General features: G+C 37.6%; 3 protein-coding genes across 4 annotated transcripts; 1 reads left to right on the plus strand and 2 right to left on the minus strand.

The window, feature by feature from the left end:
* Positions 1-1814: 1814 nt before the first annotated feature.
* LOC123533821 (uncharacterized) lies at positions 1815-26082 on the minus strand. The gene is made up of 3 exons (XM_045315722.2): positions 25827-26082; positions 6344-6525; positions 1815-5834 (listed from the first exon to the last, which is right to left on the minus strand). The coding sequence occupies exons 2-3, from the start codon at positions 6457-6459 to the stop codon at positions 3725-3727; spliced, it is 2226 nt and encodes a 741-aa protein (XP_045171657.1). The 5' UTR covers positions 6460-6525; positions 25827-26082; the 3' UTR covers positions 1815-3724.
* A 1170-nt stretch (positions 26083-27252) lies between these two features.
* LOC123533897 (lysine-specific demethylase 9-like) lies at positions 27253-43301 on the minus strand. The gene is made up of 3 exons (XM_053520335.1): positions 42852-43301; positions 37708-37881; positions 27253-30559 (listed from the first exon to the last, which is right to left on the minus strand). Exons 2-3 carry the CDS (start codon positions 37821-37823, stop codon positions 28300-28302), a joined length of 2376 nt encoding a protein of 791 aa, XP_053376310.1. The 5' UTR covers positions 37824-37881; positions 42852-43301; the 3' UTR covers positions 27253-28299.
* Positions 43302-50247: 6946 nt separating this feature from the next.
* LOC123535041 (uncharacterized) lies at positions 50248-60596 on the plus strand. 2 transcript variants are annotated; one of them, XM_045317562.2, is made up of 4 exons: positions 50248-50460; positions 57485-57745; positions 58248-58355; positions 60130-60596. In XM_045317562.2, the coding sequence occupies exons 2-4, from the start codon at positions 57505-57507 to the stop codon at positions 60297-60299; spliced, it is 519 nt and encodes a 172-aa protein (XP_045173497.1). In that variant the 5' UTR covers positions 50248-50460; positions 57485-57504; the 3' UTR covers positions 60300-60596. The 2 variants fall into 2 exon arrangements, with proteins under 2 accessions (XP_045173497.1, XP_053376312.1); XM_053520337.1 differs by lacking the exon at positions 50248-50460 and adding an exon at positions 57018-57029.
* Positions 60597-62150: the final 1554 nt, after the last annotated feature.

Raw genomic sequence — 62150 nt, forward strand, 5'->3', positions numbered from 1 at the left:
AGAGGGACAGAGTGAGACAAAGCCCCCACGACAGAGAGATCAGAAATCAGATACAGGCTTGTCCGGCTAACTTAGCCTAGTTCGTTGCGAATAGACAACCTGGTTCTTTAACGTGCCCAGTATATAGCACTGATACACGCAAGGATTGCCTGGCTTCCTGACCAGTACACCTCTAGTTGGGTGGGAAACACTGAAAAGCGTTTCTGAAAATTCCCGAGTAGCTGCCGGGGATCGAACCTCCGACCTCAGGATTGGAAGGCCAGTGTGCAAACCACTGAGCTATCCGTCCACCACCATGTTACATATTACATGGCAATCGAGCTAACCGGACGGAATATCTATATTACATGGAAATCGAGCTAAACGGACGGAATATCTATATTACATGGCAATAGAGCTAAACGGACGATATCTGTATTACATGGCAATCGAGCTAAGCGGACGGGATATCTATATTACATGGCAAACGAGCTTAGCGGACGGGATATCTAAATTACATGGCAATCGAGCTAAGCGGACGGGATATCTATATTACATGGCAATCGAGCTACCCGAACGAGGTATCTATATTACATGGCAATCGAGCTAAGCGGACGGGGTATATTTATAAAATGGCAATCGAGCTAAGCGGACGGGGTATCTACATTACATGGCAGTCGAGCTTAGTGGACGGGATATCTATATTATATGGCAATTGAGCTAAGCGGACGGGATATCTATATTACATGGCAATCGAGCTAAACGGACGGGATATCTATAAACGGACGGGATATCTATATTACATGGCAATCGAGCTAAACGTACGGGATATCTATATTACATGGCAATCGAGCTAAACGGACGATATCTATATTACATGGCAATCAAGCTAACCGGACGGAATATCTATATTACGTGGCAATTGAGCTAAACGGACAGGCAATCGAGCTAAGCGGACGGGATATCTATATTAAATGGCAATCGAGCTAAGTGGACGGGACAGCTATATTACATGGCAATCGAGCTAACCGGACGAGACATCTATATTACATGGCAGTCGAGCTAACCGGGCGGAAGATCTATATTACATGGCAATCGAGCTAACCGGACGAGATATCTATATTTCATGGCAATCGAGCTAAACGGACGGGAAATCTATATAACATGGCAATCGAGCTAAACGGACGAGATATCTATATTACATTGCAAACGAGCTAAGCGGACGGGACATCTGTATTACATGGCAATCGAGCTTCTGTATTACATGGCAAACGAGCTAACGGACGAGATATCTATCTTACATGGCAAACGAGCTAACCGGACGGGACATCTATCTTACACGGCAATCGAGCTAAGCTGACGGAACATCTATATTACATGGCAATCGAGCTAAACAGACGGGACATCTATATTACATGGCAATCGAGCTAAACGGACGGGACATCTATATTACATGGCAATCGAGCCAACCGGACGAGGTATCTATATTAAATGGCAATCGAGCTAACCGGACGAGATATCTATATTAAATGGCAATCGAGCTAACCGGACGGGATATCTATATTACATGGCAATCGAGCTAACCGGACGGGACATCTATCTTACATGGCAATTGAGCTAACCGGACGAGATATCTATATTACATGGCAAACGAGCTAACCGGACGAGATATTTATATTACATGGCAAACGAGCTAAGCGGACGGGATATCTATATAACATGGCATTCGAGCTAAACGGATGGGATATCTATATTACATGGCAATCAAGCTAAACGGACGAGATATCTATATTATATGGCAATCAAGCTAAGCATGGAAAAAAACGTAACAACAATTTTATCTAAAGAAATAATCTATTTTCGTGTACATATATATTATAAATTTGGTGTATAACAAAGAGATGATTCCCCTATAGAACTCTTTTAAAAGTGCCTATAGTAACAGAAAAATACGGCAGCGCAACAATATTTCAATAAAAATAACGTTTGTTGCACAAAGTAGTTGGCATTTTGCATGTTTCTCATATACCTGTATATGTACATAACTTTAAAATTTCTAATCTCTAAAATTAAATAACAAAACAATACACTGATTTGAAAACAGAAAGCCAGTGATAGATAAAGTGAACAGTGTATAACAATTATACTTTGCAATGTTCAAGGCTTATTGTATTTGATTTTCGAAATGTAAGACAAAAGCTGTTACCTGCTGTGTTACACATACAGTAAATATTCGATTGCAAAATATAAGTAATAAAGCTTTATGTTGTGACATGCTGATTTTATCATATCAAAACTTTGTAACTTTTAAATTTCTACAATCTTTTTAAATTTCATTCAACAAAATCAAAGGTGGGGATTTTGTCCGCCTTGGTTAAATTGACCAGGAGGATTTTGTCGGGAATGGGTTTTGGGAGGAGAGGACGGGGGAAATTGGGTTTTGTCGGGATGAGTGGGGTAAGAGAGCGGTGGAAAATAGGATTTTGTCGGGATGAGTGGGGTAAGAGGGCGGTGGGAAATTGGATTTTTTCGGGATGAATGGGGTAAGAGGGCGGTGGGAAATTGGATTATGTCGGGATGAGTGGGGTAAGAGGGCGGTGGGAAATATGATTTTGTCAGGTGAAGGGGGAGGGGGATGGCAGTGGGAAGGGATGGATAACGGATGGCGGGGGAGGGGATTTTCATATGCAGAGTAGAAGTAAATGCTGTGACAATTATTGATATGCATTAATGAATAAATGTATAAAACTCGTGTATACTTTCTGAAGGAAAAAAAAGTCAAATTCGAAATGAGTATTGTATGAAGTTATTTCAGTGAATTGCTGACTGTGTAAATCACAATAGCATGAACAAGTCATGTGACACAGTGGAGTCAAATTATTTATGTATAAAACATATATGCCAGTTCTGCACGTATTACAGTTTACGTGTTCTTGATGTGCCATCACAGATTAACCAGGTAATTACGTTACAGATAAATAATAGATATATTTCAGTTCAACTATAACGTACAACTATAATCTACAATATCAATAATACGTGTATATCATGTATATTCATTATAAAGAGTATGCATCTATCCGTGTAACACAAATTTATTGCAGGTCGTCTTACCCATACAACATTCAAGAAGAGTTATCCTTCGTGGAATTTCAATGTCCGTGTCTATATTAACAAACAGATGTTTTCCTCGGAGTTTCTTCAAACTGTATTGCACGAACTTGTCTTTTAAAACCACATGTTTCAAATATTCCGTGTTTCAAAATAGTCCCAATGTAACATGCATTTATATTTACTCTGGACTGAGATGTATATAAATCATTAAGAGTTGTGTCCCCTTGACTTTTTTACTGTATGTAGTTTGGAATGATTTTCGCGTAATGAGTTTAATTTCTAAAGGCAGTCATTCATTACATCCATTCAAATATACATTTTATTCAAATGTTAATATATGATTTAACCTAGATAATTTATCACCCGTGCAAATATATTATGCATTTATCAAAAACGTTTTTCGTATACCATTTCTTTCATAAATCATATAATACTAAAAGTGTAGATAAAAGCGTTAAAAAGCATAAAAAGTAAAAAAAAAAAGAAAAAGAAAAAAAAAAAGAAAAAGAAAATACATACGCATTGTGTAGAAGTTAAAATCTCGAAACGGTCTTAAGATATTCAAGAATAAAGCATTTTCTCAAATTTCGTTAAAATTTGGCAGAGTTAAATGTACCGCATGTTTACAATGTTAACTGCTGACGGACCCTCTTCTATACTCTCTCCCGTAAGTGTAGGAGCTCGGCCCTTTTGTATGGCGAAATTCCTCATTAATCCGTCGGCTAAATCCTCTTTCATTCATAAACTGCTTCTGTCTGAAGTCCCGTGGTTGACCATAAATTCTATATCCGCCGCTGTCAGCATTATAATCCCACCCAGAGCGATAGCGATCCTCGCCAGTCTCGGACCAAGCGTAACGACGGAGGCCACGTGTCTGCGTAGGTGACGTAGTTACCACGTATGATCCGCGTACATTTGGAGGCTTCTGTTGGTAGTGATAGTTGTATACAGAAGGATATCGTCTAGTTTCAGACACTCCGTAGGTTTTCCTCAGCACGGGTTTTTCGACCACTATAGTCTGTTGCCTCGGGGGTGGAGGCTCGGGAGCGTCAATATAGACAGGCTTCTCGACAATAATAGGCTTAGGTACTGGAGGCGGTGGACGTGGCCTAAACACTGGTTTTTCAACAACTATCTTTTGAGGTTCTACCTTTGGCCACGGAGGCGGGTCACAGTAGACTAATTTCTCGATAATGATTGGTTTTGGAGGCGGTGGGGGCGGACCCGGATCTCTCATGACAAGTTTTTCGACGATGATTCGCTGAGGCTCTTGTTGCGGCCAAACCATCGGCTTCATTTCCACAGGCTTCTCTATTATAATTGGTTTAGGCGGAGGTGGGCACGGACCTGGAGGTGAAATAATTGGCTTTTCAACTATAATCTTTTGAGGCTCTTGCTTCGGGAAGGGAGGTGGGTCAATGAAGACCTCTCTCTTCTCAATTATTGGTGTAGGAGGTCTCGGTGCCGGCTTTGGTGGATTGAAACAGGGTGTCTCAATCACAATTTTGTGTGGTTTTTGTTCAGGGTACTCCGGTGGATCTATATAGCATTTTCTTTCTTCTATTATTGGTTCCGGTGGAGGAGGCGGGGGTCCGAAGTCCCTCAAAATCGGTTTGTCTACCACTATCTTTTGCGGAAGCTGTTCTGGCCATGGTGGGGGTTCAAGATAAACGGGAACCTCTTGAATTTGCGGCGGAGGCGGGGGAGGCGGTTCAGGCCAATCCTTCACTACCGGCTTATCAACAACGATCACTTGGGGCTTCTGTTCAGGTGGTGGAGGTGGCTCAATGATCACTTCAGTCTCAATCACTTTTGGTTTGGGTGGATCAGGCCATTGCATTTCCCTGAAAACTGGTTTATCAACGTAAATCACTTGCTGATCTATTTTCGGAGGCGGGGGAGGGTCGATAAAAACTTCTCGTTCAATGATTTTAGGTGGTGGGATTTCCACTTTTTGCGGCCGATTTATTATTGGTTTATCAACAATAATCGTCTGCTGAGGGGGTGGTGTTGGTGCTCTCATATGTTCAACGCTTGATTTGACGAAAACCGTCTCCGAATGTTGTGTTGGCGGCGGTGTTGGGACTCGAACCTCACCAGCTTTGACGTAATAAGTATTGCCCTCTAAAGTAACGTTTGCGTCATTGTAGTTTCTCGATACACGGTTTACGCGTCTCAGTGAAGTGTTATCTACGGTTGTTTGGTAAGTTTTAGTATCTGCATTATATTGCCTTGTGTCATAGTCCTCTTGGTACATATAGATTTTTCTGGTGTCAGCTCTTCTCTCAGCGTTTGCCTGTGTCAGTCTTAAAGTGCGATCAAACTCGGTAGACCTATCAATGAAGAATTTCATGGCGCCTGTTTCGTTGAATCCCCTGGTAAATGCCGTATGCGCTGTTTGTGTAGCATTGACAAGGTGGAGAGCGTCACGAGTAGAATTACAGATAAATGAGTAACACTGTTGTTCGCCGTCAAGGCTACGTCGCATTACCGTTGCGAAGATTGCGGGGTGTTCCGAATCGGGCTCAGTCGCCGTGACAACGGAATGCACAGGTATAAATTTCATGTTTGAGGAATCAGCGGCATCGTCGACACAGCGTACAGCAGCACAGATTGACAGCGTGCGAATCGGCAGGCTAAATTCTGGTTCAGCGTCGTTCGAGTATTGTACGTACAATTCATTTGGCGTCACTGTGACCGTGACGTCATAACCTTCGACAGACGAAACATTACCTCTGTATCTGAAAAGATATTCATAGAAATGGTGTTTCGCAGAAGCTTTAATTATTTATAGGTACCAAGTCCAAAAATCCATTTAGAAACCTAAGACTTCCAAATATTTACTTAACTGTATATTATACTGGGTCACACAACACAAGGTGAATTAATCAAGAAAGGTTCTAATTTATACAACCAATATGGTAGGTGCCAGTGATTGCTAACAGTTTTACCTGCTCAACATGCTATACTATAAAAAGGTTCTAAGTCGCTTGGCTGTTAAGTTATAACGCGCTTATTCACTGCAAAAATTAATTTCTTTGAAAGGTCAATGAACGATCTGTAACCTACACACAAGGATCATGCTATGCAAACGGATTCCGTAACTTGTGTTCATCATTTTCGTATGTCCTTCATCTACCATGCAGCTTAGTTTTAAACATGTTCAGGAGATCTTGTCTGAGGAAATCCTATTTCATATTAAATGAACACCATGCATAATGATGTCTGAAATGTTTCATAAGAAACATACCGTTCTTTAAGAGGCTCCTGGAGGGCTTCCACTCCTCTGTGTTCTTTGCTCGGTGCGCCACAACCGATGTAGAACACTTTGCATTGATACATAACGTTTCTTTTCTCTACCACCATTGTGAGCGTTTGCAGACGTAGGCCAGTTGTAGTTTGTTATTCGGCGTGAGTTTTTCTTTTTTGTGGCTGAAAAAAATAAATGCGTGAATAATTATACTTCAATGAAAATTATTTTCCTTTTGGTGCGGTTTAATGCAAATGAAGAAAAGATCAAATATTTTTTAACAAGAGAAATATGATATGGCACATACACACTAACTTTAATAGTTGGGGATGGTCTTCAGGTGGTGCTCATCCAAACATTATTACAGACAGAGGAGAGGTTGCGTGTCATCAGCCTAAATACACTTTCTGGACGGCTACCTCTCGTAAGGCAGCTAAATATTACTCAACGTGCATGATAACGTTATTCTAACTCTTTCTAGAATACCAGACAAGAAATACAAAAGAAACTAGAAATGTGTCCATGGGACACAGATGCCCCACTACATGACAAAGGAGACAGATCAAACGCGAAACCCCAGGTGCACAACTGCACATGCTGACCAACATTCCTGTAAACTTTGGTGACTCTATGTCAAATACTTTTGGAGCTACGCGAGACACAACATTAAAATAACCAATTTTTAACTAAGTCAGGGGCCATAACTCCTACACAACTGAATGAATCCGGACGCGAAACCCCAGGTGCACAACTGCACATGCTGACAAACATTCCTGTAAACTTTGGTGACTCTCGGTCAAATACTTTTGGAGCTACGCGCGACACAACATTAAAATGACCAATTTTTAACTAAGTCAGGGGCCATAACTCCTACACGACTGAATGAATCCGGACGCAAAACCCCAGGTACACAACTACACATGCTGACCAACATTCCTGTACAGTTTTGTGACTCTAACTCAAATACTTTTGGAGCTAGGCGCGACACAACACTAAAATGACCATTTTTTACAAAGTCTGAGGCCATATACATAACTCCTACACGACTAAATGAATCCGGACGCGAAACCCCAGGTGCACAACTACACATGCTGGCCAACAGTCCTGTAACGTTTTGTGACTCAAATACTTTTGGAGCTAGGCGCGACACAACATTCTCGGAAGGACGGACGGACGGACGAACAAGAGCAAATCTATATATGGGGGCATAAAAAGATGTGTGTCGATAGAATATTGGTATACGCGTTTCCTGTCTCTGTACATGGTTTTATCACCTTTTAAATTAAATATTTTTCGTGTTGTTGTTTTTTCAATGTCATTTTTTCGGCACCTAAAATCCTTATTTAGCATGCGACAGCAGGATAAAGTTTTTGACAGAATGCTACAAATGCATATTAAAGCTTTTTTTAGAGTAAAACATGATACTACCGAGAAAGTGCAGGTAAAAAGAAAGAAAGATTACGACACTCAATATATAGATAAGCCTACTTTAACCTGCGGAGGTAAACATTTGATTTAGTAGCGATTAGTCTAAAGCATCTTTCAGGTGATCCAAATATAGAGCGTATTGTATTTAAAGACCCACCACAGAATAACTTTATTCTACTGTGTTTATATGATAGTAGTTACACATGATTTGCATAAAAATAAGAAAGTATTTACTCCGACACGTGTGAGGCTAAGGATTGGATTTTTATTATTTATTTTATTTTTATTGTATATAACATTTTGAATAAATACATGTAGCACAGTCATTTATGTACGCATATTTCGTAACATTTAGACAACAATTTGCTTCAACGGTGTAAGATATCACTAAAACAGATTAATTGAGGAAAGTGTTAAATGATTAACTGATAAAGTTGTGAAAATACAATAGCTCATTCAGGGGCCTATAATATCAGAGTGATTTTCATGAAGTTAAAGTGAAGAAAAAATGTAGGTAACTAGGTTGTGGTGGGTGTTTAAACTCTATACCATTTCATTTGCTTTCAATGCACATCATGTTTGAAAACATCTTAACAATAGGTAGTTTTTAAGATGTTTATCAAAAACCTCCTAAAATATCTTTATAATGAATACATCTTATTAAAAGCCAGCCCTCTGGCAAATCCTGCATGTTGATAGCCATTCAAGTGTATCATCTAAATTAATTCATGATCAGACTGTATGTTACAATATACATATGATATGTATCGGTAACTTATTGCAAATTGATTTCTATCCAGTTTACATTAAAATCATGACTATTTATTGAGTAAAATATATACTTTTGTCAATTATCTATTGATATTAAGTACGCAACCAATCGGATGTGTGAAAGGTCTAAAGTCATTACTTCTTTTAGAACATTTGTTTTAATATTCCATAAGATAGTCCTGTCGTAGGGCGTTGATATAAGATAAGGCACTGCCTCAGTCAAGAATCGATCCGACTTCAACTCATCCCACAATATTTTAAAAGAACTGTCTAATGACGGCACGGATTTTTCATGTCGACAGTAAATATCTTATTTGGTATATCACGTTATCGTAGAGGGATCAATCCCGATTTTCGCGCAGGATCGATTTCCTATCAATTTAAAGGTACAGTTTGAAATAGAAACAACACTGCTCAATATTTTTACTGATGTGCAAGATGTTGCGGTTCTGACAAGTTATGTGGACGTTTATTAGGCCAAGGAAAAAGCGTATTCTTTAAAAAAAAACCGGAGTCAGACGCTCTGTGCACGTGTCGGAAGTACACATTTTTAAATCGATAATATATATTTTATTTGGTATATCGCATGTTACCGTAGCGGGATCGATAGGATCGATTCCCTATTAAATTTATACATATGTTTGAAAAATATATGTTTTGGTTTGGAAAGCACGTTAAGAGAATCAAAATCTACAAGCACTGTCTGCTAATATCTAAAATTACTGAAATCAATAATTGCTTGTATAATCCTGTGACATGGACATCGACTGCCAACTTTTTATTAGAATGACACATTTTTAGAGGTAAAAATAAAGTCCCTCAAATGAGTTAAGGAAATGTTGCCACTGCTGTAAATTGAATACAAGAATGAAACCTTAAGGAGACTGAGGGTAGTTTTTCTGTATTATTTCTATGTTATGTTAATGACTTCGCATAAATCAGAATCTTACAAAATATAGTCAGCTCAAATAATTATTGAATTTTCCTATAATTCATATGACACTGAACCTCCGCAAAATATATTCCTAAGGTAAAAAAGAAAACAAAAAAAAAAAAAAACAAAAAAAAAAAAAAAAAAAAAAACAAGTCCTCTTAAAATGTGTTCACTGTCTCAAGGAGTGGTCATTTGTATAATATATCTGGGACGCCACTGAAGTGGTTTACAATTTTAATTCTTTTTTTTTAGTTATATCAGTTATAACTTCTTTCTTATTTCTCGATGTCAGGAGTATATATTTTATCCAAATATTGCGTACATGCACAAAGACATTCAGTTGGTTCAACCGCCTGTTATAACGATTCATGTAACTATGGATTCACTGAGAAATAGTGTAGGGTAAAATCATTACGCCTATGGTATCATTCATAATACAATCTACCATACAAAAATTGTCCATGTGCTCAGTTCTTTCAATTTGTTTACTTAGAAGAAAATGATGCTCATACATTTTGAAACATTTTATTTTTCCCATGTTTATTCATAAAATATATATGTAAATTTGAATAATTTTGAAAATCCATTAAGTGCTTTATCATTACTTACTGATTATTTATTTCTTCACTTTGTTAAATATATTGTTTACATTTGATTTTATTTCAAAATATTCAAATCATTTGAGTTACAAAGGTTCGCACAAAAGGAATCAAGCCCTCCTAATTATAATGAGAAACACTCATAGTAACAGCTAGTAAGTTTCTTACAGAATACAAAGATAATTATTGTCAAAGTTGCAAAAAGGTGTGCCTACTGCTTATGCAATTAAAATTCATTGGTTAATGTTAATTCCGTAATGACAAACGCAAATTTCCGTGCAAATACCCAGTCCTTATATGCTATTTCGGCATCCTTCGGTCATAACAGAAAACGATTTTTTATAACAACCGGAGAATACCGAAATCGCAAACGGAGAATACCGAAATCGCAACCAGAGAATACCGAAATCGCAACCAGAGAATACCGAAATAGCATACAGAGAATACCAAAATCGCAACCTCAGAATACCGAAATCGCATACGGAGAATACCGAAATCGCAACCGGAAAATACCAAAATAGCAACCAGAGAATACCGAAATCGCATACAGAGAATACCAAAATCGCAACCTCAGAATACCGAAATCGCATACGGAGAATACCGAAATCGCAACCGGAAAATACCAAAATCGCAACCAGAGAATACCGAAATCGCATACGGAGAATACCAAAATCGCAACCGGAGAATACCGAAATCGCAACCGGAGAATACCGAAATCGCATACGGTGAATACCGAAATCGCATACAGGGAATACCGAAATCGCGTACGGGGAATGCGTTATAGAACAGAAACTACCGATTGTCATTACTATAACATTACGTTAAGTTCACTGATATCTAGCCAGGTTCTTTATTACAAAACACTTGCATTATCTGTGATCACAAACAAATATCCTATGAGTTTGAAAGTCACTGGTCGAAGCGACTAGAAAGAATTTTAGGTGACTTTGCTCTTTGTCTTCGTTCTGAACATTTGAATAATAGGGTTGTCTAATCACAGGCAGTTATCCTAAGAAGTTTGACAACTGTAGGATCAAACGTTATCCAGTTATTGATCTGAAAACATTTACAGTCTCAAGAGCACTTTGACCTTGACCTCAGACCAAATAACCTTGGCCTGAACCGAATAGCCTTGACCTCAGACCGAATGACCTTTACCTCAGACCGAATGACCACAAAAACACTAGGTATCATTTACAGACCACGGGCAGTTATCCTGTGCAGTTTGACCAGTATATAATAAACCGTACTATTGATATCGACTGCAAACCAAATTGACTACTGACGGACGGACGGACGGATGGGCTGTAAGAGCGACCGACAAATACATCCCTTCATTTTAAATGGGGTCATGAAATGTTTGTATGTGCAAGAGTTCCAACATCAAATTTTGGTTCTCTTCAGTCACGTGCGAATTTCTCAAAATTAAGCGTATACTGACCTATCCATGTTGTGTGGCAATAACTATAGTAGAAAATAGGCAAGTATAAAAATGTGGGATTACTGAAACCTAATAGGCCTACGGTTCGATCAGCGTGTCAGTTAAACATAAAACAGAGGTCAAGAGTTATATATTCTGCGACAAACAGCAGTTGTATGGCGGGCCGGTGAGAGAACATTATGACTTTACTTATGACCTCAAATTGCACCATGGTTTCTGTAAATGGGCATGCAAGAATACAAATAAACAAGGCCATTTTGTGGTTTATCGGTTTGTTCGGGACGGTCTTGAGTTCAGATGCTCGGGAATGGAACCAGGCGGGCGGTAACGTCTGGCCCAAGCTGTTATATATCCGAGCATCTGAAAGATGAATCGTGGTAAATCAGACGATCAAGCAAGCGAACGTCTTGATTATTTAATAAATGTACATAAAGTATATTATAATTGTGATGGTAATTTTGCACAGAAGTTTTTTTTTTTATTTTACTGTGTCGCTAACATAATATATTTTTTCATACTTATTTACAGACTTCATTGGCTAGATCCTACTGAATCATTTTCTTTCCTAACAATCCGAAAATCTTTCTTAATTTCTAGAAAAAGCAGACGTAACTCTGTCGTAACTTCACGACTCATTATAGTAATATCCGGTTAATAAACACCTACGCCTGAACTACTTTTAAAAAAGCACACCCCTTTTACGTCAGCCTAATTACAGTACATCAGATAACTTTAACCTTCTACTGTAAGACACCTCACTGAATACAAATTGAAATAATTTTATTTATGAAATTTACCTAGAGTATAACCGGTTTTGAGCACCTGTATAATCTAAAATTAATTATTGTAGCTAAATCTGATAAACGGTCCTCTTTTTCATTCAGTCACACTTTCAGGCTGCATTTGATTTATTAATTATACTGAAAGTCACTTGGACAATATGAATACCGCAAAGAAAGAAAATGCTAAGTCATCTGCATCACACCCTTCATTACAGGAATATTGTCTATCATTGATAACATCAGGGAAGGGGCATAATGCTTTGAGTGTTCCTGTCAAAGTAATGTATATTGTTGGATGTCGGTGATGATGTGGAACAACAATTTCAAGTATGAATTAAAGCCATTTAGTAACATAATAAAGTGAAGGTGCATCAAAACCGTAGCTTGACATTGTCAGGAAATTTGCACAAAGTCAGCTTATGATGGTGAACAAGTGTTGAAAGTTTTAAAGCAATAGCTTTGATAGTTTAGGAGAAAAGCTGACCTAAACATAAAACTTCACAAGGCAACGCCAACGCCGATCAAGTGGTGACAATAACTCATCATTATTTTCTCTCGAAAAATCAGATGAGCTAAAAAGGGAGCATAATTCATGACATACTGGTGCCGGATTTATGACCTTAGTGTCGTATGATATATTTATGGTGTGATGAGGACTAACTATTTTTAAAAAATCTGAAGCAAATTCATCAAGTAATAAAAGAGATAAACAGAAAGTGCATCAAAACTTTTAACCTAGTAGTGGACGCTAAACGGACGCGGACGCTGAGGCTGACGCTGACACGGATGCCGACCCGTACGCCGATGCCGCGTTTAGCAGGAAAGCTCTGCATATACTTCGTATAAACGAGCTAAAACGCTTTATTTTTACTGTACTTTGAAGCCTGCATGGTCAGCTTACTTTGTATGATAATGTTACGATAATGTCTAACTTCAGTGTATCATCTTCATAATGGAAGTAACATCCATGCATATCCTTGTAACATATTTGTTACATCTATATAACACTACTAAAGACGTATTTCGGGTACTATTTTATGGCACAAAATGTCCAAAGAAAGGAAGAATTTAAATTGCATACCGTGCAAATAAAAATGACTTTTTACTATTTTCTGGTTGTTAACACTTATGAAAGCAGCAATTGAAATAGGACAGCAAATAATTTACTATCTTTGTGTCTGACACAGACTGGAGGGAATAAAACTACCGACCCGAGTCTGAATTTTTGAAAACAATTTACAAAAAACAGCAGAGATTTCAAAAGAAATTGTAAGGTTTTATGACAATATAAATGCTATTGAAATGATAGTTTTCAGCGAATGTAATGCAGGGGATGAGACGCTGTTTTGCTTAAAACATGTAACACATTTACTGTATACTGAGTATTATCCCAAAAAAATTACAGACACACACCATAATTATAGACAATTAAGGTAACCGACGGCAATCTACTTGAAAATCCAGATGAACAATTAGGTAAAAGATTTAATTTCAATTTAAAGCTGTAAACCATTGTTACAATAAAATAGTATTCTTTCGTTAGATAATGAAGCTAACTATTATAGATTTTAACAATATTCTCCCAATATCAAAATAACACCAGACTTATTGTTGTTTGTCTCGCATATTTATATACAAATTACTATAAAAACACGTTAATATTTATTAATCCCCCGCCACGAGTGATGAAAGTGTTATAGGAATGGTCTCCTTCCGCCCGTCCGTCCGTCCGTAACATTTCCTGTCTGCTCTGTATCTGCTAAACCCCTTGAAGGATTTTCATGAAACTTGGGTCAGATGATCACCTCATCAAGACGATGTGCAGAACCCATTGGTCAGGCATGTCGGCTCAAGGTTAAGGTCACAACTCAAGGTCAAAGGTTTGAGCCTTTCATTTGGTGTCCGCTCTGTATCTCCTAAACCCCTTGATGGATAATCATGGAACTTGGACCAAATCATCACCTCATCAAGACAATGTACAAAATCCATGAGTAAGCCAGGTCGGCTCGAGGTCAAGGTCACAACTTAAGGTCAAAAGTTTGAACCTTCCATTTCGTGTCCGCTCTATATCTCCTAAACCCCTTGAACGATAATCATGGAACTTAAGTCAAATGATCACCTCATCAAGACGATATGCAGAACTTATGAGTCAGCCATCTTGGCTCAATCAAGGTCAAGGTCACAACTCGAGGTCAAAGATTTGAGCCTTCAATTTTGTGTCCGCTCTATATCTCCTAACCCCTTGAAGGATTTTCATGAAACTTGGGTCAAAAGATCACCTCATCAAGACAATATGCAGAACGTATGAGTCAGCCATGTCGACTTAAGATCAAGGTCACAAGTCAAGGTCAAATGTTTGAGCCTTCCATTTTGTGTCCGTTCTGTATCTCCTAAACCCCTTGAAGGATTTTCATGAAACTTGGTTAAAAAAAATCGCCTCATCAAGACGATGTGCTGAACTCATGAGTCAGCCATGTCGGTTCAAGGTCAAGGTCACAACTCAGGGTAAAATGTTTGAGCCTTCCATTTTGTGTCCGCTCTATATCTCCTAAACCGCTTGAAGGAATTTCAATAGAAACTTGGGTTAAATGATCACATCATCAAGACAATGTGCAGAACTCACGAGTTAGCCATGTCGGCTTAAGGTCAATGCCACAACTCAGGGTCAAATGTTTGGTCAGTTGATCACCTCATCAAGACGATGTGCAGAACTAAAGAGTCAGCCATGTTGGCTAAAGGTGAAGGTCACAACTCAAGGTCAAATGTTTCAGCCATCCGTTTTATATCTGCTCTGTATCTCCTAAACCCCTTGAAGGATTTTAATATGACTTAGCTGTAATATTCCCCTTGTCGAGACAATTTGAGAATTCAAAATTCACCCCTTTCAGCTTAAGGTCAAGGTCACAGCTCGAATGTTTAATGGTTCCACCCAATACCATCAACCCTTTCATTATCCATAACAGTGGCGGGGGATATAGCTGTCTTTCAGACTGCATTGTTTTGAACTGCTACAAAAAGACTGGCGGTAACACGTATAATAGTGTGACATGACTTATTTGTGTCATTTTACTACATCTACATACATAAGTCCGACAATATAAACCAGTCTCAGAGTACCAACACCTGATTGACATTCTCATAGCATACAGGACAAGGTTCACTTAACCTACACAATTTGGAAAAATTTCAAATTAATGATAACTGAAAATGTACATTGTTTGCTACCAGAATGTTTATCTTCTATAATTAGCTTTTGAAACGTATCACTGAATACAGCTGAAATCGTAGATTTTTGATAAAATGGGCATTTTCGCTATATTAAGTTCACGAAGGAGTGTTTTTAAATTATGTGAGGACAGTCAAGGACCATAAAAATATTTTCGATGAAATCATGGTCATCATTTGTTTGTGGCCGACAGCTGGGCCTATATTGAAAATTTCTTATTCGTAGAAACTGAAGGTAATGTTAAAATTATTTTCATTTATGTCAGACATTTTCTTCGATAATCAAACATTTTAAAACATTGGATGCAGTTTTGAAAATATTATAGTTCTTGGTGAAAGAACACTTGGAATTTTATAAATTAAAAAACTTTCAGTTTTTAGGCCATTTTAGACAAAGGTGAAACTTCTCCATTGAAACAAGCCAATGACACTGTTGCATACCGTGACTAGATTCCCAACTCAATTTATAACCTTGGGAACTACACAGCATACACCATCAGCAACAACAAAACAAAGAAACAAGAACATATACTCTGCAGCTATGGTAAGAGTGGAAAACCGACACGGCTTGAATAATTTGACTAACGAAATATATTTTTTTTGATATTCTGACTACCGCAATAAGAGCATGAATAAACTAAAAATCGAAATTAAGGTCTGAATAATCTGACTATCAAAATAAAGGTCTTAATAATCCAGCTATCGAAATAAAGGTCTATATAATCTGGTTATCGAAATAAAGGTTTAAACAATCTCACTATCGAAATTAAGGTCTGAATAATCTGAGTATCGAAATAAAGGTCTCAAAAGGGCCTGAATAATCTGGCTACTAGTATTAAACGAATTCTTCCCGAGATGGTCAATTATCTGAGGAAGTACAGTCAAATAGTATCTTAATTCAAATGGAAGGACACTTCTTTACATCATTCAAATTTTAATTTGATGTTTTGAGCCTTGAACTTTTTGATCACATAATCGTTTAAAGTATATGGTTTTAAGAACCGATATCCCGTATCATCTGTGTTCTTTTCTAAACGAAAATAAGTAAATCCAATAAAATGCTATGTTTCTATACAATATGATGTAAAACTCCTTTTTGTTGAAGTTTTAAGCGGTTATGATGCACGAGTAGTTTATCAAAGATGATCAAATTATTTATCATCTAAACTACATTAACGAAACGACACATTCCTTACGATCATTGAATTTAAGACATTGAAATGCTCGTAAACAATATTGCAATGGCGAGTCCTTGAATGTATCACAGCTACATTATGCAAAGATGTCGTGTACAGTAATGAGACAAAATACAACTTTATCATGTGGCTATATTAAGAAAGATTTCGCTTTTTTATATGCTGCCTGTCTCAACAAATGAAATCATCTTCATATAATTGAATCGGCAAACATAAGCAGAAGGAAAGTTTTGTGTCTGGTCTTTTAAAACGTTGTCGACGTGATAAGAGTGTGGCACCGTTAAATGTCGCAACACCGCTAAATGTCGAAACCACCTTTAAATGTCGCAAGGTTGACGTTAAATGTCGCAACCACCGCTAAATGTCGCAAAATCATCTGCCGCTAAATGTCGCACCTTTAACGTTAAATGTCGTAAAAAATGCCCACCGTTATATGTCGCAACACCAACGCTAAATGTTGCAAAGCACTAAAATTATTTCAGGACTACGTAAGTCTATGTTTAGCTCATTAGACATTAACCTCGCGCGTCGTGCCGCGCGTCGTATTGTCGCGCGTTGTATCGCATGTCTTGCGTCGACCTAGAAGAATTTCATTACATCATTACACAACAGGCTGGAATCCAGAAATAGTTGACTGGATATGTGTGTGTGTTGAGGGGGGATGGGGGGGGGGGGGGGCACCAGTTTAGGACAAAGGCGTCAACGGCGAGGTGCGGCAGGTACGGGAGGGGGCCTCTGTCCGTATTGAGGTGGGTGGGGGAGTTTACTATGTACAGGTATGACATGTTGGCCGTGGTGCATTTTTAGTCTAATTTTTAAGGTATTGGAGATGTACTCCCCATCATTTTAAGGGGGTTATGGTTAGGCTGTCCCCCTGAAACATTTGAAATACAGGTATGAAATGCTTGGCTCTAGTGCATTTTTTTTGTTATAAGCTTGATGTTTGGGAGGGGTTACCCCTGTCATTTTAGAGGGGATGGGGTCAGGGGGGCTCTCCCCCTGGGAAATTTTGAAATACAGGTATAAAATTGTGGCCTCTAGTGCATTTTTACCTTAATTTTAAGGTACTGGAAGGGTACTCCCCTCATTTTAGGGGTGGGGGGGGGGGGGGGGGGTCAGGGGGTTCTCCTCCTGAGAAATTTTGAAAAATAGATATGAAATGTTAGCCTCTGGTGCGTTTTGGGTCTAAACTTTGAGAAAATATTATTTCAATATAGTTGGGTGCAACTTTGATGAGTATAGGTCACTTTTCAGCCAACTGTGGGGTGATAGGGGATCGACCCGGGTCATGATCCGGGCCTATTACACAAAATGATGCTCAACAGTGCGACGCTCGACACACGATACGACGGGCGACAATACGACGCGACCGTGATCGTGACATCAATGTCAAGCGTCGTGTGGCATTGTCATGTGTCGTGTCATACTGTCACGCTTCGTGTCACATTGGCGTGTTTCGTGAGCATGACATCTTATCACGAGTTCACGACATCAATCTCGATTGCACGACAATTCTTTTCGAGAGCACGACTGCTTATCTCGAGTTTGCGGCTTGTTATCTCGATCACACGTAATCTTATCTCGAGCGCTCGACATCTTATTTCGAGCTCGCGACTCCTTATTTCGATCGCACGACATCTTATTTCGATTGCTCGTGGTCAGTGAAAAAAACAACATAAGTGTGCGTCCTATACATACCACCGTGCTTTACTAAAATATAACATTTGTTTTAGACAGTTGCCGACAACTTACCTTCACGGTACCAAATAGAAGAAGAGATAACAAGAGGATCGCAATGTGGAGCAATATACGACCGAAGCTATGACCTTTTACCCCTAAGTGTGACCTTGACCTTGAAGCGAGCCATCAAAAACATGCACTCTGCACGTTGTCTCGATGTGATGAACATTTGTGTCAAATTTCTTCAAAATCCGTTAAGCAGTTCAAGAATTACAGTACGAACAAGAAACAAAGTCATATGACCTTTGACCCCTAAGTGTGACCTTGACCTTGAAGCGAGCCATCCAAAACATGCACTCTGCACGTCCACGATGTGGTGAACATTCGTGTCAACTTTCTTCGAGAGTTAGAGCGGACACGAAATTGCTAACGGACGGACAGGCGGACGGACGGACGGACACCGGTGTCATAACATAATTGACCTCTTCGGGCATATAAAAAGCAAGTGGCTTCTATCAAACATATAGGCTAAACTAGCCCAGCCCAGCCGAATCTGTTTCATTTCAGTAAAAGCTGCTACAAAATATATTTTTGTAATATCAAAATGTAAGATATATGCGACATTAAAAGGATCGAACCCCGATAGATTGAAAGACATCCCATCGGCCCAGGGGCGTACCTGGACGATTTTGAACTGTACGCCAGATAGACGACCAGCATAACTATGAGCCAAACAGAGATGATGCGAGTATAGGGTAGGAGAGAGAGAGAGTCTCGATTGGATTGTGAAAGGGTATTCTAGTTTTTGTTGTTATCGTTTTTGAAATCATCGCAATGTTTTATTTTCATGCATGACAGTTTTGTTTTATAAATGCGTCTACCAATAAATTGCGAATGTATCCGATTTTATCAAATAACCATTGATATATCTTTCTCACACGAAAGTAAACTTTTCCTAGAAAATGTAAACCACATCTAATTTTTGCAAACGAAAATTCAAACTGCGTAAATTGCTTGAGTATTTCGGTATCCTGATCTAGATTGAATTGCACATCGATATTGACGTTATATTAAGCGCTTTTTGTTCTCCCTTTGCATGCTTGAATACCAATGTTTTACTCATTGCCCACAGTGTTCTTTTTGCCATCACTGTCTGTTTGTGTGCGTGCGTGCATGTGTGCGTCTGTGTTTCTATTTAAGGCGTGCCTATTTGGCGATGTGTGGCTCTGGCTGTATTTGCCGTGCCTTATGCTTGCAAAGAATATACCCTTACCTTTTCCAAGATAATTACAGGAACAAATAAATCTATTTCAAAAACGAATATGATAAATCTCATGCAGATGATATTGTTAAACGAAGAACTTGAAACAGCCGCCTAACTCCCTTTAGGCTTTAAATTTTATTGCATTTTTTCCACACTTTTTCATTTCCCCGGTGTCGAATTTAATTGTACGCACAGGCGTATCGGCGTATGCCCAGGTACGCCTCTGATCGCAGTTTGATGAACATGCGAGTAATGTGAGCTGCACCGATCTTGTTAAGCCAGTTCGTATAAAGGAGTGCACACGAGAGACTTAAACCTGTCCGTGTCACTTATTATATACCCGCAGTCAGTTAAACTAAACAGTGTTACTGTGTTTTGTACCAGTATAGCTGTAGAAAACGAAGATTTTCTATTAATCAATCATGTGTTCTATTTCTTTGTTGGAGGTTTACATTTAAAGTCATAAGGCGACTATCCAGCTTCAATGGCGGAGGAAGATCCTATGTGTCCCTCTGTACATTATTTCATGTAAGAGAGGGCATTTTCATTATTTGTTTTACTTTTAGTTTCTTAAAATTGTCTGGCTTATTCCCCCTGCCCACATTATCCTCCTTTCTCCGCCACCCCACCCCACACATAAACCCCCTCCCTCTCCCTCTTCAAAAATGTAAATATATTTTCTATTAATTGCCTTGGTATTTGTGTCTTAGATTTCTGTGTCATCATTCACCCCGTTCCCCATCGATACCCAACGCCGACAAACACTGCCATTATCAAATCGTATTTAGTTAGTAGAAACTTCAAAATATTTTTGTTCTAAAACACTAGCCCTATTACAAAATAATTTCACAGATATTTTTATCGCGCGATTGTTCAAGCAAGGTGTGAAACTCAGGTGAGCGATCTAGGGCCACGAAGGCCCTCTTGTTTCAATACGTAACAGCACTCTTTTTAATGATCTTAGGTCTACGTTATAACACTGTCATTTTTTTACGTTTGATTATGATTATGTTGTAGAACACACATTGGCTATTAGTATTATAAGTATGGAACCAATGCTAGTTGAAACTACTTTGTCAAATTCAGTGACAACAAGTACATATTTTTGTATTCTAGTTTGATGATTTTGTTTGGTAATCATTTTGTCCATTTCTACACTGAACGTTATGATAAAGTGGGGGTTTAGAACATCATTAAAATTTACAATTTTGATATTCAATGTCAAGATGGTTTTACTATTATTGTTATTATTATTATACCAGATTTATATAGCGCCCTTTTCATGATAAACACGTTCAAAGACGCTTTACATATAGCAAACGCAGCCACAAATGGCGCGAAATTCATCCTCTACTAGTACAGACACAGAACGATCTGACCAGAGGGACAGAGTGAGATAAAGCCCCCAGAACAGATAGAGAGAAATCCTTTTAGATACAGATTTGTCCTGCTGACTTAGCCTAGCTCTTTGCGAATAGACAGTCTGGTTCTTTAACGTGCCCGGTGTATAGCACCGATACACGTGAAGCCGTCTTTCCTGGGAAGAACCAGTACAGGCCTCTAAGTTAGGTGGGATCTCAGAAATTTCCAGTGCCTGGACCGGGAATATAGTATACCATACAATGTACAGTGACTTGTGTGGAAAATGAGCTCTAGAACAATGTTCACCTGTTTCAAGTTCCACAACAGATACAATTTACAACCAACAAAACTAAATATTCAATAACAAAATCTGTTTTCACAGTAATGTGAAATTTCATTCCGGCGTGTTGGTGTTAATTCTATGAAGTTTTGGACGTTATAGCGTCATGTTCCCAAATAGGCACGCTTGACGTCAGAGCTCTGACGGCGTTATTTAGCAGAGTTTGAAGAGCACTGAAGATTCAAGCATCTGATTAGTTGTTTCTAAGCACATTTTTTTTTCTATCAGCCAAAGGCAATGTTACATTTAAACTATAGTTTATTGTGTTATATGTTCTATTAATAGACTAAATTCCATACTTTTCTTTAAATGTAACAATAAACGTTTATTGATGTTTGTTTTGTTTTATCACTGTGAAAATAGAACTGAATTTCTATCGCGTTGAATCTTAAAGTTACATTAAACACATTAAAAATAACCACCGCCATATTTGTATAATCTTTTGCATCTTAAAAATACAAACTACTTTTTCAGATATATGCCACCTGTCCAAACCACAACGTACGGTAAACATCAGGAGCTAGTTGTTCAAAACTTTAACCGGCTGTTAAACTAACCGCTGGTTAAATTTTGATTCAAAACACTAGTCTTGGTGGGAAACACTAATATGATGTTTTGATTTTATTGTAAAGAATTTTCAAATTTCATAATTCTTAACTCATACATTTGTTTTTCTAAGTCTTCTAAAATGTCGAAAACTAACCCTAAAAGTTAATCAACCGTTAGCTTAATCCCCTGTTAAAGTTTCGAACAACTGGCCCGTGGCGCTCAGGCGTGATATGATATGGTTTTATTCATTTTACTACCATATCCCATTTTTTAAAGGTCACAAATTCACACAAAAGTTTTTTAGAAAACAAATGAACACCATTCATTAGAATGCAGAGGCGTACATTTATGTTTAATACTAGAAAATATTTACATGTCAAATAAATATATAATGATCTTTTTCAATAGGGTACGACAACAACGTTATTTTTTTCCTGAAAACGTCTATTGCTGGTTTGTAAATTTTACACATTTTTATGTATTTTAGTTACCAAAAATGGGTCGTAGACGTAAAATTAGTCAATTCATTTGACATATGTTGTAATTGCATGGTTACCAACATACTGATCGGACGGAACACTAACCCTTACCCTGCTGAATTTCTATAATGAACTGGTCCATATTTCAATTTGGACAGTACCATTAAATGTCAAAAGGAGTGCTTACCTAAAAGATAATGACTGAACGGCGAACAGTGCAGATCATGATCAGACTGCACGGATGCGCAGGCAGATCATGATCTACACTGGTCGCAAAGGCAGAATCAATCGTGTCCAGCATGATAAGGGCTAAATTTTAAGACTGTATTCTCTGTATTTTTTTAGATATAGCAAAATAACAAATAGCGGGTAATCTGTTTTGTCAATTATATTTCGTTTTGCTCTAGTTCATGTTTTGCTTATTTCTATTCTTACGGCATAACTTTTACCTTACATGATATATTACAGCTTGTAATGCCTTACTACTACTGAATGTGTGTACCTTAAATATGTCTCATCGTTTATAATTATAAAATTCGACCTGCCTGTTAGGCCATCAAGGTAATGGCTTAACATTGCGAAGGTAATTTCTTCCTTATGTTCATTTTATGATGCCCCTCTATGAGGACAACTTGCAATATTATTGCAATTGCTAAAAGGGCAAGTTTTTTTTACCAAAATCATGTTTATATTTGGATAAAAATATTAATATTCTTTCTTCTACATGCAGGTTGTGTGATATGAATGGCCGTTGCGACATGCTTTTTTTGCCAAATGTTTAATGCCATATATCTAATGCCAAAATGCCTAAGGTAATAGAAATTGTCAAATGCAAAATACGGAACAAAATGTTATATTGCTAGAGCTTGTTTCACCCAAAAGCTCCAAATATTGTAGTGCTACTGAAATGGATGAATATATCTATCCGTGCAATCTTTTTCAAGTTTAGAAGCTTTTCTAAATCTTTCATTTTATAGCCCTGAATGTTTGGTCGTCTATTTGTATAACCCGTGGGATATACACGTTAAAAGAATATGAGTGCTATGGTCAGAAAGAAACCAAATACCTTAAATAAAGAATAGGGTAACTAGCCGCTCTGCAAAAAGGCCAGGACCGGGGCTTGACGACTGTACATTGCTTAGAAGGATATTACACAGTCGAATCGTTGTCTGAGTAATATTGCCAAACAGTTGATCTTTCTGATAGTGGTATAAGCCTCTTTAAATGTCATAAATGATCTCGGAATTTCTCCTGATGAAGAGGAAAGAGCTTGTTTTGCTTTAGATGTAATATTGTTTATATGAACTGATCCATTTAGATCTTTAGAAATTGTCACCTCTTGTATAAAGCCGCAGTGATGCTGTGTTGGCTGTATGGGAAAATCTAAGGATTTTCCTTTTTCCAAGTTATTCGCAAAACCTCAAGCTTATCAGGGTTGAAATGCATAGACCAGTCATATTCTAGAGCATGCAGATCATTTTTTATTCATCATTTGACATTTTGCATTTGACATTTTACCAATAAGTATTAGGCACTATTTGGAAACTAGCATTATTTGACATTTAACATTTGGAAACTATAGCATTGTGGAAGCTAGCATTATTTGATATTTAAAATTTGGAAACTAGCATTATTTGACGTTTAACATTTGGAAACTAGCATTATTTGACGTTAAACATTTGGAAACTAGCATTATTTGATATTTAAAATTTGGAAACTAGCATGATTTGACGTTTAACATTTGGAAACTAGCATTATTTGTTATTTAACATTTGGAAACTAATGCATCATTTGACATTTAGCATTGGGAAACTAGCATTCTATAGTTTGAAACTGTTCTTAACGACTGTCCACTTTGTTCTGCTGTATGGGCTGAAGTTCTATATGTATAAAACTTTTTAGAATAAAATAAATGGAAGCCAAATTCGACATTACAACTGTCTGCATTCTCTCAGTGTGGTTTTTTCTATTTGATGGTATAATAACTCCAAAGTAAAAGTATTAAACTTAAATTTTAGAACAAAGTTAGAATATGTGACAGATATAGGGTTTACAGGAGGATTAGAAGGTATCATATGTGAACATTGGGGGTCGATTCAAATCAATTTGAAGAAATCAACCTTATATCGCTTTAAATCGATTTAAAGTTATGTAATCCGTTTCAAATCATTCACGCTTGAGAATGCATGGATAAACATTAAAGAATATCAACATTGCCATCTTGATGTAACCTTTGTAAAACGGGACATCTACATTTTTGGATTTGTAGATAGATATCAGTATTTTTATTATAGAAAATGTATAACTCTGGTTATTTCTTTTTACGACTGAATTCACAAGCGTGGTCGTTTTTATTGCGAAACAAGCTCCACACTTCACTTTGGCTTTTTAGAACTTGCATTTGATGTAGGCTTATTTAAACTGTAAAATATAATTGAAAATTTTTCATTTAGATTAGAAAGGGAAATGGGTGACTCACACACGTTGACAACACAAGGAGGAACTGACACCCTTGCTCACGTTCAACTCCCAGCGGCATGGTAGTTTTATAAGGAAACATGACTGTATTAAGTAAATGATTAACTTTAACCCATTAACTACAAAGCATCAGCAGTAAGGCTTGGAGGGATTATTGAAAGAAAAAAATCCTTTAACAGCCAAGGTTTCAAGTAAGTCAATCATTTCTGAACACTACTGTAAATAGGTCTATATCCAAATCACTTACGCCAATTAAAGCGGAGTATACGAGAATTTCCAGAATCAGTCTATAAGCTGATCACTACCAAATAGAATGTAAGCCTCCGCAGGTCTAGTCACAAGTAGTCCAAATATAAATAGTACTAATCTTTTTTCCTTTCCTAGTGCATTTTCTCGGCAGCAATGTGCTTACTTTTACCCTACCGCGTTTCAGTATGTATCACTTTGCATTCTAATGAAATCGACATGTTCCTATCGCATGCTAGATAAAAATTGCGGCGTAAGAATTTAATGTCACGAAAAGAGAAATTGAAAGAAGCGAAAAGTAAATTCAGCGGGTTGTATTTAACGAACTGTAGTTTTCTTATATAAAAGTTAACACCCCCTTTTCTTTTTGTTTTTCTAAAGTAGCGGTCTAGTTCTTTATGGGAATATAAGTGTCTGAAAATCTGATATGCTAGAAAATGTCGAAACATCGTTATGAAGTGAGTGGATTTTATATGAAATAAAGAACAGCTGGATTTAGTGGTGTTCAGCCTATACCCGTTTCTTATAGGCAGCAAGATCGATTGACGTCTATAATGCGAAACAATTCGTTCTAATATCAGACGATAAGTGGAAATTGAGTGGGAAAATTTTGAAAGCTTCTAACTTAAAGGAAAGCCACCGAGAGAGCATACATCTGGCAACAGAAGTACCCATAAATACACTAAAATATAATAACAGAAAACAATACCTCGGATTTACGAAACCCGGGTTTCTTCCGTTTGATGACGTAGATTATCGAGATGGTGAGGAAAGTCGCCTGCTGTATTTACCAGACGATGGACACTGATCACTTGTCCAGTACTTCCGCTTTCATTTATCTAGAAACTGTTCACATATTTTATTCACATACTTTACGCCATCTTGTCGAAAGTCATCTAACTATCTACCTCCCAACATTCACTAAAGCGTTCCACGCGAATGCTCGATTCGCCTGATTCACACAATGAATAAAAATTGATAAACACCCAACATTTATCGTCTGTAACAGCTAACCGGTTTTTGTTATGTCGTCTGCACAACGAAGAGAGACTGAATTTCACTTCTGAAAGTTTAATGACTGAGTTTGACGCTATATGGCAATGGGTAACCATTAAAATTGCTAGCATTTGAAAGCATGTTTAAGTGAAGTTATCGTATGTCAAGGAAGCTGGGAGGAGACGGTACAAGAATGTATATTTAGAGAGTAAAATGTATCATACGGGTGACCAGTAGAGCTTTACTAATTCAATGTATTCTAAATATATCTTTTAACAGTAACATAAAACACCCACTCATGGGTCACGGCATTCAAACAATGTTATACACTTACAATAAGGTTAAAGGTACCAACAGTTTTTTCACATTGGCTAATGCGAGACATCGCATATGGCAGCATATTAACGTGTGACGCCGCGTTAATAGGCTTACTTGTGAAAATACTTCCACCGTTACGAAGGCTAAAGAACAAATTTATACCATTTATAACTTTAGGTGCGAATATAAAAAAATAAATATTAATAGAGTCTTTTCGGTCAAGAACCCATTTATTTCCCTCTAATATTCCTGTTGCACTATGGAAACTTTTGGGAAAAAAATGTCAAAAATACAGTAATACAGTAATATCAGCCGGAGATAAACGGAATCGTGGATTAGATGGATGTTCTGAAAACTCCGGCATCGATAAATGCTTGAAGCTTAGCAGCGATAAACGCTTGATGCTTCGCATCGATAAGCGCTTGAAGCTTCGCAGCGATAAACGCTTGAAGCTAAGCATCGATAAACGCTTGAAGCTTAGCCTCGATAAACGCTTGAAGCTTAGTAATGTCAAGGCTGCATCTAAAAGCTTGCTTCGTAACCCCACTTTCACTAACATTCTCAAGTCAAAGCAAATTTATTTTGAATTGTTTTAAAACGTTTACAAAAAGACATTCAAAATGTGTTCACACCATTACTTTCCCATGACTTTCTCCGAGTTTAACGTGCATTATTAAATTGAAAGCGTGCATTTTTCGTAGTTTCGACAAATTTCATTAAAACAATTTCGAACAAAGAAATTTTTGATTAAAGAACGTTAGTGAAACCAGGATCATGTTCTTTTATATACCAAAATATTTTTAAAGGCGGAAAATACAACCAAACAATGCATTTGATCTGAACTAGTGTATGTTATTATAATACATGTACACATTGTTTATACACAGCCCAAAGAAAGAATTCAAGTATGTAATATGTAACATGTATATCATATATTAATAATACTAAATATCAAAAATAATTTTGCAAAATATATCAAAAAAGACAATGCACCTGTCTCAAACAGCACTTACAAACTGTCCAATGTATATATATATATATATATATATATATATATATATATATATATATTGGGCACATAGTAAAGATAGGACTATAAGTATAACAGAATAAACTATTAAATGCATATATCTTTCAGTAACATTTCAGAAAATATTTACAATAGTTCAAAGTACAAACATCTGATATGTGAATCTCGATCACTGATCTGCGATCACTTGCGTTAGCAATATCAAACTTTGATGATATACCTGTATAGGCTAAAAATTTGTTTTTCTATCTAATCAGTTAAAGCTCGATGGTGATCAATTATTTTTTCAAGAAAAATGTATATAGACGAAATAAAGAGTTCCTTCCTGTGGTCTTTGAAATTCTAGTCATGAGAAAGTACATGTATAATAAAAATATGTTACGCTTGAAAAGCACGAGGTAATTCATGCAAAATGAATCACCGCAAGATTATCACCGACATCCAACGATCAAAGGCTACACCTTACCTTTTGTCAACCGTCAATACAAATTTTCTTATTTAATACATTTATGAGCGTGTGAAACAGTTTGAGCATAGCGTGTAATCATAGGAAAGATGAATAACATGCCCCTATCATTACGTTGTCAAAATGTTCGAAGTGTAAGCTGACATACTGCATGATTTCCTCTAGGTTTCTTTCGATTTATTTTTACTTTACCTCAGTCCTCTAATAGTAACCTGTCTTTGCACCTCAAGGACACAGTTATTACTAAAGAGTGATTTTTTTCAAACGAGTTAGCTGAACGTATCGCATCTACAGTTATCAACATTGATCCATTTTGACAAAGTCTTAAACTTGAAAATGAATTTTCAGAACCTTAATCATACTAACAAAAAGTTAACTGCTCACTGAACTACGGCGGTCGTCCATCCGGTTCACCCTGTAGGAGTTGCGATCAACTGTGTGTCTCAAGTCAGCGCTCACACGCCGTCCGAAGCTTCGCTCATTCATAAACTGTTTGGACCGGAAGTCACGTGGCTGCCCAAATATTCTGTAACCACCCCCGTCGCTGTTGTATTCCATTCGTGATCTTGACCGGCCTTCTCCCGCATCTGACCAAGCGTACCTACGAAGACCCTCCACTCGCTGCGGCTCCGAGCGGACAACGTACGAGGACCGGACATTTGCAGGCTGTCTGTACTGGACTTGTTGATACCCATATGTAGCAGGCACACGTCGGGCTTCGGTCATACTATAAGCAGTCCGTAAAACTGGTTTTTCCACGACAACTTTTTGTGGTTCTGGGAGTGGCGCCACAGGTTGGTCGATATAGACAGGCTTTTCAATGATGATTGGTTTCGGCGTAGGTGGTGGTGGGCGTGGCCTAAACACAGGCTTCTCTACAACAATCCTTTGTGGTTCAACTTTTGGCCATGGTGGAGGGTCTATGTAGACTATTTTCTCAATGATGATTGGTTTGGGAGGAGGTGGGGGCGGACCAGGGTCCCTCATGATTGGTTTCTCGACGATGATGCGCTGTGGTTCTTGTTGCTGGTATTTCGGAGGTTCAATATGTACGGGTTTCTCGATGATGATAGGTTCTGGTGGAAGTGGTGGCGGGCCTGGGTCCTGTATAATTGGTTTCTCCACAACAATCCTCTGTGGCTCCTGTCGCGGATATGCTGGTGGATCTATATAGACCTTTTTCTCTTCAATAATAGGCGCAGGAGGTGGAGGGGCAGGTTTTGGAGGGTTGAAACATGGTTTTTCAACAATAATTCTGTGAGGCTGTTGTTCAGGGAATTCAGGTGGATCAATGTAAACAGCTCTCTCCTCTATAATTGGAGCAGGTGCAGGAGGTGGTGGGCCAGGTTCTTTCACAATTGGCTTATCCACGATAATTCTCTGAGGCGCCCTCTCGGGCCATTTTGGTGGCTCAATGTACACTAAGTTCTCTTCTATAATTGGCGGAGGAGGAGTAGGTTGCCTTGGCCATTCTTTCAAAACTGGTTTATCAACAACGATTTTCTGCGGTTCTTGTCTTGGTGGCGGCGGAGGATCAATAACAACTGGTCTTTCAACTACTTCCGGCTTTGGGGGTGCTGGCCATTTCATTTCCTTAAACACCGGTTTATCGACGTATATGACCTGTTGTTGAACCTTTGGCGGCGGAGGTGGATCAATGTAAACAGGACGCTCAATGACCTTCGGCGGAGGAATCTTAGCCACAGGGGCTGGGTTGATGATTGGTTTATCAACAATGATCGTCTGCCGTGGAACAGGTGTAGGGGCTTTAATATGCTCTACGTTTGACTTCACGAGGATCGTCTCCGCGTTACGGTGTACCGGCGAAGGCGGGGCGCGCAAAGTGTTTGTTCTCACAAACACCGTGTCTGTTTTTTGTGCTTGAACTGGTGTTGGTGGTGGGATAGTTACATCTCCAGCCTTTACGTAGTATGTTGTATCTGTTCCGTTTGTGACAATGTTTGCGTCATTATAAACCCTAGAAACGCTGCCAACCCGTTTTGTGGAGGCGTTGTTAACCGAGGTGACGTATGTTGTAGACTCCGTGTTATAGTCGTCCGGGTTAAATGGGAAAACGTCCTCTTCCTGTTGCAGGTTTATTGATCGGCTCTCGGACTTTCTCCCTGTACTGATCTGTGAAACATATCTACTGCTGTTTGATCTTGCACTCACTCCCCCCGAGTTTATGCCAGAAACATGTATCGTACGGTCGAACTCAGATGACTGTTCATTGAAGAACTTGAGGGCCCCTGTTGGACTGTATCCTCGCCTCAGGGCAGTGTGTGCAGTTTGCGTAGCGTTCACAAGGTGCAAGGCGTCACGCGCTGATTCACATACAAATGCATAACAAAGTAATGGTTCACCGGTTCTGGTCCGCATGGAGGTCGAAAAGATGGCTGGATGTTCGGAGTCCGGCTCATTTGCCGAGATGACTGAATGAACTGGTATGAACTTCATGTTTGATGTGTCTGTGAAGCTCTCCACACAGCGAACCGCGGCACACATGGATAATGTTGAAATGGGCAGAGTAATCTCCGGTGCGCTGCCGTCCGTGAACTGTACATCAACAACATCCGGCATGATTGTGATCTTGACGGGAGAACCTTCCATGTCGGACACATTACCACGGTATCTGAAATAAAAGACCAAAAATCTCAGATTTATCAAATTCCAACAAACAGGTTAGTTCAAAGACACACTTATAGTCTAGTTCTATTTTTACATTTTGTATATAACACGCGTTTGTTAAGCGTGTGCACAAGAATATTGCTTCTGTGTAAGATCTGCAAGAGATTATAGTGAAAAGCATCAACATTTAACTGAAATTCTAAGTAAAAAGGGACATAAGTCACTAAATATGTGTGCCAGAATTACGGGTCTAGTGTCATATGATGAGGACGACGATGTAGAAGAACCATATTAAGTTTGAATCAAAGTCATTAAGTAATGACACAGATGCAGTGAAAGCACACCAACATTAACCTGCAATTCTAGTAAAAATGGGGCATAATTCATGAAATATTGGTGCCAGAGTTATGGCCCTTGTGTCATATGATGTATGTTCTGAATACAACTATTTAAATTTGAATCAAATCTATTTGGTAATAACTGATAAAGAGTGACAGTGCATCAAAACTTTAACCTGAAATTTTATGTAAAAAGGGGGCATAATTCATGAAATATTGGTGCCAGAGATATGACCCTTGTGTCATATGATAAGGGTGATGATGTCGAACAACTGTTTTAAGTTTGAATCAAATCCATTTAGTAATAACTGAGATGAGGTGAAAGTTCACCAAAACTTTAACCTGAATTTCTAAGTTAAAAGGGGGCATAATTCATGAAAAACTGGTGCCAGACTTTGTGTCATATGATGTGGGTGATGATGCGGAACAACTATTCTAAGTTTGAATAAAATCAATTTAGAAATAACTGTGATAGAGTGAAAGTGCAGTTAAACCTGAAATTCTAAGTAACAGGGGTAATAATTCATAACATATTGGTATGAGAGTTAAGGCCTTTATGCCAGATGATGTGGGTGATGATGAGGAATAAACTATTTCAAGTTTGAAGCAAATCAATCAAGTAATTAAAGAGATAAGGAGAACAAGAGGGTCATGAACCTTAAATCGCTCACCTGAGTACCACTGCTCTTAATGATAAGATCAAGTTTTGACACAGATCACATAGGCATACACATTAAATAGCATCAGGATAAATATTTCTTGTAACAGTCCCTTTTGACCTATGGGTCACATACTAGTCAGGGCCAATCTCCATACCAAGTTGGAGGGTCCTAGGCTCAAATGCTGCATTTTTGCACTAGCTTGACTATTCCGTACCCTGGAAGACCTAAATAACATTTAAAACCAATCTCATTAGATGCTGCTGAGGTATATTTATTTACATAAAATAAAGGGAGGTAATTTGTCATAAATTCAGTCAAAAGTTAACTACCCTGATTTTCCGAGTCCATCTGATGGCATAAGTGACATTTCAAATCAGTATCTTCATTGGTTACTGAGATACACCCATTTTAATTTGAAACAAGAGCCATGTCAGACATGGCTAATCCCCCCACCGGGCATATCATAATTGAAGGATGTGGTCCGCATCAGGGGTTTTAAGATGTGGAAGAAAGAATAAGTCAGTAGTGAGGTGGTTTACTGCTAAATTTTATTAATTTTCATGAAGAGTATAACTATGATGTTTTTCTATATGGCTACTGTAAAAAGAAGGAATGGAAAGCTAACAGGGAACAAGAGTGCCAGAATGTCACAATATATGCCCGTCAAAGCAAATTTCTTTACTCTAGCAGCTGTATTTGCAAATGGAATGCTAATTTTGTGGTTGTTTAGTAATCATTGTAAGTCTTTTGTTTTTTAAAGTCCACAAAAAAACTCCTTACTAGGTAGAGATACCTTATATATAATAAAATTAATAAAATACACCTAAAACTGGAAAGTAACATCTATGCTGTACCACAGAAAAGTGGTCTTGTTTTTTCCCTAGGGTCAATTATAAAAATGTTACAATATAAGTTATTTATAGTAACAACTAAGGGAAGTTAATCTTAAAAAAAAAAAAAAAAAAAAAAAAAAAAAAAAAAAACTGCAAGTCCACACAAAAATCTTTATCAGGAAGAGACTGGTCAAAATACACCTCAAAATTGGATTTAGCATGTTTGTTGTACTACAGAAAAGTGGTCTCGATTTTTCCCTACGACTAGTAATGAAAAAGTTACAATAAAAGCTATTTAAAGTAACAACAAAGGGAAGTAATTCTAAAGAAGGGAACTGCGCATGACACTTCGTCTCATGATGGTGTATAATTGTGCCAAGTTACATCAAAATCCCTCCATGCATGAAGAAGAAATGCTTCGGACAAAGTCATTCTTGTATCTGACCTTTGGCCTCTAAGTGTGACCTTGACCTTAGGCCTAGTGACCTGGATCTTGCGCATGACCTCCGTCTCGTGGTGGTAAACATTTGTGCCAAGTTATATCAAAATCCCTCAATGCATGAAGAAGAAATGCTCCGGACAAGGTTTTTATTCTTGTATCATTTGACCTCTAAGTGTGACCTTGACCTTAGACCTAGGGACCTAGTTCTTGCGTATGACACTCCGCATCGTGGTGGTAAACATTTGTGCCAAGATATATCAAAATCCCTCCATGCATGAAGAAGATATGCTCCGGACAAATTTCTTTAAGAAAATATGATAAAGGGGAATAACTCAAAAAATAGGCAAGGCAGAGTTATTGTTCTTGCACACTGCACTTCCTCCCAATGTGTTCTATCAGTGTATGAAGTTTGAAGAAAATCCCTCCAGTACTTTTGGAGTTATGCTCCGGACAAAATTTTTTAAGAAAATAAGATAAAGAGGAATAACTCAAAAAATAGACAAGGTAGAGTTATTGTTCTTGCACACTGCACTTCCTCCCAATGTGTTCTATCAGTGTATGAAGTTTGAAGAAAATCCCTCAAGTACTTTTGGAGTTATGCTCCGGACAAATATCGTTGCGGACGCACGGACGGAGAGCATTTCTAATATCCCCTTCACCTTTGGTGGGGGGATAAACAAAGGGAGTTGACATAAAATCAGTCCATAGTTATCTACCCTGATTGTCTCAGTCCAACTAATGACAATAATGAAATTTCAAATGAGTCCTATAAATACTTACTGAGATAAATCCATTTTGATTAAAATCAGGGGAGGTAATCATGCATTGGTATATGCATGTAGAAGATACATAGTACAAGCCTTTACAACAATATATTAGAAAAGTAAGTAAAAGTAGAAATTTCTTACCATGGAAGACATAAATAAAGTTTCAAACCAATCTAATTAGAAGCTACTAGGTATATTCATTTACATAAAAAACAAAGGGAGGTAATTTGTCATAAATTCAGTCAATATGTATCTTCATTGATTGTCCAAGTCCATCTGATGGCATAAATGAAATTTCAGATCAGTATCTTCATTAGTTACGGAGATATACCCATTTTAATTTGAAATAAAGGGAGGTAATTTGACATGAAATTAGTCCATAGTTATCTACCCTGATTGTCTGAGTCCAACTAATGACAATAATGAAATTTCAAATGAGTCCTATAAGTATTTACTGATATAAATCCATTTTGATTAAAATCATATGTTGTTGGATTTAACGTCGCACCGAAACATGATAGGTCATATGGCGACTTTCCAGCTTTAATGGTGGAGGAAGACCCCAGGTGCCCCTCCGTGCATTATTTCATCACGAGCGGGCACCAAGTAGAACCACCGACCTTCCGTAAGCCAGCTGGATGGCTTCCTTACATGAAGAATTCAACGCCCCGAGTGAGGCTCGAACCCACATAGATGAGAGGCAAGTGATTTGAAGTCAGCGACCTTAACCACTCGGCCACGGAGGCCCCTTTGATTAAAATCAGGGGAGGTAATTAGATATAAAATAACTCCAGAACCTATGACTGGATCTGACAGATTCATCATGGAAACCAAGATTTATTGTTGTTGAAGATATTTTGCAAGTTTGTATCAAATCAAACCATAAATGAAGTATCTATATGGCTGCAAAAGTCAAAATAGCAAATTTTGGACCTTTAAGGGGCCATAACTCTGGAACCCATGATGGGATCTGGCCAGTTTTCGAAAGGAACCGAGATATTATGCCAATACAAGTTGTGTGAAAGTTTGATTAAAGTTGATAGCAAAATGTTGTCTCTATCGTGTTCACAAGCAAAAATAGCGGATTTTGGACATTTAAGGCGCCATAACTCTGAAATCCATTAAGGGATCTAGCCAGTTTTCGAAAGGAACCGAGATATTATGTCAATACAAGTTGCATGCAAGTTTGATTAAAGTTGACTGCAAAATGTTGTCTCTATCGTGTTCACAAGCCAAAAAAATAGCAAATTTTGGCCCTTTAAGGGGCCATAACTTTGGAACCCATGATGGGATCTGGCCAGTTTTCAAAAGGAACCGAAATATTATGCCCATACAAGTTGAGTGCAAGTCTGATTAAAATCAAATACAAAATGTGGTCTCTATCATGTTTACACGGAAATTGTGGACGGACGGACGACGGACGGACGGACGGATGGACGAAGGGCGATCACAAAAGCTCACCTTGTCACTACGTGACAGGTGAGCTAAAAAAGAGCAAGTTCATCAAAGACGACGACGCCGACGCCGGGGCGAGTAGGATAACTCTCCATATACTTCGTATAGTCGAGCTAAAATATAAAATACTAGTGGTTAGTATTTGGGCTTGAAAGTTATCCATGGACAACTTGTACATCCGCCGATGTGGTCATACAATGGTGAACGAACTTCCATGAAAAGCGGCGTATGATCCCCAGATAAAATAATGGACCAGCACTTAACGAGGAAACAATGCAAAGAACTAAACAAACTAGAATTGAGACAGGGGTTCCTAGGTTATGGCGCCTGCATAAAGAAACTGTCAAAAGAGAAACTTAGCTGTCAAAAGACAAAATTATAAAGCAGACACCATATCCAAACGGTGGTTAAACAATGCCAAAAGCTACGAAATGAAGCAGTACCATAAACACAAATTAAATGTCGTGCTGGACGATCTAAAAAGATCAAAATATAACATCTACTTATAAGAATAACCCTTACGTGGAGTCTGCTTATCATAGAAGCAGTATATTAGACGAATACATTGTAGTTAAAAACTGAGAAGCTTGCCATAAAACAATCTGACCAAAGTGACCTTGGTGACCTTGGTGACCTGACTCTAAACCATAATATGTTTATCCCTTACTCAGACCACTACCTGAATAAAATTTGATAAAAATAGGGGCTGATACTGAGAACTTAACAACATATGTAACCTGAAAGCATCGACTGCCCTCCTCTATCTTTGAATACCAGAGATAATCATTGACTTAAAATGAACATGTATGGCAAACAAAATGCTGAACTAAGTATTAATTAAGGTAATAAACCCACTGATGGTCACCCTGACAGACCGCAAGCCAAACTCGATCTGCAGTCTGCAGGTCCTTATTACAATCACGTTTTATTAAACATCATCTCTTTATCTACATGCATGGCGAAAAAAGTTCCGAACTCATTTCCATAAACAAAACTATTTGAACATATATGAGTATATATAAGCGAAGAATGACAACCCTGCGGAAATCATTTTCGCTGTTAGGATGCAGTTATCCCACTTTACGCAGGGGCTACCAATGTAATAAATATCTCACTAGTTTAAAACTTTTAAATGTCGTCTTTTGATGTGTTTGCAATAATGGCAGAGTAATTGCCGTCTAGATCATATGGCGACTTTCGAGCTTTTGGTGTTGGATGAAGACTCCGGATGCCTTTCAGTGCATTTTTTTCATCAGAAGTGGGCACCTGGGTAGAACCATCGACATCCCGTAAGCCAGCTGTTTGGCTTTCTCGCATGAAGAATTCAACGCCACGAGTGAGGCTCGAACCCACATCGGCGAGGGGGACGTTATTTGAAGTCAGTGATCTTAACCACTCGGCCATTTGAAATAATGACTAGGCGTCTAGTAACCGGACCAGGAGTTAAACTTTGCGTCCAGTGGTCCTGAAGCAAATTGTATCATGATTTCTCTAAAAATTACCATGTGTGGTCTTTACTAGAGTTATTCCCTTCTTTATTCTACAAATGGCGTCAATCGAACAGAAAAGCTCCACGCAGTGGTTACTTTCCCTTGCGTTCATTATTTGATGTACCGTAAGGGGAAGTAATCGCTGCGGGGAGTTTGTCGTTTGTATAACTGCGTCAAAAAGAATGTGTGCAACACTTCTTCAAGTTTGGTGAGCTATTTAAGCTGTTGAACTCTTCCTTTGTATGCCTCTATTCTTTATTCCATAAACATTAAATATAACATGTAGGTAACACCGCTTTGCTGAGATATGTACATGATTCATCAGGGTGACCACCCCGTCGACATTTGAATATGGTACACGCAGAAAAAAGTCTATAGCTCTATGTAACTAAACCAGTTATAATAAAATTTTCATCTTAAACACTTGAGATAACGTAATCTTTCATTTAAAAGACACTTTGGGTTTGAACCAAATAATTTCCAATGACCAGACGAGGGGGTTCAAGCCCCTAGAAAGAACTTTTTATCTGACATTATATAGATCTATTTTTCTTATATCTCGACGGATTTATATAAAATAAAGAGCATTGAAGACAACAAAATGAGTGTTTTGTCCTCACAAAATGTCTGCTATCAGTTCTCAGTACTTTTCCCAAACACTTAGCCCATCTGGGAAAGTGTGTACGTTAACTACAAAGTCCACGAAAAGCATTTGGGCGAAGTGTTTGAGATAAGTACTGAGAACTGATTGCAGACGCTTTGTGCGGAGAAAAACCTTTAGTGTGCTGTCATCGACGTTGTCGTGAAAGCATTTGAACATTCTACCAAGCTCCTCACAGCAGTTACATTGTCTTGCGCTCATTATAACCGCTGCATTCACAACAGACCACGTGAAAGTCACAGGACACTGCAAAACAGCACAGACGCCAAACAAATTCCGGTAGCCTGTTTCATTTGTCAAACGTCCAATAGATATTTTTGACAAAATTTACTTCCATTTTTATGTGCGCGAATATTACCATCTATAGATGCGAATAATGCAATTAAAAAAAAACCAAATCTGGTTTAACAACTCGTGACTGCAGTGAATAATGTACCGTAAGGGGAAGTAATCGCTGCGGGGAGTTTGACATTCTACGAAAAAAACAATTTGATATCACTGTACCTTTCTCGCAGTGGACTTTGAATAGCTTCAACACCCTTCTTATCTGGATCCGGCAGTCCATTCCCGATGTAGAATGCCTGACATTGATACATCACGTTGCTACTGATCACAACCATTTTGTTTGCTAGGATTTCACGTCTTGGGTATACTTCGTGCCGCTAATTTCTCTGGTACCTGCAATAAATATATTACTTTGTTAGTTAAAATACCAACTAAATTTGCAATCACGCTGGTATCAGAAACGTAAGATCCAACGCTGAAATTTCACGCTTACATCAAAAACAAGTACTCAATGGTAATCGACTGAATTATACTTCCTGTCTATAAGGCAAGAGTAAAAACTTAGACAGATGAGAAAAACTAGAATGTGTCTGTAGGACACAGGGTGTGCCCCCACTGGTACATTTGTCACAAATAAGGGGAAATCATTCAAATGTTTGCAGTCTTAATGGGGTATAGCCTCAAAAAATATATGAAATGGATTCATTATTCTATACCATATACTTTTTGAGCTATGAGCATCACAAACAAAAAATCCACTATTTTGGCTATTTCAAGGGCCATAACTCTGTAATAAACGCTACAATTCTCAAGAAGAATGCCAAGTGTGCAAGGTCACATTATGATAAAGACTCAAGCAAGGTTTCATGAATTTACATTAAATACTTTTTGAGTGAGGCACATAATTAGGTGAAAATGTGCATTTTTTGACTATTTCAGGGGCCATAACTCTGAAAATAGGGAGCGGACCCAGATGAAAAATAGGAGGTGCGCAAGTCCATATCATGATAAAGATTCATGCAAAGTTTCATCAATTTATATCAAATACTTTTTGAGCTAGGCGTGTCACAAGGTGGAAATGTGCATTTTTGACTATTTCAGGGGCCATAACTCTAGAAATAGGGTGCGGACCCAGATGAAAAATAGGAGGCGCGCAAGTTCATATCATGATTAAGACTCAAGCAAGGTTTCATGAATCTATATCAAATACTTCTTGAGCCAGGCGTGTCACAAGGTGAAAATGTGCATTTTTGACTATTTCAGGGGCCATAACTCTAAAAATAGGGGGCGGAGCCAGACGAAAAATAGGAGGTGCGCATGTTCATACCATGATAAAGACTCATGCAAGGTTTCATCAATTTATATCCAATACTTTTTGAGCTAGGCGTGTCACAAGGTGAAAATGTGCATTTTTTACTATTTCAGGGGCCATAACTCTAAAAGGGGGCGGAGTCAGACGAAAAATAAAAGGTTCGCAAGTTCATATCATGAAAAAGACTCATGCAAGGTTTCACTAATTTATATCAAATACTTTTGAGCTAGGCGTGTCACGAACTTCGGACGGACGCACAGACGTAAGGACGGACGGACGGACGCACGGACGGACAAGAGCAAATCTATATGCCACCACCACTCATGGGGGGAGGGGGGGGAGGGCATAAAAACCCCTCTAAACCTTAGTTATAAGAGAAGTTTCGATTGCCACACACATAGGCGCGCACACAATTCGTCTAAGATAAACATTTACAAATGCTATAGCGTTGAAACGTCAATGCAGACTATAAAATCTTTTCGCGGGAGCATGCCCAGACCCTCCCCACACACACATACACTTTTAAGGTACTTTAGATGTTCTGCCGAAACGAAATTTAGTTCTCTACCTAATCCCTTTTTAGCTAGATTTATAATTTTTGACACGCCCCATACGACCATTAACACCCGTATATGGTGTCATATTGCGACTTGCTAGATTTACAGTGAAAGGGGCACACCCAGTATGCTATTCAGGCGAATAATTTAGGTATGGGCGGATATCTGTGTGGAATCACCACCATTTCAAGGCGATCTGGACCAATACGGCACAGGAGAACCACCGAGCTCAGGGCAACTCCAAAGTGAAGAAGTCTGTCCTTATCAGGGTCTTTACAGAAAACACAACTTTCGCACCCAAACCAGTCCTTAGGTAAGTATGATTTTTCGATATCACGTTTTAAAGACGTGATCTGTGATAGCCAGTTCTTGCACTTACAAGAGATTTAAAGACTGCAGCAAAATGAAAAATATTTTGGGTTTCAACAAAACTTGCTGACCATACTAACTCCCACGTACCTATAATTGCCTCGACCTCGGTTAAATATGTTTTTACAACGACCTTGGAAGCATTCACCGATGATAATTAGAAAAGGAATGTTTAAAGAGGATTAAATTCTTTCATGGATTTAACAATAGTTGTAAACGTTTCAAAATAGAATGTTCAACATACAAGCATGTTGTCATTATTTGGTATAGTTGGAGAAAATCGTTAAAGAAAATATAGGTAATTGGGCCCGCCCACTTGTCAGTAAAATATCAGATATTTATCTATGGGTGACCCAGACATTTGCAAGGTAATGTATATTAAGTTTACGAAATATCAGGTTCACGAAATTTTTATATGCATTAAGCAATGTAACTGAATTTGTATAACACAAAAAAGTAATAGAGGGTGTGTTGCTTCAATCCCTTCAAAATATATCTAAATTAAAATATATGAATCCTTTATACTACAGTGCAGTCTTTTCTAAAGGTCCATAGGTGGTCTGGGGAAAATTATACTGAAATCGTTTAGAAATACTTTAAGAAATGGTTTGTTTTCTTTGGTTTTCACTCCCCCTTGAAACAATTTCATGTCATATGGCAACATTCCATTTTTGGATGATGGAGGATATAACAACTGGCTTTCCGTGCACAAGTTCGGGTATTGACATGCACCTGGTTAGAACCAGCACATTGCCCAGGCGAGGTTTCGAATCCAAACCGGTGAAGGACAAGTGATTTGAAGCCGACAACCGTGTAGATAACTCTAGATTGTACTGCATTTTATTGTACTTTTAAGATTTTTTCAAGGAACAATAGTATATGACAGAATTTTGGAAAAGCACTTCGATAGTACAGTATGCAACATATGCAGGTATATATACATAAAGGCATTATCTTGTAACGTCCGTATGTGTAGTTCCAGACATGCAGTTGAAGTTTGGCTTGTTAACGCAATTTGTATTCCATTTTTTGATCATTATATACGAAACAAAATTTGTAAAATGATTTATTGCGAACTATTACGTTTGGCGAAATACATGTATATACCTAACGGTATATATATTAAACCAAGAGCACTGCCTGCGGATGCTATCGCTCGTCTGCAAGTGCTGGACAATATGTAATACAAGAGTTATAGTTATTGGCCCTCCTACTCAAAGCTATAGTAGGTATTCAAGAAACAAAAAACAACCAAGAAATACTCATTTTTTTAAGTACAAAAATTGCCATAGTCCTGACAAAATGCAAGTTAGAGTTATGGTTCCTGGTTCACTTAACATCTAATGATGATAGATAAGTGTGCAAAATTTCAAAGCTGTAGCTCTTATATTTTTAGGGAAAAGTGGACCTTAACAAAAATTTTAACCAAGAAAATCAAATTTTCTAAGTACAAAAGGGCCATAATTCTGACAAAATGCATATCAGAGTTATGGTTCTTGGTCTACATAATTATCTAATGGTGATAAACAAGTGTGCAAAGTTTTAAAGATGTAGCTCTAATATATAGTTTTTCTTAGAAAAGGTGGACCTAAACAAAGATTCTAACCTTCGCCGACGATCAACTAATTTTTGGCTTGGGAAGATAGCTTTATTTTGCTTTCATATAGTTTTGAATTTTACAAGGAAGTTTAAATTGTCAATTAAAAGTACATAACTTTGTTTAAATCTGTATTTACATAAAGAGGTACACAAGCACATTGTTAAACAAGAGCTGTCATAGGAGGCAGCCCACTCGACTATTTCGATGCTGGATAGTGAAACTGGGCAAATCTGAGGAAACTGGAGTTGTCACTGGAGTGTTTAATGACTCCAATGGTGGATGAAGATATTGCGCAATAGCTTGTGTCTGTGTCAAAAATATTAAGTAATAAGAGAGGTAAAGATAAAGTATATCAAAACACTATTTAAGTATAATTCTAAGCAAAAAGGGGGCATAATTCATAAAATATTGGTGCAAGAGTTATGCACCTTGTGTCATATGATGTGGATGATGATGTGGAACAACTACTTCAAGTTTGAATCAAATCCATTTCGTAATAACTGAGATATAGTGAAAATGCTTCAAAATTAACCAAAAATTCTAAGTAAAAGGCGGCCTAATTCATGAAAAATTGGTGCCAGAGTTATGCATCTTGCGTCACATGATGTGGGTGATAAGATGGAACAACTATTTTAAGTTTGAATCAAATCCATTTAGTAATAACTTAGACAGCGTGAAAGGGTATCAAAACTTTAACCTGAAATTCTAAGTAAAAAGGGGAGGGTGGGTGGATATTGGTGCAAGAGTTATGGTCCTTGTGTCATATGATGTGACTGATGATGTTGAACAACTATTTTAAGTTTGAATTAAATCCATTTAGTAATAACTGAGATATAGTGAAAGTGCATCAAAATTTTAACCTGAAATAATAAGTAAAAGGGGGAATAATTCATTAAATATTGGTACTAGAGTTATGGGCCTTGTGTCATATGATGTGGGGGATGATGTGGAACACCTACTTTCAGTTTGAATCAAATCCATTTAGGAATAACTGAGATAGAATGAAAGTGCATCAAAACTTTAACCTGAAATTCTAACTAAAAAGGGGAGATAATTCATGAAATATTGGTGTGAGAGTTAAGGCTCTTATGTCGTATGATGTGGGTGATGATGTGGGTGATGATGAATAATAACTATTTCAAGTTTAAAGAAAATCCATCAAGTAATTACAGAGATAAGGAGAAAAAACAGAAAGTGTAAAAAAAACTTTAACCAAGGTGGGGACGCGGAAAGACGCCGACGACGGCGCCGGGATGAGTAGGGTAGCTTTCCATATACTTCGTATAGTCGAGCTAAAAATGCAAAACAGAGTCCACAATCACCAGTTTTCATCTGTTCATATATACATCGATATAAACAGTGATAAACGGATACACTTTCAAATGTTTTAGCAAAACAACAGTTCTAATATGAAATTGAAACCAACTTTAAATCCTCAAGACACAACCATCTGATCAATGTCACTTATATAATCAGCAATAATCAACAAAATCAGTACATTTGATATTAGCAATAAATTCCCTACCTTGGAATGATCCGTTTCCGTAAGCACCAGCACGCCCTACTGCTCCCGTCCTTACTGAACGACAGGCTCTACTCTGTAAAAATATAACTCCTAGAATCTTTCAGCAACCTCCTTTTCCTACACCATCTTGTCTGAAAAGTATAACGACCCAAATGAATTTCAACAACTAATTTAGCCGTCCACTCGACCGCTTACTGGCCAAATCTCACGGTGAATGAACACAAAACCGGCTTAATATTGCTCGACGTGTCCAACAATAGAGAGAAATTCTAACGATCACAATCGGGCATTATAGAATAACACTGTTATGTATGAACTACCCGAGGTCATCCATTCATAGATATTTATATATATATGTACACAGCGTATCATCATATCTGAATCGCTTTATTTAATTTTCTTCTGCAAAAGTAGAATTTAGAAATTAAAAAATCGATAGAACACGAAATGCGAGAAAGATTTATAATACTTCACAACTTCAATGCGAAGTTTTGAAAAAGAAACATTTAAGAAACTTAAAGGGACTGGAGGTATACATTCAAAAGTAAATGGAAATTTGATCCATGTGTCACGTTATTACACAATACAACTATAAAACCTAAATTCTGATTTGAAAACAGCAAAAACTGACACCTATACGAACAAACTCCCGGCTCGATTACGCCTGTAACTACGGGGTTCCGAAAGAGACACCATGATATCCTTGCGCCGAACATGGCGATAAATAGATACCAAAATAGTGAAAATAGATACCATGACTAGTAGTGAAAAATGAAAAACAGATACAACGATAGTGAAAATAGATACCATGATATTGAAAAACAGATAGTAAAATATAGATTCTGCGATCTAAAAACTGTGCACATTTCCGGTAAAACACGGAAATATGATGTCACGTCGATATATTATTTTGCGACAATTAGGCGCCGAGAAAGAGTGCTACCGCATTTGATCTATTACTTGATATAAACGAAATTGTATAACAGACCGGTGTTTTAATTCACACACTGTATCTATTATTAGGCGAGTAGAAGAACTCACTAGACATCTACGCACACCTAAGTTATTCTCCACATACCCTCCCCCGCCCCTGCCATCTGTTTGCCAATATTTGTAACATTATAACACGTTCTGAGCATAGGTGGCGATCATTAAAAACTTTTTTTTACAATTTCAGTATGTTTTTAAAATGCATTTTTTTTTTTGCAATCAATGCTCTTTAAAAGGAAAGATTGACATCTGTGAAACTGACCCTGGGTACCAAAATTAATAAGCTTACGACTACATGTCTGATTACACCAATCAGGAAGTGACTACACGGTGTTACATGTGAAGTAGTCCAAAGTGTAGTTCCATGCTGTTGGTGAAATCTGGTATTATGAATATTTTGAGAATGTGGCAAATATATTTTTGGTTTAGTTATATAGCTTATTGTATTGAGAAAAGATCTGTGTTATGCTATAGTCAAACGACACCATGGATACCACTGAAACACTTCTGAATGCCCCTAGGGTCAGACACAAAAGCTTAGTTGGGGCCCGCACCCTACCGCATACGACAAGTTTTGTAATCGAATCAGAACCCCTGATACCTATTTAACTACTGAATGATTTAAACTTAAAGCGAAGACATCTACCCACACATCCAAATAATTTCAATTTTGACACTTTCACGCTTCCATAGAAACAATAATTATTGCTGACAGTTAACATTTTTCGCCATCGTGCGAACAGGGTTTGTACCAGTTTTCGTGCAAGTGCAGATATACGTAAATATGAAAAAAAGGGTTAAATTTGCAAGAGTATTTTAGTGTGAATTTGTGTAGAAAATTGTACCGCTCTATGGTGGTTGATTATATGTGGTAGGATCATACACCAAAATGGGTATGGCCACCTTCAGCATCGAGGACTGCCTGGCATCGTTGGCGCATAGATTCGACAAGTGTCTTTCGTGACTTCGGCCTATGGAATGTTGTTCTACTCCTGAAGTAAGATTGACGTTCGACGGTGGAATAGGGCGGCGTCAAACACGCTGGTCCGAATTATCCCACAGGCGTTCATTTGGATTCAGATCTGGGCTTTTGGCGGGCCAGTCTTTAATAAATGCAATGCTATCCGTCCTGAGGAAATTCAGAGTATCTCTAGCTGTATGGCTTGTGGCATTATCCTGTTGAAATAGTGTTACTGGCATTATTTTGAAACAGTGGGATGACGTGCCTCGCAAATATCTCATCTCGGTAGCGTCGGCCATTCAAATTCCCACCGATCACGACGAGAAGTATGCGATATCCACGTGCAATCCCCGCCAAGGCGAAGACGGAACCTCCACCCCAAAAACGATCTCGTTCAAGTACACAACAGTCGGCATAACGTTTATCTCTTCTATGGTATATAGAACCCTGCCATTACTTCGATGAATGGAAAACCTTGATTCATAGGAGAAGAGAACGCTATTTTATTGTTGCCTTAACCGGCGGTGGTAGGTACGGGACCAATTAACACGATTAACAGGTGACGTCGCGTCATAACACAGTCAATGTAAGGACGACGTCAACGGTAGATTACCCTCGCCCAGACGATTGCGTACAGTGTGGTTAGATATTCGGTTGTTATGTGTACCAGAGGTGTTAGCAGCAGTGGCAGTTTGGAAACGATTGCATAGGTGGTTATTCATGATATAGCGGTCTTGCCCAGGCGTCGTGACGCGCGGACGCCCACTACGTGGTAAATCTTTCGTACGCCCTGTTGCTTGAAAACGTTGTCTAAGGTTTCGAATAACACGGCTAGAACTGTCAACAACCCTAGCAACCTCTTTCGTCGCCACACCAGCATTAGGCATGCCAATGGCACTTTCACGTAAATTTGGTGTAATTCTAGGCATATCTAAAAGAAAGAAAACAATAAATTTCATTTTTTTCAACATCTTTTTCTTATTGACAGCAAAGTCTATCAAACCAGACTGAAAGGTTTGATTTGATAAACACGGATTATACTGGTCCCTGCATGCACCGGTTGGGACCTGTACCAATACGATCATGTATGGTACTGGTATATGTATTGGTCACAGGACCGGCTGGGACCTGTACCAATACGATCATGTATGGTACCGGTATATGTATTGGTCACAGGACCGGCTGGGACCTGTACCAATACGATCATGTATGGTACATGTATTGGTCACAGGACCGGCTGGGACCTGTACCAATACGATCATGTATGGTACCGGTACATGTATTGGTCACAGGACCGGCTGGGACCTGTACCAATACGATCATGTATGGTACCGGTACATGTATTGGTCACAGGACCGGCTGGGACCTGTACCAATACGATCATGTATGGTACCGGTACATGTATTGGTCACAGGACCGGCTGGGACCTGTACCAATACGATCATGTATGGTATATGTATTGGTCACAGGACCGGCTGGGACCTGTACCAATACGATCATGTATGGTACCGGTATATGTATTGGTCACTGGACCGGCTTGGACCTGTACCAATACGATCATGTATGGTACCGGTATATGTATTGGTCACTGGACCGGCTGGGACCTGTACCAATACGATCATGTATGGTACCGGTATATGTATTGGTCACAGGACCGGCTGGGACCTTTACCAATACGATCATGTATGGTACCGGTATATGTATTGGTCACAGGACCGGCTGGGACCTGTACCAATACGATCATGTATGGTACCGGTACATGTATTGGTCACAGGACCCGCTGGGACCTGTACCAATACGATCATGTATGGTACCGGTACATGTATTGGTCACAGGACCGCTGGGATCTGTACCAATACGATCATGTATGGTACCGGTACATGTATATGTATTGGTCACAGGACCGGCTGGGACCTGTACCAATACGATCATGTATGGTACCGGTACATGTATTGGTCACAGGACCGCTGGGATCTGTACCAATACGATCATGTACGGTACCGGTATATGTATTGGTCACAGGACCGGCTGGGACCTGTACCAATACGATCATGTATGGTACATGTATTGGTCACAGGACCGGCTGGGACCTGTACCAATACGATCATGTATGGTACCGGTACATGTATTGGTCACTGGACCGGCTGGGACCTGTACCAATACGATCATGTATGGTACCGGTATATGTATTGGTCACAGGACCGGCTGGGACCTGTACCAATACGATCATGTATGGTACATGTATTGGTCACAGGACCGGCTGGGACCTGTACCAATACGATCATGTATGGTACCGGTATATGTATTGGTCACTGGACCGGCTGGGACCTGTACCAATACGATCATGTATGGTACCGGTATATGTATTGGTCACAGGACCGTGGGCCTTCAATACGATCATGTAGGTACCTGTATGTCACAGACGCTGGACTGTATCACGATCATGTATGGTACCGGTATATGTATTGGTCACTGGACCGGCTGGGACCTGTACCAATACGATCATGTATGGTACCGGTATATGTATTGGTCACAGGACCGGCTGGGACCTGTACCAATACGATCATGTATGGTACATGTATTGGTCGCAGGACCGGCTGGGACCTGTACCAATACGATCATGTATGGTACATGTATTGGTCACATGACCGGCTTGGACCTGTACCAATACGATCATGTATGGTACCGGTATATGTATTGGTCACTGGACCGGCTGGGACCTGTACCAATACGATCATGTATGGTACCGGTATATGTATTGGTCACTGGACCGGCTGGGACCTGTACCAATACGATCATGTATGGTACATGTATTGGTCACAGGACCGGCTGGGACCTGTACCAATACGATCATGTATGGTACCGGTACATGTATTGGTCACTGGACCGGCTGGGACCTGTACCAATACGATCATGTATGGTACCGGTACATGTATTGGTCACTGGACCGGCTGGGACCTGTACCAATACGATCATGTATGGTACCGGTATATGTATTGGTCACTGGAACGGCTGGGACCTGTACCAATACGATCATGTATGGTACCGGTATATGTATTGGTCACGGCTGGGACCTGTACCAATACGATCATGTATGGTACCGGTACATGTATTGGTCACAGGACCGGCTGGGACCTGTACCAATACGATCATGTATGGTACTGGTATAATGTATGGTACCGGTATATGTATTGGTCACAGGACCGGCTGGGACCTGTACCAATACGATCATGTATGGTACTGGTATAATGTATGGTACCGGTATATGTATTGGTCACAGGACCGGCTGGGACCTGTACCAATACGATCATGTATGGTACTGGTATATGTATTGGTAACAGGACCGGCATAATCAAGTTTGAGCTCTATCTACTTGACTACCTGAAGATAAAAGGGAACATGAGCTTCTGGTTTCTATGGAGATGAGAAACAATATTATTGTTGTTTTTCTAGATTCTGTCTGTGCCATTTTACATTGATCAGTTTTATTTTACTAGCAGAAGGCATCGTGACATTTATGTGACACAGAATGATATGATAAGAGCAAAACGAGACAGTATTGTAGCTGACTAAATGCTGCGAAGTCATCCGAATCAAACAACCTCATCAAACCATTCAAGGGAGGTAAAAGGCTTTATTTTCTTTCTAAATGTTATATTTTGTTTCTCCCCCTTCTATCTGTTCAACAGTATGCCCCTTCTGTAACTGCTGTTCGCTTCGCTGAACAGGTTTCTTCTAATACTTGTAAAATTATAACACGTTTAATGTTCTTGACTACACTACTAGAAACACTACAACTTCTCCACTTCAAACAGATCAACTTCTCCACTTCAAGCAAGGCAACTTCTCCTCTTCAAAAACTGCAACTTCTCCCTCCACTTCAAACAGGAAATCTTCACCACTTCAAATAGTGTAACTTCTCCACTTGAAACATTGTAACTTCTCCACCTGTTGCTGTACAACTTCTCCACTTGAAACTGTACCACCTCCCCACTTGAAACGGTGTAACTTCGCCCCAACCCTTGAAACAGTGCTACTTCTAAAGTTGAATCGGTAAACTTCCCCACTAGAACTGCACCGCTATCGACTTCAGTCTGAGTTGTTACCGACAAATTGACAGTCTTAGTGGTTACTGTTGACGACGTCAGTCTTGGAGAATACTGCCGGCGACTTCAGTCTTAGTTGTTACCGTCATCGACGTCAGACTTTGTGATAACTAACGACGACTTTAATCTTAGTGGTTACCGTCATGTCAGTCATAGAGGTTACCGTCGACGACGTTAGTCTTAGTGATGATCGTCAGTAATCACAAGCGAGGTGGTCTGAACTGTTATATATGGAAGCTACCCAACATGCGTATGGAAGGTCAAGGGCTCTACAAGACTTATAGTTAGAGACCGACCCCAATAGCCAACAGCTAAAACATTTTAGGAAGACATTGTATATATACTTTTTGAAAAGATTTTGTAGTGATTTCAGTAAGTATCTTCATTTTCTGTGTTCTATTCCTTACTCGACTTTTGAAAAGGGAATAGGGAACCGGTTTCTTATTCCTTATTCGTTTTTTTTGATATCACTTGTGTTATGACCTAACGTGTTCATTTTATGGTGTGGAACGTTTTCAATCGCGAGTAAGGATTATTTTCTCTCTGCTTTTACCAAGTGTGCCCCGAATAGTAAATAAGGAACTAGTTCCTTATTCCTTATTTGAAAAAGGAATAAGGAATCAGCCCACTCGTCATCTAACAGTTTATTAATAGTAATACGTTCTCCTTGCTTGGTGCAACCGTTTTGATATATTTCTTAATATCAATTGGTTTATGCCATTATAAGTTTGGGGAATCAGTTTTCATCGGGAGTATTACGCTACAATAATCTGAAATAAAAGGGTCTTTGACGACATTATGAAAACAATCTGAAAGACAGTTTCGCCCGACTTCTGTTACCTCAAAAAAAAAAAAAAAAGGTGGGGGGGGGGGGGGGGGGGGGGGGGGGAAGAGAAACGTAACGGTCCACAAATCGGGACTGGCACCTGTCACGTAAGTGAATTTACAATATGTATGCAGTCGTTTTTTTTCCTCTTTGAAATAAATGTCTGATTGTCTGATTCACCATGTCCTACTGAGTACATTTTGTGGATATACTAATTACCTGAATGCTATTAAAACTTACACCGGGTTCTAAACAAATAAAGCATTTTGTATTATTTCTGTTACAGAATAGATGAATCAAACTGTATGTTGAAATGAGCCGCTCCCTTTTTATTCGTCAACTGAATAAATTACATTTCCCATTAAAATGACACGCAATACTTTTACGTCTTGAGAAATTACTTTATAATTTCCATGTGTAGATGTCTAGGGTAGAAATGATGGGTTTTTCAATAAACCAATCGAAGCATTTATCGATTTTTAATCGATACCCGGTCAAATGAACAAACATGTAAATCAAACATTCCGACAGGTTTAATTGTGTCGCCTGCATGCGGTGTTTTCTTTTGTTATCGTTTGATTTTGTTTGTACCCAGATTAATAAATTTATTACACCTATATCTAGCAAGCAAACAAGATAAACATTTACGTACGTTTTCAATATCATTATTGATAGTTAAATGTAAATAGTTGACATAAAAGTGTTACAACGGGATATAAAATGTAGGTATGTATACTTTTTTCTCATCGTAATTTTGTGTAGATAAAGCGACTTGCACGACATTTCTTTGTTGTTAAATCGGTAGAAAAGAATGTCTTGGATCCATTTCAGAATTCTCTCCCTGGAGTGTAACACCGTAGATTTTTAATGAATAGAAACATAATAGAGACAGCACCACATCTTTTTTGTAAATTTCAAAAAAGTCTCAAAGCACTTAAAATTAGATTTCTTTCTTCTTTGATACTGAGTTAAAAGATTTAAAAGAAATATTTCATATTTCGTACCTAGTTTGGAGATATCCAAATGGAGAATTATTAGCAAGTTTTGAACTTTTTGAAAGGAAGGTAATAAAAAATAAATGACATTTTAAAATGTTAAAGAGTTCTGGTTCAACTAGTATATAAACAGATAAATTAATTTGAAGTTATTTATGTTCCTATAACTTCAAAATCGTACGGGCAGCACATTTTTTCTTCCCCGTACTATTTTATCAAAGGTATTATATCCGTTTAGTGTAGTAAAAATAAAACTTTATTTCAGTAGTTCTCGTATACCTCATGTATCTAGTCGAACGGAAGAGAACAGAATAGAACATTCGTTTTATTTCGACTTGTACATAATACATCATCAAGTTCAAAATACAACTCTATATATACATAATTTGAAGAGTTTATTTTTATCAGTGCACTTTAGCAATTCAATAAGTTTATATATATCTGGTCTGTTTATATAAAAAATAAGATTCAATATCTATAACATGTAAGAATATTTTCTTCTTAGATCCGCCATATTTATAATTATGTAAATTTATAAAATTGTCTTTAAATCTTAGAATTTCACTTTTGCAACGGTAATTATTGTCGTAACCAGCTCATCCTCTGATAATTAGTGTATACTAATATGGGTTTTAGTATATTTGTTTTGTAACTTTTGAATATCGTGACCTATTGAATCTGTGTTTTGTAATGTATGTTATCTAACAATGTACATGTTATACAAAATAATAAAGAATATGTTCTGTTCTGTTCAATATTAACAAAACGTGGAACTACCATACTTTCCTCTTAGTTATGAAGGTGTCATTCTTACGGTGTTCCGTTTGGACAATCGTGACTTTTTATTGAATCCTAAACCGCGATGTACGATGATACGATGGTGATAATGCGATGATGCGATGGCACGATGATGAAACAAGGATGGTACGATGGTGAAAACGCGATGACACGATGATGAAATCGCGATGATGCCATCGGTGATGGTACGATGGTGAAATGTCGATGTAATATCGCGTTTTTCATCATCGTACCATCGCGTTTTCACCATCGTATCATCGTACCATCGCGTTTTCATCATCGTAGCATCGCGTTTTCACTATCGTGCCATCGCGTTTTCATCATCGTACCATCGCGTTATCACCATCGTACCATCGCATTTTCACCATCGCCTTCCGGTGGTCATGCGCAGTGGTACAGTATATGTGTCAGTAAAATACAGGCTTGATACAATCTCATTTTCACATTGCACTAAGTACCTTTTACATCTTAACAAGAGTAAGCTGAGTTTGAATAATACCATGTGACTATTACACCCAGCTTCTTATTTACTTTCATGCATACATAAAATACAAAGGACGTGGCCTTGAAGATTTTACAGTTTAAATGCACTGAACATTTTGTAAAACATTTTGCAAAACAGCAGAATATAAATGGTAAATTTCTTCTCATAAAATACATTGAGATACACTCATCTATTGTTGACAAAAATACAAGTGCACGGAACTACGCATTTCTAACCGGAAGGCGATGGTACGATGGTGAAAACGCGATGGTACGATGGTGAAAACGCAATGGTACGATGGTGAAACCACGATGGTACGATGGTGATAACGCGATGGCACGATGGTGAAAACGCGATGGTACGATGGTGAAAACGCGATGGTACGATGGTGAAACCACGATGGTACGATGATGATAACGCGATGACACGATGGTGAAAACATCGCGCGATGGTACGATGGTGAAAACGCTATGACACGATGGTACGATGATGAAAACGCGATGGCACGATGGTGCGATGGTGAAAACACGATGGTACGATGATGAAAACGCGTTATTACATCGACATTTCACCATCGTAGCATCGCACCATCGCGATTTCATTATCGTGCCATCGCGTTTTCACCATCGTACTATCGTTGTTTCATCATCGCGCCATCGGGCCATTGCGTTTTCGTCATCGTACCATCGTGCATCGCGGTTAAGTATTAAATAAAAAGTCACGATTGTCCAAACGGAACACCGTACATTCTAGAAAGAAAAAAGATACAGATTTACAAGATATACGTTTAAACAAAAAAAAGAAGAGATAAAGTGCGTTTGAATTGACGACTTCCGTTTGGAAACCGACATCAGACACAACACTAATGCATGTAACTATTAAATATACATATAATTCAAATTTACCATTAATTAAACAATGTATTCTATATCTTCTAATAATGCCTTTGTACAAGTCAATGTAGAATATTGATGGTAATAAATTTAAACAAACATGATTTGTACGGCTAAGTTTAAACTTAAAAAAACTTACACATAAAGACTTCAGACTGTATCGGAAGGTAACCAATTTTCTCCTCAACAAAGTGACTTCTAAAAAAAGCTGTTTATAAAAACGTCTATATCACATGTTAATGTTAAGCAGGCACGCAAACATCGAAATTACTATATATAGATTAGCTATGTAACACGAACGATAGGTCATTAATTGAGAATTAAAATAATAGTAGATAAATTGATAGATATCTTTTATTCCACCATAAGAATTAAGATAATTGTGTTCTATTTAATAACGTTCCCAAAGGCTCAGTGCATTGTTTACATGTAACTTTTTTTATGAGAAACTGAGTTGAAGTGGCTTGCAGATGAAAGTGTTCTACGTTCCAGGATGGCCAATCAACGTGACTTTTTTGTTTTAAGGACGTAGGCAACAATAAATTACGTAAAGAGTTGTCTCGATTTAGACTGTGTTCGCATTCCTTAGAAATTGAGGTTGGTAGATACTGTGGTTTAGATAAACAAAATAGACTAAAAGTAAATTGTGTTCGCAGAGCTTTGTTGAAAATGAATTTCATTTCCTGTTATGTTGTCCAGTATACAGAGATTTAAGAATTCTTCATAAGATACCATCAGCGTTTCCAACTGCTGACAAATTTGTTTGAGTTATGTTAAATTCTAATAAAAAGCAAGTATTAAATCTATGTAAATTCTTCTTTTAAGCCTTAGAGCAGACTTGTTACAAAACACTTGATATGTTAACTACATGATGTAACGTATGGAATTTCTTTGTTAATGCTCTAGAACTATAATATATGGTACGAATTGTATGTTTGCCATATTCATAATTGTATATTGCCAAAGGCAGACAACTGCCGATTTGCAAATAAACTTGACTTGACTTGACTTGACTTGACTAGTATCGTACACACGAGGAAAATCGTTCGATTCTACGTATTTGCTAATAATTTCTTTATTATTTAACTGTTGTTTTTTTTTAATAAAATAAAGTGTCGAAGACAGGAAAATGGGAGTATTTCCTCGCCATAAAGCGTCTTCTAGACATTCTTGATACTTATTTCATTACATCAAAACAATTTTTCGTTTAAACGAAATTTTAATTCGTTATGACCAAATAAGATTACACTTTAAACGCAATAAAATTACGTTAAAACGATATCATTTTCGTAATAATAAATTAATTAAGTTATAACTATGCCCCCCAAATTAAGATTTTTTTCGTTTTATTGCCAGCCAGCCTACGGAGCCACTGAAGATCTCTCAGTTTGCTCTAATTATGGTCCCTGTAGTCTATTATTTGTTCGATCAAAGGGGTTTATTCTTATTAAACTGACATCTAATGATCTTTATTTAGTTTTTACTTCAAACATGAATTAGTTGTCATGTACTATGTCTCTTCCTTTATTTGAGGTCTCAGTAGGGGCCAAGGGTTTTGTCAAGCGCAAGATTTAGGTCCACACCTCCGAGGTCAAGGTCATAGGAAATTTCACTTGGGTTAGGGTTAACCCGTTGCGTCTCAGCTCTATATCTTAAATGATTAATGGGCTTCCAATGAAATTTTAGACAAATGTTAAGCGTAATAAGACATTATGTAAAGAACAATTCAGGTCCGTACCTTAAAGGTCAAGGTCACAAATAAGGGCAGTTGAGCTATGATTGGAGTAACAAGTATAACATGTATGACCCATGCATATGTCACATACATGATATTTTAATGAGCATGTTTATGTATTGCCAAAAATGTTATTGTAACCATAACCCAAATGTCCGTGCCTTTGACCTTAACATTGGAGGTACGGACCTGAATGTCGGACGGACCTGAATGTCGGGCGCTACACAAAGTTTAAAAGTTATACCTGACTGTAAACTAAATTATAACCAATTGCCTTTATGCGAGTATATGACCCTGGAGGTAGGCGCGCGACACAACCTTCTCACCATGTGTTTAGCATTTGTATAAAGTTCCGTCTTAATCCCTGGGATCTTTTACAGCTTTGAAATATTATATATTTATTATATAATAATTTATATTTATAAATATATTATAATATATTATACATGTTGTAAATGAATTGTGATTAATAAAAATTGTTTAAACCAATCGTTTACATGTTATAGTTGTGATATGGAAAATAAAAACGAGTTACCTAACGTAATAAGGGTTTATTATTACTGAATAAGATTTCATTACTAGTTTCTGTAAGAAGATCCTTTGGAAATAAAGAACGCAACCAAGTAAAATAATAGCAGACTTAGTTTCATTGGGTCTGTTGATGGAACGTAATGGTAAGTGCAACACTATCACGGCTCTAGTACCGACTGAAGCGGAACTCTATTAACATAGACATTGAGTGGGCTCATTATCCCAATCAAAAATAACAAGCCGAAATCAGTGTAATGCTGGCGAGTAGGCTTGTTCCTTATTCTTTTTGCACATATATAACAAGGGACCGGTTGCTTATATACTAAATATAAAAGCTATGAGAAAATGATTCGTACTTCCGGTTAAAAACTTTTCACATGTAAGATCATATGAACATATAAGATCATATGAACATTAAGATCATATGAACATGTAAATCATATGAACATATAAGATAAGGAACACGAAACTGATTCCCTTTTTCAAAAGTCAAATAAAGAACAGAAAAATCCGAAAATTCAAGCAGGAATAGAACAATCCGAAAATTAACAATTGCCTGTTTAAAACATGCCAGAAGTCAATGTTCATTCTCCTCAAGATAATGATGTCATATATCTTGAATGTCAGTTTCTAAATTTGAACTTCTGTAAAAAGGAATAGGGAACCAGTTTCTTATTCGGTGTTCCGATCTTACATGTTCGTGTTGTGATTGTACATGTTAATAGTGTTCATCCGGAAGTAAGGATAAATTTCTCATTGTTTTTACAAAGTAATCTACGAATAGAGAATAAGCGATCAGTTCCTTATTCCAGTTTTTGAGAAAAAGAAATAAGAAATTAGTTTACTTGACACCAGTTTCCAGCATTACAATGATAACTTCGGCTGGTCATTAATAATTGTAATTTGAGCCGCGCCATGAGAAAACCAACATAGTGTGTTTGCGACCAGCATGGATCCAGACCAGCCTGCGTATCCGCGCAGTCTGGTCAGGATCCATGTTGATCGCTAACAGTTTCTCTAATTGCAATAGGCTTTGAAACCGAACAGTATGGATCCTGACCAGATTGCGCGGATGTGCAGGCTGGTCTGGATCCATGCTGTTCGGTTTCAAAGCCACTATGTTGGTTTTCTCATGGCGCGGCTCATTTAGTAATAAATAACTTACAATTTATAATGAAATAGATACAGAAAAAAGCATAGTTTGGACACATTATAACTGGCCTGGCCGCAAGACATGCAGTACATGTATTTGACAATCTAAACTTCCTGTCCTTTTAGTGACCTGTCACTTGGCTAGGAAATGAAAGATTTTGTGGTATTTAACTTTTAACGGGACAAGTCTATTTAAATGCATATTTTATTGACACATTCCTATATGTCATTCAGCTGTTGGTGTTCCTTATCCAGTATTTCGACCTTACATGTTCATATGATCTTACATGTTCAAGTTATTAGGTGAAAAGTTTTGTTTGAAACAGGGAGTAAGGATCATTTCTTTTAGCTTCTATATTTAGTATTCCCCGAAATGGGAATAAGCAACCAGTCCCTTGTTATATATTAAAAAAAGAAAAAGAATAAGGAAACAGCCTACTCTTTATCACGACTAAATCACATGAAAATCAACGCTGGTCACAAGTTCTTTTTAATAAATGAGTCCCCTTTTTCTCGTAAATTTAAGCACCGTGTTTACTTTGGCTCTAAATAAAAATGGCGGCGTAAGAATTGAATGAATTCAGTTGGTCGTAATTAATGGATGTGGACGCTAACACTGCATTTTCTTTTTCTTCTTTAATAGTAGTAATACTGCAAGTTCTTTATGGGATATAGTCTTTGAAAATCTGATATCTTATAAAATGTAGGAAAACAAGGTTATAAGTAAGATTTATATGTAAAATAAAGAACAGGCTGATGTTGCACGCGACACACATTTTCAAAACAAAAAATATTAAAAGATGATCACACATTATTATAAAAAGCTATTGTTTCGAAGTAAATGTATTTGTCAAGGAACCTAATGATCCACTCTCAGACTGTCCGTGTCCTATTTAGTGCGATCAGTTTGGATTCCATTTGCACTGTTTCAGAAAAAAAAAAAACATATAAAAACTAACAGCATAAATACTTTTTCGGGTGTCGCAAATATTGTGCTTATAAACAGAAGTTTTCACTGCTACACAAACAACGTTTGATTTCTAGAAGTAATTCATTCGTTCTGGTGTTTTGAAGTTGACAAGTGAGTTTATGAAGATTTTAGTAGGATTGATGCTAAAGAAGATTACAACAACAACTGTTTCTACCTTTAACATTTTCCAGACTGACACCTGATGATGTAAGATGCAACAATCTGTTGTAACGATATTTCTCATTGGCTTCGTGGTATGTGTGACATCACGTCATGTGATAAGAGAAGCACCTGTTCCGAAGTACACCGGAATCCGGATAATAGACGGGTTGTGTATGAATGTTCGGACAGACAGACTGGTGTACAGATACAAGAATGATTCGTATGTCTACATAGCCTTTGATATACTGAAAACCGGAATGGTTGACGTGTTTTCATGGACAATCGTAAGCAGTAAGTTATTTCCATACTTCAACGATAATGTTTAGAGAAATGTGTGTTCTTGCTATTGTTTGCTTGATAATTTGGACTAAAAACTTTTATTTAAAAGCATCTTTTTCATAGAATATTTGTGAAATTTTCTTCAGTTAATTAGAAAAATGAAATTAGACATTCCGCTGAAAAAGCAGTCACATGCCGTAAATATATTCATTTGAAATCGCGAAATTGTGCGGCAAAACTAATATATTTGTCTTGATTATGGATACAGATATATATGTATTTTATTATAATGAAATTTGAAAAACAAAAGATCAAAACTTTAACGAAAAGAGGGATTTTATTGTTTTGCAAAGTTTTCGACCTGAACGATTGCTTTAAGATATCTAAGCTGGCTACGGGTCTCAAAACTGTCAAAAATAGCAGTTTGGTCACAAGTTTGCATGAACTTATTTGTTTTAGTGAACAACTATTTCATGTGAACCCATTTCATGCAAATGTATATTCACATTTTCAGCTACAAAGGGGACGTTTATTTCGTCAAAAATGAAGAAAGAAAAGGTGTTTGCCTTAGATTTTAGAAAAGATGTGAACAGGGATCACGTGATAGCTGCAACAAACAAACGTAAGTGAACAACATTGTCACTCCGAGTTACGGTATACTCCGAGTTACGGTATGACAATTTGGACTGAAAGTTTTCAGTTAAAGGCATCTTTTCATGAAATATGTGTGAAATTTTCCCCAGTTAATCAAAGGAAAATTAAAGTAGGCATTTGACGCTGTAGATCGAACGCGCATTGGTCCAGTGGTAACACTGTCTCCCGAACTGAAGATTCGTGAGTTCGATTGCCCGTCCCTCCAACTAAAATTACAAAGACGGGATAAGAATCCGATGTATAAACCAGTGAAGGGTCTGGAATTGGAGTATATCCGTGTGTTACACTGTCCTCCAAACAAAATTACATAATGTCAGCCATATGGGGTTCAGGGCCCACGCTGTCGTTCGCCACTCGAGCCATTTGGCGAATCTGCGATGAAAGTGGCGAAGAAAAATCGCGAGTGGCGAAAATGAAAAAAATGTTCGTAATTTGGACCGCCATTTTGTTTCAGACGTTCTAAATCGTAACCTCCGAGAAATTATGTTAACAAACAGTTGACTGGTTCCGATAATTTTACCTTATAAAATTAACTTATTTCGGGATAATACTACCCAGTCTGCGTTTACTTTCCATATAACAATGTGTAATAAACATCTTGACACGCGAGAAGATGCAATTTGCAATCAATTAGCAACCGATTATCGGGTTAAAATAATCTTTTTGTTTTGTTGTCATTACGGCAGATTAAATGATTGATGCCTTTAATTTCTATGGATCAAATAATTAATAAATAAATCGGCAAAATAATGAATGGTTTGATGAATTTTTTAACGTTGTCGCCACCGTCAGACAGTATCTTAGTCACAGGCACGGGTCCAGTATATTTTTTGTTTAATATAAAAATCCTTTTTTTTCACACAAATATACTTTTTATATGTTAGTCAAATGAAAAAAAAAAACGATGACAAAAAATCCGGTCACAATATTATACACGACACTGTGACCGGATTTTTGTCATCATTTTTTTTTTTCATTTGATTAACATATAGAAAGCATGTATTTGTGTGAAAAAAGGTTGTTTTTTTTATACTAATCAAAAAAAAAAAAAAAAAAAAAAATACACTGGACCCGTGTCTGTCATCTTAGTAAGTAATTAGTAAAGGTGTTTGCCAAGTTTTTTGAATGTCTTTAAAAGTTAGGAATGGATTGGAAATGTAATCCTGTATCTGGGTAGATTTCTAGGAAGCACAGAGCACCAAAAACACAGCCCCCGTGCCATGCATTTACATAGTAGGCCCGCAACAAAAAGAAGCTGTAATGGAAAAATATTTCAGACAGGTTGCTTCAAACATCCAACAACATTTTAAAATACAAAACTTGCTTTAGAGGTATACCCACTTTCATTCAAATGTCCCCCTATATAGCTAGAATATCACCATTTGCTTATGGGAAGTAACAAAAATTTTCAACGCGCCGCAGGAAGGGAAACCTCTCCAGCACCCTCCCTACCGTTCCCGAGAAAAAAGGTGGCTCCAACTTTTTTCAGCCCAGTGTGGGCCCTGGGGTTCCGACAATAAACAGATATTCCAAAATATAAACGTGACACTGTTAAAATGTTTCCACTGTAATTTGATTTAATATATTTAGTACTGAAATTCTTTTCTTAAGGCGTGAAGCTTCATTCAAAAAACATTTTTTTTTTTTGACAGAAAGGGACGTTTTTGGTGTAATACGCAAATACTCATTGTTATTTCCCTTTTTGTTTTCAAAAGTCTTTTCATTAAACATATCAATTTCAGGTCACCAGAGGCGCTTTGAGCACCGAATGGAACGCAAAATGAAACACTGTCGCAAAATAACGGAGAGAAAAAAGAAGCATTGCAAACTGACATCGATACATTCTGTATTTAGCCGAATGGAAATGAAGCACGTGACATTTGGTACAAAACCTGAAGATTGTAAAACTTAAAGAGCTGGAGTTCTAAAACTTGCAAACCAGTTTCAAGTGCATATTTGATATTGCAACATTGTGACATGAGTTGTTCGTTGCAAAAATAATTGTGTCTTACCAAATCAGAAAAATATCTGCTTCTTCAAGTTTTTATTGTAGCGAGTTTTATATAACAATCATATTATACTGATACTAACTTTGAAATATATAGTGTTTATAAAACAAACTGTGTTACCGATCTTTTTGACGTAATGTTTTTTCTTCTTCTAAAAAGCAGTATAATAAACTTATATTCATTAAAGAAAATAGAGTTCATGAGTTTATTTATTACTCATCATTTACATCTGACAGTCAGGATACATATTTTCTTTAATACATAAGAATTTATAATATTTCTTTAAACTGACATTTTGTTTCGAGTGATAACGTTTCATATTTTACGTGTACCGTCGAGGTGGGTGCTGTTAGGGTCATGGCGCTATTTCAAACTAACGCCATTTGTAACGTTTATCTTACTCATTTCAGATTTATAAAACAAGAGTACATACGTCATTTTTAAAAATTTACATCTTAATGATCAGTGATGGAATTCCGAACAAGAGCGAATGCAATGGCGTATAAATTTAGAAATTTTGCTTTAGCTAATTAGTGGTGCATTTAAATGACGCAAACTTGAAGCCTACGACAGACTTGCAACTCCTAGATCATTATATGCGAATATTTTAAGATACACGTAAATATAACCCGCAAAGAATGATTTGATCTTGACGATATCCTTGTTTTTATTTCTAATATATCAGATACACGTAGACACAAACATTTCTGATAGACATTAAAATGCTAAAACAGAAAGACCTCCGACTGGAAACTTTTTGTACCTCCCTCGAATTCCTCGTCAGTTCTGCAATAGTTGTTTGAAATACTACAAAACAGTGCACATGTTCGGAACAACAGAAATACTAACTTTTAGAGCTGTTGACACAGAAATTATTACTCTCAATGGTTCCGAAAGATGTTTTTAGTGCGCTGAGGTCAATTTAGCTAACCGATACTTTAATAATGGATAAACTAACTGTAACGTATGTGACATATACCATGTAATGATAATAACAGTCCTCGCAGCATCTCGGCATCAACTGCCCTACCGCTGGACAAAAGCTGTAATTTCAAAGCTGAACTGTATAAGCTGATAAACCCTCCCTGTTAAAATTTTAAGCCTGATTCCGCTTTAATCAAGGTTGACAAACTCCCTCCCGAGATTTTGAACATGTATGACTTCAGTTGTTGTACAGAATTGTTATCATTTCTCGGTGGAGCGTTGTCTTACCTGATAAGGATGTACGAGCGTTTTTTTTCAGGATATCCGCCATTTTGAAAAATGTTTCTTCAAATATTGCTTTCCAACAAAAGTTTTGCCGAAAATTAATGCTAAATCATTAAAATATGGCTAATAAAATACCATTTAAGCAAATAGATTCTGGTTTTTGCGAAAAAAAAATTTCACCCTTATTTTTGGCTGGCATTTGTATAAAATTGACGTAAGTTTTACAACGGGGTAGGGGTAGGTAATTTCAAATATCTATGAAAGTAGATCAGGTTTGGTTTTGATATTTTCCTGACTGATATATATAATGATAAGCTATAATTGAAATAAACATTTTCAAGGTATTACTTTATTTTATCTAGAAAATATAAATTAAATAAAAAAGAACACAAAATATCAAAATTCACCAGTTTTAGACAGTTTTTTCTTAATAAATCTCTTAGATGCACGGTGACCCCTACTTTTTTCTTTCCATTTTAAAGCATTTTTGTGTGTCATTAAAGCTGCAAATCATTTTTAAAATCTTACCATCAGATTTTTTTTTT

The sequence above is a fragment of the Mercenaria mercenaria genome, chromosome 12 (genome assembly GCF_021730395.1).
Source record: "Mercenaria mercenaria strain notata chromosome 12, MADL_Memer_1, whole genome shotgun sequence".
Classification (NCBI taxonomy): Eukaryota; Metazoa; Mollusca; class Bivalvia; order Venerida; family Veneridae; genus Mercenaria; species Mercenaria mercenaria.

Bases quoted from the DNA above. Each gene is read 5' to 3' on its own strand.
- LOC123533821 (XM_045315722.2), bottom strand. From the start codon at position 6,459: ATGGTGGTAGAGAAAAGAAACGTTATGTATCAATGCAAAGTGTTCTAC. The intron at 5,835-6,343 runs GTATGTTTCTTA...ATATCTTTTCAG, and splicing joins CAGGAGCCTCTTAAAGAACG to ATACAGAGGTAATGTTTCGT.
- LOC123533897 (XM_053520335.1), bottom strand. From the start codon at position 37,823: ATGGTTGTGATCAGTAGCAACGTGATGTATCAATGTCAGGCATTCTAC. The intron at 30,560-37,707 runs GTACAGTGATAT...CTTTTATTTCAG, and splicing joins CAAAGTCCACTGCGAGAAAG to ATACCGTGGTAATGTGTCCG.
- LOC123535041 (XM_045317562.2), top strand. From the start codon at position 57,505: ATGCAACAATCTGTTGTAACGATATTTCTCATTGGCTTCGTGGTATGT. The intron at 57,746-58,247 runs GTAAGTTATTTC...TCACATTTTCAG, and splicing joins TTCATGGACAATCGTAAGCA to CTACAAAGGGGACGTTTATT. The intron at 58,356-60,129 runs GTAAGTGAACAA...TATCAATTTCAG, and splicing joins GATAGCTGCAACAAACAAAC to GTCACCAGAGGCGCTTTGAG.